The sequence below is a fragment of the Micropterus salmoides genome, unplaced genomic scaffold, assembly GCF_014851395.1.
Source record: "Micropterus salmoides isolate LMB-PRFRI ecotype aquatic unplaced genomic scaffold, ASM1485139v1 Ms_hic_scaffold_2, whole genome shotgun sequence".
Classification (NCBI taxonomy): Eukaryota; Metazoa; Chordata; class Actinopteri; order Centrarchiformes; family Centrarchidae; genus Micropterus; species Micropterus salmoides.
In genome coordinates this window covers 10253582-10315243 of record NW_024041150.1, presented here as the reverse complement: position 1 = coordinate 10315243, position 61662 = coordinate 10253582, and the positions used below count along the sequence as shown (strand labels likewise).

The following is a 61662-nucleotide window of genomic DNA, read 5'->3' as shown; positions in this document are numbered from 1 at the left end:
TGGTACCAGTAGGCTCAGAGGTTAATGTGTCTGTTGGACCTGTAGGTTGAGATGTTGATATGGTCTCCGAAGGCTGTGATGTTAATGTGTCTGTCTGAGCAGTTACGTCTGGTAATGTGGTTGTCTCAGCAGGCTCAGCGGTTGTTATGTCAGTGGGATTGGTTGGTTCAGGGACAGACGTTGTCACAACAAGTCCAGACGTAATTGAATCAGTATGACCTGTTAATTCAGGTACTGAGGTGGTACCAGTAGGCTCAGAGGTTAATGCGTCTGTTGGACCTGTAGGTTGAGATGTTGATATGGTCTCCGAAGGCTGTGATGTTAATGTGTCTGTCTGAGCAGTTACGTCTGGTAATGTGGTTGTCTCAGCAGGCTCAGCGGTTGTTATGTCAGTGGGATTGGTTGGTTCAGGGACAGACGTTGTCACAACAAGTCCAGACGTAATTGAATCAGTATGACCTGTTAATTCAGGTACTGAGGTGGTACCAGTAGGCTCAGAGGTTAATGTGTCTGTTGGACCTGTAGGTTGAGATGTTGATATGGTCTCCGAAGGCTGTGATGTTAATGTGTCTGTCTGAGCAGTTACGTCTGGTAATGTGGTTGTCTCAGCAGGCTCAGCGGTTGTTATGTCAGTGGGATTGGTTGGTTCAGGGACAGACGTTGTCACAACAAGTCCAGACGTAATTGAATCAGTATGACCTGTTAATTCAGGTACTGAGGTGGTACCAGTAGGCTCAGAGGTTAATGCGTCTGTTGGACCTGTAGGTTGAGATGTTGATAGGGTCTCCGAAGGCTGTGATGTTAATGTGTCTGTCTGAGCAGTTACGTCTGGTAATGTGGTTGTCTCGTCAGGCTCAGCGGTTGTTATGTCAGTGGGATTGGTTGGTTCAGGGACAGACGTTGTCACAACAAGTCCAGACGTAATTGAATCAGTATGACCTGTTAATTCAGGTACTGAGGTGGTACCAGTAGGCTCAGAGGTTAATGTGTCTGTTGGACCTGTAGGTTGAGATGTTGATATGGTCTCCGAAGGCTGTGATGTTAATGTGTCTGTCTGAGCAGTTACGTCTGGTAATGTGGTTGTCTCAGCAGGCTCAGCGGTTGTTATGTCAGTGGGATTGGTTGGTTCAGGGACAGACGTTGTCACAACAAGTCCAGACGTAATTGAATCAGTATGACCTGTTAATTCAGGTACTGAGGTGGTACCAGTAGGCTCAGAGGTTAATGCGTCTGTTGGACCTGTAGGTTGAGATGTTGATAGGGTCTCCGAAGGCTGTGATGTTAATGTGTCTGTCTGAGCAGTTACGTCTGGTAATGTGGTTGTCTCAGCAGGCTCAGCGGTTGTTATGTCAGTGGGATTGGTTGGTTCAGGGACAGACGTTGTCACAACAAGTCCAGACGTAATTGAATCAGTATGACCTGTTAATTCAGGTACTGAGGTGGTACCAGTAGGCTCAGAGGTTAATGTGTCTGTTGGACCTGTAGGTTGAGATGTTGATATGGTCTCCGAAGGCTGTGATGTTAATGTGTCTGTCTGAGCAGTTACGTCTGGTAATGTGGTTGTCTCAGCAGGCTCAGCGGTTGTTATGTCAGTGGGATTGGTTGGTTCAGGGACAGACGTTGTCACAACAAGTCCAGACGTAATTGAATCAGTATGACCTGTTAATTCAGGTACTGAGGTGGTACCAGTAGGCTCAGAGGTTAATGTCTGTTGGACCTGTAGGTTGAGATGTTGATAGGGTCTCCGAAGGCTGTGATGTTAATGTGTCTGTCTGAGCAGTTACGTCTGGTAATGTGGTTGTCTCGTCAGGCTCAGCGGTTGTTATGTCAGTGGGATTGGTTGGTTCAGGGACAGACGTTGTCACAACAAGTCCAGACGTAATTGAATCAGTATGACCTGTTAATTCAGGTACTGAGGTGGTACCAGTAGGTCAGAGGTTAATGTATCTGTTGACCTGTAGGTTGAGATGTTGATAGGGTCTCCGAAGGCTGTGATGTTAATGTGTCTGTCTGAGCAGTTACGTCTGGTAATGTGGTTGTCTCGTCAGGCTCAGCGGTTGTTATGTCAGTGGGATTGGTTGGTTCAGGGACAGACGTTGTCACAACAAGTCCAGACGTAATTGAATCAGTATGACCTGTTAATTCAGGTACTGAGGTGGTACCAGTAGGCTCAGAGGTTAATGTGTCTGTTGGACCTGTAGGTTGAGATGTTGATATGGTCTCCGAAGGCTGTGATGTTAATGTGTCTGTCTGAGCAGTTACGTCTGGTAATGTGGTTGTCTCAGCAGGCTCAGCGGTTGTTATGTCAGTGGGATTGGTTGGTTCAGGGACAGACGTTGTCACAACAAGTCCAGACGTAATTGAATCAGTATGACCTGTTAATTCAGGTACTGAGGTGGTACCAGTAGGCTCAGAGGTTAATGTGTCTGTTGGACCTGTAGGTTGAGATGTTGATATGGTCTCCGAAGGCTGTGATGTTAATGTGTCTGTCTGAGCAGTTACGTCTGGTAATGTGGTTGTCTCAGCAGGCTCAGCGGTTGTTATGTCAGTGGGATTGGTTGGTTCAGGGACAGACGTTGTCACAACAAGTCCAGACGTAATTGAATCAGTATGACCTGTTAATTCAGGTACTGAGGTGGTACCAGTAGGCTCAGAGGTTAATGTGTCTGTTGGACCTGTAGGTTGAGATGTTGATATGGTCTCCGAAGGCTGTGATGTTAATGTGTCTGTCTGAGCAGTTACGTCTGGTAATGTGGTTGTCTCAGCAGGCTCAGCGGTTGTTATGTCAGTGGGATTGGTTGGTTCAGGGACAGACGTTGTCACAACAAGTCCAGACGTAATTGAATCAGTATGACCTGTTAATTCAGGTACTGAGGTGGTACCAGTAGGCTCAGAGGTTAATGTCTGTTGGACCTGTAGGTTGAGATGTTGATAGGGTCTCCGAAGGCTGTGATGTTAATGTGTCTGTCTGAGCAGTTACGTCTGGTAATGTGGTTGTCTCGTCAGGCTCAGCGGTTGTTATGTCAGTGGGATTGGTTGGTTCAGGGACAGACGTTGTCACAACAAGTCCAGACGTAATTGAATCAGTATGACCTGTTAATTCAGGTACTGAGGTGGTACCAGTAGGCTCAGAGGTTAATGTGTCTGTTGGACCTGTAGGTTGAGATGTTGATATGGTCTCCGAAGGCTGTGATGTTAATGTGTCTGTCTGAGCAGTTACGTCTGGTAATGTGGTTGTCTCAGCAGGCTCAGCGGTTGTTATGTCAGTGGGATTGGTTGGTTCAGGGACAGACGTTGTCACAACAAGTCCAGACGTAATTGAATCAGTATGACCTGTTAATTCAGGTACTGAGGTGGTACCAGTAGGTCAGAGTTACTGTATCTGTAGACCTGTAGGTTGAGATGTTGATAGGGTCTCCGAAGGCTGTGATGTTAATGTGTCTGTCTGAGCAGTTACGTCTGGTAATGTGGTTGTCTCGTCAGGCTCAGCGGTTGTTATGTCAGTGGGATTGGTTGGTTCAGGGACAGACGTTGTCACAACAAGTCCAGACGTAATTGAATCAGTATGACCTGTTAATTCAGGTACTGAGGTGGTACCAGTAGGCTCAGAGGTTAATGTGTCTGTTGGACCTGTAGGTTGAGATGTTGATATGGTCTCCGAAGGCTGTGATGTTAATGTGTCTGTCTGAGCAGTTACGTCTGGTAATGTGGTTGTCTCAGCAGGCTCAGCGGTTGTTATGTCAGTGGGATTGGTTGGTTCAGGGACAGACGTTGTCACAACAAGTCCAGACGTAATTGAATCAGTATGACCTGTTAATTCAGGTACTGAGGTGGTACCAGTAGGCTCAGAGGTTAATGCGTCTGTTGGACCTGTAGGTTGAGATGTTGATAGGGTCTCCGAAGGCTGTGATGTTAATGTGTCTGTCTGAGCAGTTACGTCTGGTAATGTGGTTGTCTCGTCAGGCTCAGCGGTTGTTATGTCAGTGGGATTGGTTGGTTCAGGGACAGACGTTGTCACAACAAGTCCAGACGTAATTGAATCAGTATGACCTGTTAATTCAGGTACTGAGGTGGTACCAGTAGGCTCAGAGGTTAATGCGTCTGTTGGACCTGTAGGTTGAGATGTTGATAGGGTCTCCGAAGGCTGTGATGTTAATGTGTCTGTCTGAGCAGTTACGTCTGGTAATGTGGTTGTCTCAGCAGGCTCAGCGGTTGTTATGTCAGTGGGATTGGTTGGTTCAGGGACAGACGTTGTCACAACAAGTCCAGACGTAATTGAATCAGTATGACCTGTTAATTCAGGTACTGAGGTGGTACCAGTAGGCTCAGAGGTTAATGTGTCTGTTGGACCTGTAGGTTGAGATGTTGATAGGGTCTCCGAAGGCTGTGATGTTAATGTGTCTGTCTGAGCAGTTACGTCTGGTAATGTGGTTGTCTCAGCAGGCTCAGCGGTTGTTATGTCAGTGGGATTGGTTGGTTCAGGGACAGACGTTGTCACAACAAGTCCAGACGTAATTGAATCAGTATGACCTGTTAATTCAGGTACTGAGGTGGTACCAGTAGGTTCAGATGTTACTGTATCTGTAGATCTGTAGGTTGAGATGTTGATAGGGTCTCCGAAGGCTGTGATGTTAATGTGTCTGTCTGAGCAGTTACGTCTGGTAATGTGGTTGTCTCAGCAGGCTCAGCGGTTGTTATGTCAGTGGGATTGGTTGGTTCAGGGACAGACGTTGTCACAACAAGTCCAGACGTAATTGAATCAGTATGACCTGTTAATTCAGGTACTGAGGTGGTACCAGTAGGCTCAGAGGTTAATGCGTCTGTTGGACCTGTAGGTTGAGATGTTGATAGGGTCTCCGAAGGCTGTGATGTTAATGTGTCTGTCTGAGCAGTTACGTCTGGTAATGTGGTTGTCTCGTCAGGCTCAGCGGTTGTTATGTCAGTGGGATTGGTTGGTTCAGGGACAGACGTTGTCACAACAAGTCCAGACGTAATTGAATCAGTATGACCTGTTAATTCAGGTACTGAGGTGGTACCAGTAGGCTCAGAGGTTAATGTGTCTGTGGACCTGTAGGTTGAGATGTTGATATGGTCTCCGAAGGCTGTGATGTTAATGTGTCTGTCTGAGCAGTTACGTCTGGTAATGTGGTTGTCTCAGCAGGCTCAGCGGTTGTTATGTCAGTGGGATTGGTTGGTTCAGGGACAGACGTTGTCACAACAAGTCCAGACGTAATTGAATCAGTATGACCTGTTAATTCAGGTACTGAGGTGGTACCAGTAGGCTCAGAGGTTAATGTGTCTGTTGGACCTGTAGGTTGAGATGTTGATATGGTCTCCGAAGGCTGTGATGTTAATGTGTCTGTCTGAGCAGTTACGTCTGGTAATGTGGTTGTCTCAGCAGGCTCAGCGGTTGTTATGTCAGTGGGATTGGTTGGTTCAGGGACAGACGTTGTCACAACAAGTCCAGACGTAATTGAATCAGTATGACCTGTTAATTCAGGTACTGAGGTGGTACCAGTAGGTTCAGAGTTACTGTATCTGTGAATCTGTAGGTTGAGATGTTGATAGGGTCTCCGAAGGCTGTGATGTTAATGTGTCTGTCTGAGCAGTTACGTCTGGTAATGTGGTTGTCTCGTCAGGCTCAGCGGTTGTTATGTCAGTGGGATTGGTTGGTTCAGGGACAGACGTTGTCACAACAAGTCCAGACGTAATTGAATCAGTATGACCTGTTAATTCAGGTACTGAGGTGGTACCAGTAGGCTCAGAGGTTAATGCGTCTGTTGGACCTGTAGGTTGAGATGTTGATAGGGTCTCCGAAGGCTGTGATGTTAATGTGTCTGTCTGAGCAGTTACGTCTGGTAATGTGGTTGTCTCGTCAGGCTCAGCGGTTGTTATGTCAGTGGGATTGGTTGGTTCAGGGACAGACGTTGTCACAACAAGTCCAGACGTAATTGAATCAGTATGACCTGTTAATTCAGGTACTGAGGTGGTACCAGTAGGCTCAGAGGTTAATGTGTCTGTTGGACCTGTAGGTTGAGATGTTGATATGGTCTCCGAAGGCTGTGATGTTAATGTGTCTGTCTGAGCAGTTACGTCTGGTAATGTGGTTGTCTCAGCAGGCTCAGCGGTTGTTATGTCAGTGGGATTGGTTGGTTCAGGGACAGACGTTGTCACAACAAGTCCAGACGTAATTGAATCAGTATGACCTGTTAATTCAGGTACTGAGGTGGTACCAGTAGGTTCAGATGTTACTGTATCTGTATCTGTAGGTTGAGATGTTGATAGGGTCTCCGAAGGCTGTGATGTTAATGTGTCTGTCTGAGCAGTTACGTCTGGTAATGTGGTTGTCTCAGCAGGCTCAGCGGTTGTTATGTCAGTGGGATTGGTTGGTTCAGGGACAGACGTTGTCACAACAAGTCCAGACGTAATTGAATCAGTATGACCTGTTAATTCAGGTACTGAGGTGGTACCAGTAGGCTCAGAGGTTAATGCGTCTGTTGGACCTGTAGGTTGAGATGTTGATAGGGTCTCCGAAGGCTGTGATGTTAATGTGTCTGTCTGAGCAGTTACGTCTGGTAATGTGGTTGTCTCGTCAGGCTCAGCGGTTGTTATGTCAGTGGGATTGGTTGGTTCAGGGACAGACGTTGTCACAACAAGTCCAGACGTAATTGAATCAGTATGACCTGTTAATTCAGGTACTGAGGTGGTACCAGTAGGCTCAGAGGTTAATGCGTCTGTTGGACCTGTAGGTTGAGATGTTGATATGGTCTCCGAAGGCTGTGATGTTAATGTGTCTGTCTGAGCAGTTACGTCTGGTAATGTGGTTGTCTCAGCAGGCTCAGCGGTTGTTATGTCAGTGGGATTGGTTGGTTCAGGGACAGACGTTGTCACAACAAGTCCAGACGTAATTGAATCAGTATGACCTGTTAATTCAGGTACTGAGGTGGTACCAGTAGGCTCAGAGGTTAATGTGTCTGTTGGACCTGTAGGTTGAGATGTTGATATGGTCTCCGAAGGCTGTGATGTTAATGTGTCTGTCTGAGCAGTTACGTCTGGTAATGTGGTTGTCTCAGCAGGCTCAGCGGTTGTTATGTCAGTGGGATTGGTTGGTTCAGGGACAGACGTTGTCACAACAAGTCCAGACGTAATTGAATCAGTATGACCTGTTAATTCAGGTACTGAGGTGGTACCAGTAGGTTCAGATGTTACTGTATCTGTGATCTGTAGGTTGAGATGTTGATAGGGTCTCCGAAGGCTGTGATGTTAATGTGTCTGTCTGAGCAGTTACGTCTGGTAATGTGGTTGTCTCGTCAGGCTCAGCGGTTGTTATGTCAGTGGGATTGGTTGGTTCAGGGACAGACGTTGTCACAACAAGTCCAGACGTAATTGAATCAGTATGACCTGTTAATTCAGGTACTGAGGTGGTACCAGTAGGCTCAGAGGTTAATGTGTCTGCTGGACCTGTAGGTTGAGATGTTGATATGGTCTCCGAAGGCTGTGATGTTAATGTGTCTGTCTGAGCAGTTACGTCTGGTAATGTGGTTGTCTCAGCAGGCTCAGCGGTTGTTATGTCAGTGGGATTGGTTGGTTCAGGGACAGACGTTGTCACAACAAGTCCAGACGTAATTGAATCAGTATGACCTGTTAATTCAGGTACTGAGGTGGTACCAGTAGGCTCAGAGGTTAATGTGTCTGTTGGACCTGTAGGTTGAGATGTTGATATGGTCTCCGAAGGCTGTGATGTTAATGTGTCTGTCTGAGCAGTTACGTCTGGTAATGTGGTTGTCTCAGCAGGCTCAGCGGTTGTTATGTCAGTGGGATTGGTTGGTTCAGGGACAGACGTTGTCACAACAAGTCCAGACGTAATTGAATCAGTATGACCTGTTAATTCAGGTACTGAGGTGGTACCAGTAGGCTCAGAGGTTAATGTGTCTGTTGGACCTGTAGGTTGAGATGTTGATATGGTCTCCGAAGGCTGTGATGTTAATGTGTCTGTCTGAGCAGTTACGTCTGGTAATGTGGTTGTCTCGTCAGGCTCAGCGGTTGTTATGTCAGTGGGATTGGTTGGTTCAGGGACAGACGTTGTCACAACAAGTCCAGACGTAATTGAATCAGTATGACCTGTTAATTCAGGTACTGAGGTGGTACCAGTAGGCTCAGAGGTTAATGCGTCTGTTGGACCTGTAGGTTGAGATGTTGATAGGGTCTCCGAAGGCTGTGATGTTAATGTGTCTGTCTGAGCAGTTACGTCTGGTAATGTGGTTGTCTCGTCAGGCTCAGCGGTTGTTATATCAGTGGGATTGGTTGGTTCAGGGACAGACGTTGTCACAACAAGTCCAGACGTAATTGAATCAGTATGACCTGTTAATTCAGGTACTGAGGTGGTACCAGTAGGTTCAGATGTTACTGTATCTGTAGAATCTGTAGGTTGAGATGTTGATAGGGTCTCCGAAGGCTGTGATGTTAATGTGTCTGTCTGAGCAGTTACGTCTGGTAATGTGGTTGTCTCGTCAGGCTCAGCGGTTGTTATGTCAGTGGGATTGGTTGGTTCAGGGACAGACGTTGTCACAACAAGTCCAGACGTAATTGAATCAGTATGACCTGTTAATTCAGGTACTGAGGTGGTACCAGTAGGCTCAGAGGTTAATGTGTCTGTTGGACCTGTAGGTTGAGATGTTGATATGGTCTCCGAAGGCTGTGATGTTAATGTGTCTGTCTGAGCAGTTACGTCTGGTAATGTGGTTGTCTCAGCAGGCTCAGCGGTTGTTATGTCAGTGGGATTGGTTGGTTCAGGGACAGACGTTGTCACAACAAGTCCAGACGTAATTGAATCAGTATGACCTGTTAATTCAGGTACTGAGGTGGTACCAGTAGGTTCAGATGTTACTGTATCTGTAGAATCTGTAGGTTGAGATGTTGATAGGGTCTCCGAAGGCTGTGATGTTAATGTGTCTGTCTGAGCAGTTACGTCTGGTAATGTGGTTGTCTCGTCAGGCTCAGCGGTTGTTATGTCAGTGGGATTGGTTGGTTCAGGGACAGACGTTGTCACAACAAGTCCAGACGTAATTGAATCAGTATGACCTGTTAATTCAGGTACTGAGGTGGTACCAGTAGGCTCAGAGGTTAATGTGTCTGTTGGACCTGTAGGTTGAGATGTTGATATGGTCTCCGAAGGCTGTGATGTTAATGTGTCTGTCTGAGCAGTTACGTCTGGTAATGTGGTTGTCGACAGCTGGTGATCATACATTTTGGAATATTCTGGGAATAGAAAGTAAAAAAAGATCAAACGGTGTAGAGGTTGCTTTAAAGAGATCTTTGACCTAATTGTATTTCTAAATATATTACATTGAATTTGACTACACCAGTCTGAAATACACCTGAACTTTCCTCCAACAAATACCCAGAGAGGTGGGCCAAGAAATGACAAAAGTGAGTGATGTTGAAGGCATGGCCAGATGCATTGCATATTAATGCGGTTTTCATAATGGTACAAGAACAAATCTAGCAGCAAATCAATTGGTGATAGCTGTTAAATTCTTGTGACTTTGTGATTGGTTTGAAAGCATCTTTTGAAAATGTTCTGAAAAATAGCTTGCAACAAGAAATGTTAAATAACAAATGTAAGAAAGAATGTAGAAAATATCTGAAAATAACTAAGCTAAAAACACAATTTACTGATTACTGCATTAAATTCCATTATATTTTATTCTGAATTGTCACCAGCCACTTGAATTTTGTGTAAAGACATTTCCACCGTAAATTTGTGCAGAAGGTCTCAAGTGTTTTGTCACAGCTCTAACCTGAGCCCTGTCTCTTTCCCCACCACTTTTAAACACAAAGTGAAGCCCTTGCCCATCTTTAACTGTCATTTGCCTATTAAAGTTTTTGCAGTGTTGATAACACATGGGGGCGTGGGTTCATGGGGGCAGCTGTGGCCCAGGAGGTAGAGCAGGTTGCCTGTTAATCTGAAGGTTAGCAGTTCAAACCTCCCATGTCGAAGTGTCCTTGGGTAAGACATTGAACCCTGAATTGCCCAAGGTGGCTGTTCCATCAGTATGAATGTGTGTGAATGTTAGTTTCTGTTTGAGCACTTAGGCTCAGTGTATGAATGTGTGGAATTGGTGAATGCAATGTAGTGTTAAAGCGCTTTCAGTGGTTGCAAAGACTAGAAAGGCTCTATACCGAGCATTTACATAGCCTAAGCAGTTTCTATTCTAGTCTCTAGTACATGTAGTGAGTGTAGTGCTGCTTAAGGGACTTCACTCGGATTGCTTGGGGACCGGTGAGTATGAGGCTGGGAGGGCGTATAGGGAGTATACTCACTACAAAAAACTAGATTGTACCACAATTTAGAAAGACAACCTTTGGTCAGTCCATTTTCTCTGTTAAAGTGGGGAAGTGGAATTCTGTATTAGAAACTCAGGAAGTTTAAAGCCACTGACTGCATTGTGTTTTTTGTATTTTGTATGTATCAAATTATTTTTTTATCAATTTCACATTGATGGCCATAATGTATAGTGCCATTGTGTGTAGTGTATTTGTTGTCAGTGTTTGTTTTGTGTCTTTCTTTTTGTTTTGTTTCTGATACTTGGCAGAAGGGAGTCACAAACTCAATTTCATTTTGCAACCTATTTTAATTTGACAAATAAATCTACCTTATACCTTACCACAGTGAAGTAAAACTTGGCAATACATTATTACTGTTGATATTTTCCATGAAGGAAACAAATTAGGTAGTACAAAACAAAAAAGGACTTTATAAAAAAACAGATTGACAGAAATGTCTGTCATTTGAAGTGAGGTGAATGTGCTTAGTTTGAAATTTGTGTAAAGTTTCAGGTGACATTAGCGAGGAATAGCACTACTTAGTGTACCCAGCATTCCCTAGTCTAGATTCTCCCCTTTCTTCCACGGACAATATCAAAGTCAGACGCAGGTTGGATTACTCTAAAGTGCGATCTACACCAAGAATGACTGAACTAAAACAATAACTTTATCGTAATATTGAACTCTAGTGGATGGCGTAGTCCACACTGTATACTGAACAACAAACAAGGTGTTTCAGATTTTTTTCCATTTATTTTTCCATTTATTTATTTTTTTACCATTGCATAAAGTAAATAGTCAAAATGTGCTTTTGACTCAGTTTTTCCACAGAATATGGAGAGACTATGGTGGTGAGTCCAAGACCTGAGAGGGTACGGCAAAGTAAATTACATGTGTCCATTTACTTTTAATGGACACATGTAATATGTTTTATACTTTCTGTGAATATAATCCAATTAATCTTATTTCCATACTGCATAGAAACCTTATTTTGAAAACCGTACGTTGTCACATGTGTGACCTGGAACTAAGTTAATCAAGTCCGACCCAATTTGATAAATACTGTATGTGGTTCTTGTATCGCGTAACATGAAAACTTCATAGCCTCTTCAGGTATTACAGTAACGCGTTAACAATGCATTAACAACGCAGTAGTAACACATTGTAATATTAATTTTCCCAGTAACTAGTAGTGTACTGATTACTTTTCCAAAATAGTAATATTACACTTACTACGTTACTGATCACACCATCCTTGATGTGAATGCACAACTGCACGGCAGGTCAGCGGCACCGGACCTTATGTTGTTTAGGTCAGCTGTTAGCCAAAAAGTTAAAGGAAGAATGGAGAAGGAGGGAGAGAGGTGTTCTTTCCACAGATGTATCACCGTTATTGTGTGTTTTGTGTGTTTTTTTAAGGAGTAATGAGTAACTAGTAACTTATTACAATTTCTGAGTAACTTGCCCAACACTGGTTGCCACTAAGTGGCGCTATGACTTTGAGTGAATATTGATATATGGATGTGTTCAGGGCAGGACTGTTGTCCAAAATGTCAAATTTGGTGCAGATTTGAGCATGTACACTGAAGTGACACACCCTTTCACAAAAACTCACAGCACAATTTTCATTGTCAATGCCTTTACATTGCACAGCAAAAATTTGAAGTTGATCGGATCAATTCTGTAGGAGGAGTTCATTAAATTACGGAACCTGTTAATTGTCAAAAAGGACAGTAAATTCAAAATGGCCTAGTTTCTGTTTAGGGCATCACTCCCAGAGATGACATGATAGACATGATAGATGTGCCACAAAAATTTCATACATTTCGGGTAAATGTGGCCTAGGGGCTGCTTTTTAGGGGATGCAAGCAGGCCATTTTAATGTTTTTTGGTTCTGTTAAACGGTATTTTTCAGCCTCAATCTTAGTAGGGGTCAACCCCTATTGTTTTCACTCAGATTTTTAGGGGTTCAAGCCTGAAGTGGGCTGGAAACCCGCGAATGCAAGGCGTTGCGGTTCCCAGTACCGCAAAGCGGCTGGGAACCCTATTGTAATCGCTCACATTTTTATTATTATACTTCCGCCTCTAATTCCACTACTGCAGCCTAGACGGTAACTGCTAGGGATGCCAAACTCACAGGGTAAGTCCAGTTCACTGCACGTAACTCAGACGCAAAAATCCGCACACTTCTACCTCTAGGGGATAGGAGCTTCTAGGAGCAAGGTCAACGCGTTTGGGCTTGGAAATCCCGCCTACGAAGGCGGATATCAAAAACCTTATATCCACGTGTTCGGGGGATCGAGCTGAATCTCGTGGTATAGGCTACGCGAAAACTGAAAAACTTATTTTAATTAACTCCTCCGAAGCTGCAAGTCCGATCAACACCAAACGTAGCATGGATAATCTCTGGACCAAGCTGATGAAAGTTTGTAGAGGAAATTAAAATATCGCAATTATATGCTAATATATCTTTGCAAAAAACGCTACTAACAGGAAATGATGTCATATCTTCGCTTTGGAATGGCCGATCGACACCAAACTTTTAGAGAATTAATGTGGGACGCCCCCTGGGGGCATGTGCAAAATTTGGTGCAACTCGCCCCTAGGTGGCGCTATTGAATCCTAAACAATTGTTCCTCTATAACCACAAGTCACATTCATGAAACCAGAATTGTTCAGCATATTCCCCTTACTACAGGCACCAATGTTCACCCAAATATGCCCATAGGTGGCGCTGTAATTGCACATTAAAGACGTAAAAAGAAATCCCATTGACTTATATGCATTTTATCTCCATAACCACAAGTCCGATTGACACCAAATTTGGGTCAAGTGTTCCCCATGGGGCCCTTATGACACCTGCAATTTGGCCTAAAGGTGGCGCTATAATTGAAGCTCAAATACCGTCAGACAATCACATTCATTTCAGTGGGATTTTCAACCAAAGGACATTTTGCCTCATAACTACGGCCCACTACATCGCACATTCATAAACCTTATGTCTACGTGTTTGAAGAATGCTGCCGATTCCTATCATATAGGACATGCCTCTGTGCGATGACGTTTTCATTTTGCTAAATTGCAAAAACTGGATTTTAATTAGCTCCGACGAAGCCACAAGTCCGATCGCCACGAAACTTGGCACGGACGATCTCTGGACCGAGCCGAAGAACGTTTGTAGAGGGAATCTTGATGCACCAAAAAATGTCCCAATTACAAGCAAACAAATGTTTCCGCAAACGCTAAAAACAGGATGTCATGTCAGATCTTACGTTTGCAATATCCGATCTACACCAAACTCGGGGACCTTATCTGCCACGGCCTCCTGAGGGCCTGTGTGAATTTTGCCATCAATCGACCTCTAGGTAGCGCTATTAATTGGAAATCAAATAACACTCCCATAGACATACATTCATTTCAGATCTCCATAACCACAAGCCCCTTTCATTTATAACTCTGCTCACCAAAATCAACGGGAGCGGGATCAAGAAAACAGTCCCGCGCTGGTCTCTACTAGCCAGCTAATGCTGCTAAAAGGATGTGATGATATTATTGGTTGAAAATTGGTTGGTTCAGGCTTACATAAGCACATGTCATATTTTGTTTTACAAGAATAAAATGTGATTGGATTTTAATATAAAAATACAAAGAAATACAAAGATTGTTTGTATTTTTATGTTGTTAAATAGGCGCACAATATGACCAAGGATGTGACCTAAAAGGGTTAAGAGGGCCTTTTTCCATTTAATCTCCACTTTAAGCCTAACCACATGCAGGACGCAAGAGTCTCGTGTCAAAGCCCTGCATTCTGTATGCCCCAAATCCATTCCCACCATCTCCATTTAATTCCTATGTATTACAAAAACACCTTTTGGACTTCAAAATCCATTACTAGTGAGCATTATCCAAGCAGCAATTATTTTCCGTCCAAAACATGTTTGGAAAAAACATTTACATACAAACGTAATTAATAGACAATGACAATACAGAAGAGATCAAGAAACCAGAAGAATGGTAAGCAGGAGAGTAAATGGCACCAAGGGCCGTTTACAACCACATAAAACTACAGCTGTCATGTCTCCAGACAAAGTCACTTAACCGTAACCACATGTGAGTGTGCCAACTCAGGTGTTTGAAATGAATAAACGTATCTGCTCTGTGATTTTCAAGAAAGTTTGACCGGGGAGTGTCAGAACTCTAATTTGTAACTGGATTTGAGAAAAACTGACAAAAAAGTACTTTACTCATCAACACATGAATGACTGAAACAACCATTTCAAGAAAGATCCTATGTAGAGGATATAATAAACATACAGTGAAGACATGAGAAAAAATGTGTCTCATGAATCTTACCATTACTAGAACATAAGCAGATGAGTAGAGCAGAGAAAATCAGGAAATGTGAAGAAAACGCCATGATCAGATTACATTGGTGTCCGTCAGTGAAGTATGACACAAAATGCTTAAATCCAATTGTTGAAAATACAAAATGGCTACACGCGAAATGGTGCCCCACGTACACTTTATAAAGTGGATTAGCTCTTTCTAAACATACCCACCCAGTGTCAGGGTGTAGAGAAACGTAAGCGATAGCAGGATTGAAGTAGATAAGACGAACGAGCATGATATAAAACCACCTGATCATGACACAAGTTTATTGCACGTAACACACCTTTCCTAATGGTTCTCTCCTACATTCTTTTACACTTTATGTGCACTGTTAGTTACTGTGGAGGATGGTAGTAGTCACTGCCTATACAAAAAGCAAAGGCAATCTCTTTGTAACACTTTATCATCATAACTTTTTTGTGTATTTAGTGAGGGCAAGTTACAATGGAATTGTAATAAGTTACTTTGTACTTATTACTCCTTAAAAAAGTAATAATATTACTTTACTTATTACTGGGTATTAAAAGTAGCTAGTTACATTACTCATTACGTTACTATATTACTTTATATTACTAAATAGTGACAGACAACCTGTTCATCAACTCATTTCAGAAATTAATCCACTTTACTGGAACAATAATTAACCTTAGGAGCCATCAACAGCCAGATGATGCTGTACAGTATAGTGTATGTATTTAAAAAATTTTAAAAACTAACTAACTAATGAACTGTTTTTCTGCACATGCATTTATAAGAGCAGAATTCAGTGTTTTTACAAAACATAAAACGTTGCTTAAAAAAAGTGGCTGGAGTTTTTTTCGGCAAGTTTCATATTGCGATGCTGCTTTAGTGGATACTTCAATAAATTTGATGAATTGTTTGCGGTTGAAAGCCTTTTGCTGGTTGCACAAAGTTTACAACGGACGGCAATGTTGCTTACATCTTACACTGTGACTCAAAAATGGCAATACTTAAGCTGTTGAAAAAACGCCTCTCCCTCTTGTTCTCCATATTCCTTTAGCTTTTTGGCTAGCAGCCAAGGTTTGGCTTCTGGAGATGAAAAAGTTCTGGCAATGCAGTAACACAGTGAGCAGTAATTGGATTAGTAGCTCTAATATTATTACTGTTTTGGAAATAGTAATCCCTTATACTACTAGTTACTGGAGAAATTATTACAGTAATGTGTTGATGCCCAACACGTTAATAAGTGTTTAAACCTGCATTAACTGCATTTTTTTGCCACTTGGGAGAAGCAGAAACAAAGTTATGAACAAACAAACTTCATGCGGCACTTGCAGTGCTGACTTAATGTGATGAAATTGTGTCACCTGCGCTGCAAAATGTCACCATGTCACATGCCATTAAAACCTCATGGAAACAAAACAGCTGCAGTTGATTTTCTCCGGCGGCACCAAGATGCTAGTTCACCGCCAGACACATTACATGTATTCATTTAGCCGACACTTTTATCCAAAGCGACTTACAATTGCTATACATGTCAGAGGTCGCACACCTCTGGAGCAACTAGGAGTTAAGTGTCTTGCTCAGGGACACAATGGTGGATGGGTCACAGTGGAGGATTGAAACCAGGATTGAACCCACACCAAAGGCATGTGCTTATCCATTGCACCATCACCACCCTATACACACACACAACTTGGGACGCTACGCTGTGGTGATCTATCACTGACATCTCTCCACATTTGTTTATGTGTGTGTTGACAGAGTGAAAAAAATATGATAAATTTATTATTTATTAAGAAAATAGGAAGAAATTCAGAATAATGGAAGAACAACATAGGAAGGAGTTAGATATGAAGAGGTCTGAATTTGAGCGTCTACAAGCAGAAATGGACATGGAGGCTGCTCGTGCCAGACTGGAAATCTATGACTTGGATATCAGACAGGAAACTGATACAGTCCATAGAGCAGAACATCAGACAGACCACTTCTAGCTTCCCTCATGTTGTTACACCATTGTCAGTCAGTATAACTATAAACAGACTCCCAACACCAATGCCCACAGTTTTAGTGGAGACTCAAGCCTCTACATTGAATGGAGGGCTTCATTCATGTCACAGTAGCGCTGATAAGATGGAGTCAACAAACAAAGTTGAAAATAAGATAAAAGTGAGTGTATGCGGCTGCCTCTGACAATGTACTGCACGGACCAGACTCAAACAGGCGGCCTCCGGTATGGGAGGCGGACATGCTGAAGAGGAGGCTAAAGCCTGTGGCCACTGGCGTTGGTTGCCAGCGTGTGTCTTAAGGTGTCGGGAGTGAGGTTTACTCACTGCACAGCCTCGCTGGCTTCTGTCACACGGGTTTATACAATACAAGACCAAAGCAAGGCAAGTCTGAAATTTGGAAAACTTCTCAGTTCTTACTGACAAAAATGAATGCAATGATTTATGTTGGTTTTTCTGAACATTTAGCATAGCCTATTTGTGTCCCTTTTTTACTCTGCATGTCACAATGTATGCGGGTGCGGGTGGGAGTGGATAGACATGTTGCGGGAATGGGCGGTAGAGTAACACACATGTTGCGGGAGCGGGAGGTAATGGTCACCAAAATCAACAGGAGCGGGATCAAGACAACAGTCCCGCGCCGGTCTCTACTAGCTAGCTAGTGCTGCTAAAAGTTTAAAATTGATTCATGGGTGGGTGTGATGATATTATTGGTTGAAAATTGGTTGGTTCAGGCTTACATAAACACATGTCATATTTTGTTTTACAAGAATAAAATGTGATTGGATTTTAATATAAAAATACAAAGAAATACAAAGATTGTTTGTATTTTTATGTTGTTAAATAGGCGCACAATATGACCAAGGATGTAACCTAAAAGGGTTAAGAGGGCCTTTTTCCATTTTATCTCCACTTTAAGCCTAACCACATGCAGGACGCAAGAGTCTCGTGTCAAAGCCCTGCATTCTGTATGCCCCAAATCCATTCCCACCATCTCCATTTAATTCCTATGTATTACAAAAACACCTTTTGGACTTCAAAATCCATTACTAGTGAGCATTATCCAAGCAGCAATTATTTTCCGTCCAAAACATGTTTGGAAAAAACATTTATATACAAACGTAATTAATAGACAATGACAATACAGAAGAGATCAAGAAACCGGAAGAATGGTAAGCAGGAGAGTAAATGGCACCAAGGGCCGTTTACAACCACATAAAACTACAGCTGTCATGTCTCCAGACAAAGTCACTTAACCGTAACCACATGTGAGTGTGCCAACTCAGGTGTTTGACATGAATAAACGTATCTGCTCTGTGATTTTCAAGAAAGTTTGACCGGGGAGTGTCAGAACTCTAATTTGTAACTGGATTTGAGAAAAACTGACAAAAAAAGTACTTTACTCATCAACACATGAATGACTGAAACAACCATTTCAAGAAAGATCCTATGTAGAGGATATAATAAACATACAGTGAAGACATGAGAAAAAATGTGTCTCATGAATCTTACCATTACTAGAACATAAGCAGATGAGTAGAGCAGAGATAATCAGGAAATGTGAAGAAAACGCCATGATCAGATTACATTGGTGTCCGTCAGTGAAGTATGACACAAAATGCTTAAATCCAATTGTTGAAAATGCGAAATGGATACACGCGAAATGGTGCCCTACGTACACTTTATAAAGTGGATTAGCTCTTTCTAAACATATCCACCCAGTGTCAGGGTGTAGAGAAACGTAAGCGATAGCAGGATTGAAGTAGATAAGACGAACGAGCATGATATAAAACCACCTGATCATGACACAAGTTTATTGCACGTAACACACCTTTCCTAATGGTTCTCTCCTACATTCTTTTACACTTTATGTGCACTGTTAGTTACTGTGGAGGATGGTAGTAGTCACTGCCTATACAAAAAGCAAAGGCAATCTCTTTGTAACACTTTATCATCATAACTTTTTTGTGTATTTAGTGAGGGCAAGTTACACAGGAATTGTAATAAGTTACTTTGTACTTATTACTCCTTAAAAAAGTAATAATATTACTTTACTTATTACTGGGTATTAAAAGTAGCTAGTTACATTACTCATTACGTTACTATATTACTTTATATTACTAAATAGTGACAGACAACCTGTTCATCAACTCATTTCAGAAATTAATCCACTTTACTGGAACAATAATTAACCTTAGGAGTCAACAGCCAGATGATGCTGTACAGTATAGTGTATGTATTTAAAAATTTTTAAAAACTAACTAACTAATGAACTGGTTTTCTGCACATGCATTTATAAGAGCAGAATTCAGTGTTTTTACAAAACATAAAACGTTGCTTAAAAAAAGTGGCTGGAGTTTTTTTCGGCAAGTTTCATATTGCGATGCTGCTTTAGTGGATACTTCAATAAATTTGATGAATTGTTTGCGGTTGAAAGCCTTTTGCTGGTTGCACAAAGTTTACAATGGACGGCAATGTTGCTTACATCTTACACTGTGACTCAAAAATGGCAATACTTAAGCTGTTGAAAAAACGCCTCTCCCTCTTGTTCTCCATATTCCTTTAGCTTTTTGGCTAGCAGCCAAGGTTTGGCTTCTGGAGATGAAAAAGTTCTGGCAATGCAGTAACACAGTGAGCAGTAATTGGATTAGTAGCTCTAATATTATTACTGTTTTGGAAATAGTAATCCCTTATACTACTAGTTACTGGAGAAATTATTACAGTAATGCGTTGATGCCCAACACGTTAATCAGTGTTTAAACCTGCACTAACTGCATTTTTTTGCCACTTGGGAGAAGCAGAAACAAAGTTATGAACAAACAAACTTCATGCGGCACTTGCAGTGCTGACTTAATGTGATGAAATTGTGTCACCTGCGCTGCAAAATGTCACCATGTCACATGCCATTAAAACCTCATGGAAACAAAACAGCTGCAGTTGCTTTTCTCCGGCGGCACCAAGATGCTAGTTCACCGCCAGACACATTACATGTATTCATTTAGCCGACGCTTTTATCCAAAGCTACTTACAATTGCTATACATGTCAGAGGTCGCACACCTCTGGAGCAACTAGGAGTTAAGTGTCTTGCTCAGGGACACAATGGTGGATGGGTCACAGTGGAGGGACTTGGATTAGTAGCTGTAATATTATTATTGTAGAGCTTTCCAGCAGGTATGACTAGTGGTTTACATATATATCATAAGTGATGGGTGTTATTATTATGTTCTGGAGTATCCGAGAAATAAGTGTGTACATTTACCGACTTATTCCAAACGAAGCCATATATGTTATCTTCTTGCTAGGTTAAAGATTTGTTTATTATTCCTAGTCTCCAGACTATATTTTCTGTGTATGCTTAATTAGGTACGGTGCGCAAGCGTTTAACCTTTAGGTTTTATTTTCATTTAGTTGATGTTCAGGACTGGTACGCCTTGACTATAAACTAGCATGGCTAGTAATTCAGATGAAAAATTCATATCACATGACTGGGTAAAATTATTAGGTAATTCTGGTGTTTGTGTTTTCATTGCAGGTTTACAACCTAACAAAACTAACTAGACTAACTAACAGGCTATCGTAGCGATAGCATTCAGGCTACCTAGTTTGTGTATGTGTGCACAATTAAGCCCATAATGAGACTTGAGTTGTATCCGCCGTACTTGTCCTGAAACCCTTCCAGTGGGGAGTTTATTGAGCTATAGAAGGTAGCTCAGTAGAGAACTGGACAATTAGTGTTTTGGAAATAGTAATCCCTTACACTACTAGTTACTGGAGAAAGTATTAAAGTAATGCGTTAATGCTCAACAAAGTGTTTAAACCTGCATCAACTGCATTTTTTTGCCACTTGGGAGAAGCAGAAACAAAGTTATGAACAAACAAACTTCATGCGGCACTTTGAAGTGCTGACTTATGGCCCATTTAAACTCCTGTATAGGGTCTACATGCGTACCTACGCCGTAGGCTACGCATGTAGCCATCCATTAATACTTGTGCGTAGGTGTGTCCGTCATTCTGCAATTACACCCCAAACGCTAGTCGGCAGTAGCGCTACAGTGTTACTGCAGGCTAACTTCCGATTTAGCGCTCCGCTAACGTAAATTTGGGTAAAATTGTATATGTGCACGTTTTCAAATGTTACCGACCAAATGGATCACATTCTGAGGGCGAAACGAGTCATTTGCTCGGTTTGCGACGGTCAAATATTATATTCACTGTGTTACAGCCGCCGTTTTGGCCGCTAGTAAATGTTACTTCAAAGCGCGGGGTACTTCCGGTCAGCTCGGAGGCATTGCGAGGCTACCCAGCCGACCAATCACAGAGCTTATGGTCCGCGTCGACTCGACGTGTAGTTACATTTTTGAGGAGGTGCACGTCAGGCGACAGCGTAGCCTCTGCGTAACCTCTGCGTAGCCCCATAGCCTACGCCGTCGATTTGACGCAGAAGTATATATTACACTTTAACGTGACCATGGGGGTGCAACTGATTATACCGTTGCAACCCTCATTTCAACTTGAAAAACTGTTCCACGATCAGTGTCCACACCTGGGGAAACACATGAAGCACATTAAAACCTTGTGTGTACAATAACTGAGAGCACTGCTGTTTGCGGGCAGAGTTTTGGGCGATACATTTATTGAGTTTTCAGGTGGGTGAACCAGGGTAAAGCGTCTCCCCATTTTTAGAGAGTCGCTGTGCCAGGCACACATAGACATAAAAAGGGACTTCAGCACCTGCCCTTTTTCTTCCTCAAGAGAAATTGCTTTTTTCTGGGGTGCTTTAAATAGATGAATATACAGTTTATTTATTCATGTTTTCGCACAGCTTCCCTGTCAAACAAACCTATTTATTGACCAAAAAAACTAAATATCAGGTCGGAAGATGAGATTTTGTCAAGTTCCAATTCCCTTTCTCTCTCTGTCTCTCTCTCTCTCTCTCTCCTCTCCCTCCCTCGGCGTCTCCCTGCAGCAGCACAACACAACTAAACTATAACTCATTTGAGGGTCTTGTTCTTGGTCTTTCGCACCCAGGTTGGAAATCACTGCAACCAATTCTTTTTGTTATAGTGTACCGAGCACCTGGCCCGTACTCTGAATTCTTATCTGAATTTGCAGAGTTTTTGTCAACTTTAGTCCTTAAAACGGACAAAGTTATTATTGTAGGAGATTTTAATATTCATGTGGATGTTGAGAATGACAGCTTCAGTACTGCGTTTATCTCTTTGTTAGATTCCATCGGCTTCTCTCAGAGTGTTCATGAACCGACTCACTGTTTTAACCACACCCTCGACCTTGTTTTGGTGTATGGTATTGAAATTGAACATTTAGTGGTGTTCCCACAGAATCCCTCTTTGTCCGACCACTGTTTGATAACTTTTGAGTTTGTATTGCTGAACTACTCGCCATTGGGCAAAAATTTCTATACAAGATGTCTGTCTGATAGTGCTATAGCTAAATTTAAGGATGCGATTCCATCAGCTCTAAATTCATTATCTAGTCACAAAGTAACGGAGGACTCCTATGCTAATTTCAGTGCCTCCCAAATCGATCATCTTGTTGATAGTGCTGCAGGCTCGCTGCGAATGACACTCGACTCTGTAGCCCCTCTAAAAAAGAAAATACTAAAACAAAGACGGTTAGCTCCATGGTATAATACTGAAACTCGCAAATTAAAGCAAATATCACGGAAACTTGAGAGGAATTGGCGTTCCACCAAAGTGGAAAATTCTCGTTTAATTTGGCAAGATAGTCTTAAAACTTATAGGAAGGTCCTCCGTAATGCCAGAGCAGTGTACTACTCGTCATTAATAGAGGAAAATAGGAACAACCCCAGGTTTCTTTTCAGCACTGTAGCCAGGCTGACAGAGAGTTACAGCTCTATTGAGCCAAGTATTCCCATAGCTCTCAGTAGTTACGATTTCATGAGCTTCTTTAATGATAAAATTCTAGCTATTAGAGACAAAATTCACCAAGACCTGCCCTCAATTGGCACCGACTTATCTCTTAACTCAGGAACCTTAGAAACAGCTGTAGAACCAGATACATGTTTAGACTGTTTTGCTTCCCTCAATCTTTACCAACTAACTTCAATAATTTCTTCATCTAAACTATCAACCTGCCTCTTAGACCCCATCCCGACTAGGCTGCTTAAAGATGTTTTACCCTTAGTCAGCACCTCTATACTAGATATGATCAATCTATCTCTATCAACAGGCTATGTACCACAGTACTTTAAAGTAGCTGTAATTAAACCTCTTCTGAAAAAGCCCAAACTTGATCCGGATGTTTTAGCCAACTATAGACCTATATCTAACCTTCCATTTCTCTCTAAGGTTCTGGAGAAAGCAGTTGCTAAACAGCTGTGTGACTTTCTACAGAGCAATAGTTTATTTGAGGATTCTCAGTCAGGATTTAGAGCTCATCATAGCACAGAGACAGCACTGGTGAAAATTACTAATGACCTCCTTATTGCATCAGACAAAGGACTTGTCTCTGTACTGGTTTTATTAGATCTTAGTGCTGCATTTGATACCATTGACCATCAGATCCTATTGCAGAGAATGGAATATTTCATTGGCATTAAAGGAACCGCTCTAAGCTGGTTTAAGTCCTATTTATCAGATCGATTTCAGTTTGTACATGTTAACGATGAGTCCTCCATGCACGCCAAAGTTACTCATGGAGTTCCTCAAGGATCTGTCCTTGGACCAATCCTCTTCACTTTATATATGCTTCCTTTAGGCAATATTATCAGGAAACATTCCATAAGCTTTCATTGTTATGCAGATGATACTCAGTTATATCTATCGATCAAGCCAGATGAAACTCATCAGTTAGCTAAACTTCAAATGTGCCTTCAGGATGTTAAAACCTGGATGACCTGTAATTTTCTCATGTTAAACTCAGATAAAACTGAAGTTATTGCTCTGGGGCCTAAGCACCTCCGTGACGCATTATCTAAAGATATAGTTTCCCTGGATGGCATCGCCCTGGCCTCCAGCACCACTGTGAGGAATCTTGGAGTTATCTTTGATCAGGACATGTCGTTTAAGTCTCACATTAAGCAAATTTTAAGGACCGCCTTTTTTCACCTACGTAATATTGCGAAAATCAGGAACATCCTGTCTAAAAATGATGCAGAAAAACTAGTCCATGCATTTGTTACTTCTAGGCTGGATTACTGCAATTCCTTATTATCAGGCTGCTCGAAAAAGTCCATTAAGACTCTTCAGCTGATCCAGAATGCTGCAGCACGTGTTCTGACAGGAACCAGGAAAAGAGATCACATTTCTCCTGTTTTAGCTTCTTTGCATTGGCTTCCAGTAAAATCCAGAATAGAATTTAAAATCATTCTTCTTACCTACAAAGCTCTTAATGGTCAGGCACCATCTTATCTTAAAGAGCTCATAGTACCTTACTACCCCACCAGAGCACTGCGCTCCCAGAATGCAGGGTTACTTGTGGTTCCTAGAGTCTCCAAAAGTAGACTAGGAGCCAGAGCGTTCAGCTATCAAGCTCCTCTCCTGTGGAACCAGGTTCCAGTTTGGGTTCAGGAGGCAGACACCATCTCCACATTTAAGAGTAGGCTTAAGACTTTCCTCTTTGATAAAGCTTATAGTTAGGGCTGGCTCAGGTAGTCCTGAACCATCCCTTAGTTATGCTGCTATAGGCCTAGACTGCCGGGGGATTTCCCATGATGCACTGAGCTCCTCTCTCCTCTACTTTCTCTCCCTCTGTATGCAACCTTATCCCATTATTGCATGTTACTAACACAACGTCTCCCCTTTCTGGTAGTCTTGTGCTTTCTCGTCTCTCTCCTCTCTCCTATCACTTCCTGCAGGTTTTCTGGCTCTGGAGCTGTGGAGTCTGGATCTGTGGCTGCGGGTCACCTGCTGCCCCCGTGTTCCTGCTTGACACCCTCTGCTACAATTATTGTTACGATTGTTATCATTAAAACTACTATACATATCTATACCATTTTTGATTCAGTCTATATCAACATCACCTTTACTGTCTGTACCTCTGTGTGGATATTGTGTGGGCTGCCTCCCTCCCCTCTCTCTCTCCTTCCACCCCCCCCCCCTCTCTCTCTCTCTCTCTCTCAACCCCAACCGGTCGAGGCAGATGGCCGTTTTACATTTACAGCTATTATCACTGTTGGCGCAGGTGGGATTTGAACCCACAACAGTACTACTCCAGAGACTGACACTCAACCAACTGAGGTATTTAGCTAGACTGCTTGTAATCTGAAAATTTGATCTTTTGTTGTGCATTTTCTTAAAAGAAAAAAAAAGCTTTTCAGCTATAATTTTGGTGTTCTTAGTTAGAGCTTGAGTAGCTGTGCATAAACATATCCATCATAGTGTCCACACTCCAAGCAACTGATTTGCAAGTTAAAGAACTGGTGACAGGGAACTCATTGACTCTCTGTTCAGCCTGTAGTTAGAACACAGAGTCAATGAGACCACAACTGTGAGTTACCTATCAATAAATGTTCAGCTCCAAACAACTAAACCTGCACTGAGAAATATTATGCCATTTTGAGACAGAAAAGGCATGTGGCTACATTTTGATGCCTTTTTTGTGCTTATGGAGATAAATTTATTGTAATATGTAATTATCTTACTATCATTCTTAGCATCTAACTGTTATGTTATTAATTAATTTATATGAAGAATTGCTACTTCCTTCCCCCTTGGCTCAGAGCAGACTAATTTTGGTTCCTACCTGCCTTTGTTTCTGGGGGACCGGGAAGTGTGTTACATGCTGGCAGACAAGAGTGGGCCTTTCTCATTTCCCAAATTTGTGCCTCCTCGATCCTCGCCTCCTTGCAGCACGTTTTAGTCCCTCCCACCCGAGATGTGAGCTCGAGGAATAGAGGAGAAGACGCAGGGAGAGAGGAGTCAAGGAAACAGGCATTTAACGAAATGAGATGTCCTTTCCTCGTACCTGACATTTTCAATTAGATATGACATGTTCCACAGCTGCATCATCTGTTCACTGTTTGAGCCTGCCACTGTCAGATGAGCAGACCAACTTTTGGCACTAAAGGCTACAGATCATATCTTCACAATCCAGAAACATGTCTATCAACATTTTAACACCTAGAAACATCTCGAGGTTCCAATAAACATTATAGTATCTGTTCACTACACACAAATACAGTAACTTCTTTTTGGCGGTGCGCCTTTTGTCTGTGAACAGGAGATGATTTCAGCCCTCTGCCTGTTGAGGTGAGAGTTTCATCATCAGTCCCTTTACGAAATGCTACAGTAACATTTATCTCATATAGCCCCAACTGTCATCTCAGGACTCTACTGTTGGAATGGCATATGCAGACTACATCGGCACTATTATTATAACATGAAACACAGCAGATCAGGTCTGAATGCTCTGGCTGATATTACAGCCTAATAATCTGACTTCAGCAGACGTTAATGGAATACTCATTTAGGCTATGCATAAATCATCCACCAACCCCCCACCAACTAATTATTTTATCAGATTTAGAGACCAGCACCTGCTTGGACATTTTACCCCATAGCTTTCCAGGTGATTTCTTTAGCCTACTGTGTTAAATTGATGAGTGATTTACTTTGATGATTACAGAGGCTGCTGCCAGTCATTTAAATGTTTCCATCCCTGCAGTAATAAACTTGACAGGACAGCCAGAGGAAACTCTGTAGAAGAAACAGAATTAAACTTTTAGCTTCTATAATCCATGTTTAGACGCTCAGATGGAGCTCAGCATTGATCAGGAGGACGGCTGCTTTACTCCAAACAGTTTCTCTGGATGAACCTGGGCTGTGTGTGAGACCTTGTGGATGTGTAGAAGAACACAGAACATGAATTAACATAAGATCCTGACCTATCCTGTTGCTGCGTCACGGGATTTAAATTTTAATGTATGTTGCTGTGGCTGGTGCATAAATGCGCACAGTGTCATTAATAAGACGCTTTGCCCAGTCAGCCCCTATTCAGTGTTAATTTTTTACGATCATGCTGCCCATCCACACATCACATTCAACAACATCAGTGATATTAGTGAAATGAATTAAGAAATGTGGTTAGAACAACTTTAGGAGGGGCTACACAAACGTCAAAGGGCAGAATGTTAGATTGCACATTTTATCATTTTTAATAGCCTTATCTAAAATAATTTGTAACCACAAAAGGAACACTTTAGAGTCGAGCTCTGGTCATGGGTTGGTCCAGCTGCATGTCACACCTCTTTTAAATATCACAGCAGCTGAAAAGACTTCCGCAAAGGATACATATCCGCGCTTATAGCTCCTCTAGCAAGCCTCCTAGTGTCTCGCTCCTCAGTGTGCATTTTAGGAATTGAGATGAAAATGTGTGTCAACCAAAACACACATGGGACCGAATCGGTTTGCAACACTGAAAGCTATTCACGAGCTGAAAGAAGGTTTCACCGTCTTTGAACAATAAATAAACAAAAGTGGACATTAACAAAGTTAAAGAGGAGATGAAAGGGCTCCGGTTTCAAGTCAAAGAAAGGTCTCATCAACCTCCCGGAAGATAATGAGCAAGATTGCACCAGATGATCAAAGTAAGCTTGGATTCATGATTGACACTGTGCACGAGTCCTGCACCCCATGCAATTATTATACAGTTCAGTTCTGCGCACCTTCAGACACAAGATTTGGAAGAACTCACACAACGCGGACACATGAAGAAAAATTAATCTCTGCATACCTGAACCCTCTCCGAGAGAGACTGCAGAAACAAACTGTGGCCCTTAGTCGAGCAGGCACGTAAGGGAGGAAAGAAAAATAGATGTCAAAGTCCGGTCGCCTTCATCGATGGAGTAAAACATGTTGAATAAGAAGTTACTACCAATTATAATGAAGATTGGTTAAGATATTGAGGCATGTAAAACTTTGACAAGTAGGTCTAACATGGCTCAATAGTTCTATTTTTGGTACTCTCCGTGCTCAGTGTATTCCTAATTTTTACAAAGGTTAAGAGTCTTTGTTAGCTCTTATCTTCTGTTACATTTGTTCTTGTTTTGAAGGCATCAACCTACTTATTTAATTTATTTAGTTCTTCTTTTATTATGGCAAATGCTAACTTCATTAAGCCTAAAATTGTTTCACTAAATATTAAAGGCATACAAAATATCACTAAAAGGAAGGCTATTTATTCGTTTTGTAGACACTCTAATGCAGACTTGGTTTTTCTATAGGAGACCCACTCATGTGAGGATTATGGCAAATTTTATTTAAGTCATGGCTCCAGTCACTCAGCAGGAGCTGCTATTTTGTTCAGTAAATTTAAAGGAGAGGTGGTAGAATCCCAGGGTAGATGAAATATCTTCTCAAAATCAATAACAAGCACCTGGTGGTGAATAATATCTATGGACATAATAATAACGCTTTAGCAAAAAACATGTTTACACATCCAGCTATAGAATTAAAAAAGATATATCACACCTATGTGAAAAACTCAGTGTCATTCATGTCTGGCGTTACATGATTTGTTTAACCCTTTCTCTTTTTATTCAACAATCACTCTGTAAGAAGATAAATAGTACTTTAATTAATTTTGTTTGGAACCACTTGGAAACAGACACCTATTTCCAGGAAAATAACCTAAATGATTCAGGAATAACTCCTCAACTATAAGGCCTAAATGCATAATTCTGGTCTCCTTTGATAGGTCAGAAGCTAAGGAATATGAATCAACTAAACCTATTTATTTTGCTATTAAAGAGTAAATGGAGATGCAAAATGTAAAATATCTATATTTTAATAGCAATATCACCATCAAAACCATCATCCAACTCATTATAATGCAACTGAATATCTTCTCATTCACATGGAATACAACTGTAACTGTAAATTTGATGAAAAGAAACTAATATGTTATTACACAATTTTTCAAAAATATTTTGATGTTTTGGCCATATTTACTGTTTATATGTTCACTTTTATTGGGAGTTTTCAATATTTAACAATATTATACAATAAATATATACAATTATAATATACAACTACTTTCCAAATAACATAAAGCTTCCAAAACATTGAAATATTGATAAAAACAGTGAATATTGATCAACATTCCTATGACCAAAAGCACTCCCATGCTTTACAGGCCTACAACTTGATAACAGAACACCTACAGGGCTTTGTCTTGAGCAGACGAATCGTTTGATATATGTTTGGTCTGTGTAGCTTCTCCGAGTTGGCCTGTAGATGCTGACCCAGATCAACCATATGGGCAGCCTGGGCACGTGCCTAGGGGCCCTTGAGCAGAGAGGGGCCCTCTGTGATGGAGGTTGTTTACTAAAAATTAAGTCTCATTATGATTGTCTGATTTATATGTCAGTTTGATGACTGGCCAGAGGTAATGATTAGAAGTAGGCCACGATGTACTGTGGAGAGTGGATGGGCATAGAGCAGGTGGTTTACACCATACAGATTTCATGATCAGTTTTTGTAAGAACAAATTGAGATTAAAACAGTGGAATTAATTTGTATTTCCATGGTCAGATAGCTTGTATCTGAAAAAAATAGATAAGGAAGAGAAAGAAGCAGCTGCAATTAAAAATCACCTGCTAAAAAGTAGCTTTTTCAAAAAAGCAAAAAATGAAGAGGAAGATGTCGAGCTAGCCAGTGTTAGCTTGGAAGCATTGTCTACTCTACCAGCTAACGTTATGCTCAGCCTTAGTAAGTTTACTGTAACGTTAGCTTACTTTAGGAAGGAAAGGGAAAATGAGGTACGCCGGTCACCAAACAGAACTCCAGAGCACTATGGGGATTGATTACAGGGATTTCAGCCTTCAGTCAGAATCTGGCAGCTAACTATCCAGCATCACAGAGGGGAATGATATTACATAGTCACTGTCCACCAGAAAAATATATAGCTTTGCTTGTTGCTAGCTGGACTTTGAGGACTTGATCGGCTACTTTGCAAAGAAAAAGAAAAGAAAAGCAGAACTTCTAAAGGTGAGAGCTAGTAATTTAAGCTATCTGTGAAGTAACTTAGGCTAATAAGGTGCATGGGACACACAGGAATACATTTACATTTCCATTTACTCATTTGGCAGACGCTTTTATCCAAAGCGACTTACATTTGAGGAACAACATACAAGCATCAACAGAGTCTACAACTGACAATACATACTAGTAAGAGCAGCAATAAATACTAATAAGAGCTCACAGTACATATCACATCAATGGGGTAAATACCTAGGGAAGGAAGTAAGAGTTAACAAAAAGTGCAATCAAAAAAAAAAGTGCAATCAATACAAAGAAGAGCACAGGAAGTGCATGTTAGAGGTGAGGAGTTAGAGGTGTTATAAGAGGAAGTGTTCTCGGAAGAGATGAGTTTTCAAGAGCTTCTTGAAGTTAGGATGATGGCGTGTGGTAGCTCATTCCACCATCGTGGTGTCACAGATGAGAACAGGGACTGGGATTGCTTTGTGTGAAGGGATGGCAGAGCCAGGCGGCTCGTTGGAGGAGCGTAGCGGCCGAGAAGGAACGTAAGTTTATATATGGTATATTGTAAATAATAATAATCTCATACAGATTCAAGCAAAGGAAGCAACTGTAGTTACCATGTACTAATATAATCAAAAAGACACTTTTTAATGTGAGATCTCTCACTAATTAGACTTTCATTTTAAAGTACTTGTACTTTAAAATAAAAGTACTACTGTCCCCCCCAAATAATGACTGTTTTAATCTGCCCAGAGTCAGCGTTCGTGGTGGAGGCTTTGTTGGTGTTTTGGAAAAACTGTGTTACAAAGTACCTTGTGAGAAATTCTTATCTTTTGAAGCTCAGAAGCCTAAACCCAATTATATTTGCTATTGTTTACCGTCCTCCAAAACCACCAGGCAGCTTTTTAGTAGAACTCCCGGAATTTCTATCTACTCGTTTTAAACTATGACAAAGTTGTTATTTGTGGTGATTTTAATATCCATGTGGACAACCCCATCAATAGTTGTGCTTCTGAGTTTTTAAATATCACAAATCCTTTTAATTTTAAACAAAATGTATGTGGTAAAACACATTATTGTGGTCATACGTTAGACCTTGTTTTCACTTTAGGTGTGAGAATTTCTACTGTCACCCGCTAATCCTACAGTCTTATCCCACGCCATATGTTCTCACATCCTAAATGACCATAGTGTGGTGCAATTCTGCACACTTTTACAATCAAAGCCCTACCTTGTCTGAGTATTCTAATACCAATAATCGGATCCGCTTTGCCTTATAGCACCCCTTAAAGTTAAGTCGAAGGCCAGAGAAAAAAAGCAGCCTTAGCTCAATGACAGGACCCGCATCTTAAAAAGGGAACATAGGAAAGCAGAACGTAGGTGGAAGAAATTTGGACTCCAAGTACACTATGCTAGCATGAAGGAGCTACTGTGACAGTATAATAGAATGGTTAAGGAGGCTAGAACAAAATATCTTTCAGAACTTATCTCTTTGCACCACCATAACCCAAGATTTTTATTTAGGACTGTTGATCTTCTGGTAAATCCGGCCCCTACTGAAAGTGATGCTGACTCTGAGGTGTTTTTATTGTATTTTATTGAAAAGGTGGAGTTAATTCAGGCTTCTATCACACCCAGTACTGCTTACTCAGATTTTCCTTATCCACAGCTTGACACTTTTAACAAGTTTGATCCAATTACATTTACGGAACTTGACAAAACGGTATCACATATGAGAGTATCTTACAGTCCTCTTGATGTGATACTGACAAAGTTTTTACTAAAAGTTATGGATTCTGTAGGGCCGTGCTTGCTCTCAATTTTTAATAGTGCTTTATCCAGTGGCCGTGTCCCAGATTATTTTAAAACTGTGTATGTGATTCCACTATTGAAAAAACCTGGACTGGACATCTCCCTCCCCGAAAATTATAGACCAATCTACAAGTTGCCCTTTATTGCTAAAATTTTAGAAACAATTGTATACAAGCAGCTTCTACATACATTAGAAACAAATAACATCTTTGAAAAGTTTCAGTCGGGCTTCAGGAAATACCATAGCACTGAAATGACATTGCTAAAAGTTACCAATGGTCTTTTGATGGCTGCAGATAGTGGAATGTGCTCGTGCTTGTAGATCTTAGTGCTGTGCTTGACACGGTTAACCATAGTATCCTCTTGGAGAGAATGAGGCGCTGGGTGGGGATTTCTGGCACTGTTTTAGACTGGTTTATATCTTACTTGTCAGATAGGAGTTTCTGTGTGTCTTTGAATAATTATATGTCCTCACACTCTACTGTTAAGTATGGTGTGCCGCAGTCTTGGGACCAATTTTATTTTCATTATATATGCTTTTTGTCCGTGTTTCAACCGTTTAATCATGTCTGATGTGTGATTGATTGATTAAGTAGTCACTCAAACCGCCTGCCTATGAGCCACCTCTTAAATCGCTGAAAAAAGTGAGGGGGACAAAACATAGATTTTGAAATGTGGGGGGGACATGTCCCCTCATGTATAATGGCTCCTTACACATATGGTCCAACCACTTGCATTTCAACATGGGGGGAATTTTCGTGAATTTTTTTTCAGATTTTTTTTTCTTTCAGATTTTTGTAGAGCAAGCTAGCACTTAAATAAATAAATAAACGTTTTTACAGGCTTACGTTATGTGTTATCGAACTTCGAATTATTCATTGTACTCAGTTGAGAATGTCTACACAAGACGAGCATTTAGTTTCACTTGTAAAGCAAACATTTATTTTGTCATAGTCTGGTGATGTTACAACTGTCCATGTGGTGGTCTAGATTCAGACAGACTGTCACCTTTTTCAAGTAAGCTGCTCTTACATACGCCACCGATACTGTATCAACATCACTGTAATCAGTTCAACGCTTTGCTCGCCTCGACGTTACATCTCCTTGACTCGAAATGTACATTAAACTGAATACAGCATTGTAGACAATATTTTGTCCTTGTAATCCATGTTTCCATTGCATGGCCTCTGGATATTGCTGGAAATTGAAATGAAAATCCCCCTCCTTAAAGGGTAAATTATTATCATTATATGACTAATAACAAGGTTGAATATGGAGAAGTTTCTCTGTTGTGGTGGCAGCCCAGCTGACCGTGAGTGTCCTGGTTATAGACTTTTTTTGTCTTTTGTCTGTTTCCGTTTTTTTCTCTGTTCCCTGCCTGCCTCCCTGTGTCTCCTCCCCCGTGTGTGCTCTCTCTTTCTCTCTCTCTCTCCCTCTGCTCCTGAGCCCAGCCAACGACCCGCACCTGCACCTCGTCAGCCTGCCACACCTGCCAGCAACCCCCTGATCAGTTCTCCCGTGCCTTCTCTCTTCCTCGGCCCCCAGTGTCCCTCGGCTCTCTGGTCTCAGTCTCCTCAGTTCTCCGTGCCTGCGTTTCCCCGGCATCCACCTCTCCCTCAACCCCTTCTTTCCCCTAACAAAACCTGTTAATCTTGAGTGTTGCATTTGGGTCCACTCTGTCCACTTCACAACATTCTCTTTTCCTAGCAAAAGTTATAGTGGGATACAAATAATTTCAGACTGTATTTTCAACTTGCCAGAAAATACAAGACCCTGCAGCTGGTAAAATCAGAACTGCTCTCCCTCCCATCCATGACATTTAGGATGAGCTCTGTGAAGGACCCAACACACCTTTCCTTCCTACTTCACCCTTCTACCCTCTGATAGGGGGGAAGGTGAAGGAGGTCATAGGGAGGCTAGAATGGTCCTCCTCACTGGGACCAGATTCCTGACAGGCCCCATCATTTATTCAGTCCTGTCCCCCAACCCCCTAAGCAGGAGGACGCCAGGTCCCTCGCAAGAGCCCTCTAGCACCGGCAGCACCCCAGAGTCAGCGACAACCCCGCCCAGCCCCAGGACGGGTCCAGGAGGGCCCAGCCCCCCCAACTCGCAGACCTGCCCCAGGCCCAGAGGCTCCAAAGCCCCGAGCCCCACACCCCCACACACCCCTGAGGCAGGTCAGTGGAAAATGTTTTCTTGAGTCTGTAGAATATGATATGTGGTCAGGACATCTCTGCAGCACAACAATAATGTAAAATGGTATTTTATTTCTATAACAAGCTCACCTCTGCTGCAATCCGCCTCTTTGTTGGCCGAGAACCACTACTTTGCTCACCAATGGAATGGAGAGAGTTTCTGCAGAGGACAAAGATAATTTATTATAATATTGGCAAAAGAGAAAGAGAGTTAATAATGAAAGAGAAAGCAAATAATGATCATATTATAGGAATACAGTTACCTGATCTTTTGTATTTCCTGTTGGAACTGTTGGATGCTCACTTTGATATGGACTGAATCAATTTTCTTCTTCTGGCATAGAGGAAGTCTACATGTGGCAAGATGTGGTAATAAAGTTCCAGAAAGAACTTAAAATCCTGATCCTCCAGTAGCATGGCCAGGGCTCCTGCTTCTTTGACAGTATTGGGGTCAAAGTCACCTGAGTCTTGTATGCTCTCAAAACAGTGAATGAGATCCTCTCTGTGCTCAAAAACAGTATTGATTGCACGGCTATAAAAGTTCCATCTGACGTTGCAGGATCTATGGGCAACCACTTTATCCAGAAAACATATCCGCTTGGGTGACTTGGAAAAAAAGCTAGCAAATCCACCAATGTTATAAAAAAAAAATTCTTGCCTTGGATATGTGAGAGGTGGCCTGTTGCATTATCAGGTTGAGCTGATGTGCGTAGCAGTGGATGTAGTGGGCATTTGGGTACACATCTTGAATTTTCCTCTGAACACCTGCAGTGGCACCCCTCATCACGCTGGCCCCATCATATGCCTGGCAGATGAGCTTACTTTTATGGGATAGAAGCAAGACGGTCTTTTAGTGCAGTAGCAATGGACTCTGACTGCAGAGGGATGAACTCAAAAAATCTTTCCTGCACGTTATTTTTGTCATCGATGTAGCGTAGCACAAGCACAAGTTGGGACTGTGTGGCAATATTTGTTGTTTCATCTGCCTAGATTGATAAAAAAATCACTTGTCTGGACTTCTTTGATTATTTTTTCTCATGTAACAGACAACATACAGTCCAGTAGCTCGTTCTGTATAGTTTTTGACGTTCCCTTAAATACAGTAGCACTGTCAAGGTGCTCTTTCAATGCTCCATCAAGAGAGGCAACAAAATCCACCAACCCGCGAAATATACCAGGGTTATCTGAACTCTCGCTCTCATCATGGCCACGTAAAGCCAACTCAAACTCTATAATCCTGGACAGTATGTGACGATTTTATGTCACCTCTTCGTTGTGCCTTCTAATGCCAATCCTACAGCCTTCATCTAGTTGTTCAGCAATGCTAACTCTGCCCAAAAACTTTAGTTTCATGCTATTATCAAGATGGCTGCGGCTACTGTCATGACGTTTGCATTTTTCAGATAAATGTTTGAGGTCTCTTACCCCCGTTGTTGTCCACAAAACTTCAGTGCCGACACTTTGAAATAAAAGACAAGGAAAGCAAAAAAGGGCATTGCTAACATCACATAAAAATGTTACCCAAGTATTTACAGGACATACGTTTATTAATAAGTTCTCATTTTTACGTAACATTTCCTCATCAGGTTTCCCAATGCTTAGCTTGCCAGGCCAGTACTGCATCGATTAAAAAACCAACAGAATACACTCCCATAAAGGTAAGTTTATCTAAACATTGATAAAAAAAAAAATTGTTTGTAAAAGCTATGACTTGAAAAGAAAATGTGTTCTTAATGTAAAAGTTGTAGAAAAGATGCATTTTATATGACAAAATATTTTGATTGGAAACAAATTTATGTTATTTGCATACAAGGCAGTATAAATTAAGCTGCGTCTAGAAGCAATTTTTTTTATGTGGAAATCTTTTGCTATATAGGTTTCTCAGCCATTTGAGTTGGTGGGGATGGATCTAATTGGGAAATTGACAGAAACCAAGCATGGACATACAGTACATATGCGTGATGATCGATTGTTTCACAAAATGACCCCAGGCTTACCCTTTGACATCAAAGGCTGTGACTGAATGCATCATCAAATTCGTCCACCATTTCAAAGCCCCTAAAAGAATACTGACTGACCAAGGCAAAGAATTTGTCAATGCCGTAAGTACTTCATTCTGTCCTAGGCAGAAACTGTCTACATTTTGTTGATACATTTAATACTTCCCTTATGATTGCAGATAAACAAAAGTGTGTGCGAAATTCTCAACATCAAAAGAAGCCTATGCTCGTCATATCATCCAGACGAATGGCTTGGTGGAGAGAATGAATGGCACAATTCAGAGGTGGGTCCTTTTTATATTCTTTGATAGACTTTATTTACATTTATTACTTATGTGTCATGTTGTTACGACCCCCTGTTGGTCTAGTGGAGTGGGGGCCATAAACATATAGGCACAACTGGTATAGATCTTAACAAGGTAACTTTTATTGGTAACAGAGAGATGTAGACAGGTAACAAAAAAACAAAAGGAGGGTGGACGAGGGTGCTGCGAAAATAACAAACCAAGTTAAAATAAAAAGGTCCTCAAAAGGAGGCCTGTACCTATCTATCGTTTTAAGCAGAGTTGATTCTTGCTACAAAAGAACACAAAGAGCACAGGACCCACTCCACCTGGTGAAAACTAACACAATAGAAAACAAAACAATAAGTGAATTTCTCCACTGCACCCAATGTGGAGCTAACATACAAAGGTATGCAAATGTTTCCCTAAACACAATGTACAGCTAATAAGCAAGGAAGGTGGATAGTTCCACTAAACACAAAGTACAACTAACAGGCAGGCTATGGAGTCAATACCAAGTCAGGACAAGTCAACAGGCGGTGACAAGCTGCCTGGAGCAACAGGTGGACTCTCCTTATGAGCCGGAGGTAATTAACGTGGTGACGAGCCATTGGTTGAATGGAAACAGAGGGAACCAATGGCCGGGACTGATGTCAGCACCCCAGAAACCAGGAAGTAGGTGGGTCTTCATTCCCCAGGGACACAGCCTACTTGGTAGAGGTGAGACAGGGAAAAGGGGAAACACAAAGGTGACAGCGACAGCCGTGACACTCCTCCCCATAAACACAAACTCCCCAGTTTGGGAATTAACCAGTTTAGACCTAACTACTTTCTTTTCTCTATTATGATTGCAGCCTAGACAAGGCATCTGCAATAATGTTCTCTGAACCTTTCTTATGCCGTATCTCCAGATTGTATTCTTGTACAATCAACGCCCACCTCATGAGCCTCTGGTTATGGTTGTACATACGGGCTAAGAACACAAGCGGGTTGTGGTCTGTGTAAACTACCACAGGCAGAGAGGTGGAACCAACATAGACCTCAAAATGCTGTAAGGCCAACAACAAAGCAAGGGTCTCTTTTTCAATGGTTGAATAGTTAAGCTGATGGCGGTTATACTTCTTTGAGAAGTAACATACAGGATGGTCTATACCCTCTACATCTTCCTGCAAAAGCACGGCACCAGCTCCCACGGCACTGGCATCCACCTCCAGCTTGAACGGCTTGGACAAGTCGGATAGGTCAAAGTGGCCTTCCCAAACTCACACTTAGCAAGATTTATGGTAAGGTCGGCTTGAGCAAGGCGAGAAAACACTTCGGAGAGGGTGGACATGTGACTCTCCCACGGATCTGAGTAGACAATGAGATCGTCTAGGTAAGCAGTGTTAACTAACCTCTGGAAAGTAGCTGGAGCGTTACACATTCCAAAGGGCATTACCGTGTACTGCAAAAAGTCATCGGGAGTCACAAAGGCTGCGACCTCAGAAGCACGCTCAGTAAGAGGGACCTGCCAGTATCCTTTTAAGAGATCTAGTTTGCTCACAAACACGGCAGTACCGAGGGTATCAACGCAATCCTTCATCCGAGGTAAGGGATACGAATCACGCACTGTGACCGCATTAACTTTTCTAAAGTCGGTGATAAATCTCGGTGAACCATCAGCCTTGCTTTCTACAAGACATGGTGAACTCCACGGACTGGAGCTAGGCTTGGTGAGGCCATGCTGAAGGAGGCACTCTACTTCTCCTTTCATTACATCACGCTTCATTACATTTGCGCAGTACGGGTGCTGCTTAATGGGTCGCGGGTTGGTAAGTTCGACATCATGCTTTAACACTTTGGTCCTACCTGGAACATCACTGAACAAACTTGGAAACTGAGTAACTAAACCTATCACATCCTGCCTTTGAGCAGGGGATAGATGTGGTAAGCAAGTAGGCAACTCCTCAATCGCCTCTGAATTGGGGAGACGAGAAGCTGGGTAGACGGGACAACGCGGCCGCAAATCGTCGACGTCTGGTACAGGCGTAGGGTCAGTCGCAACTACAGCTACCACTCCAGACCGAGGTTTTGCACCAGTTGTGTCTGGTTTGAACCCCACAGCAGTACCCTGAGAGTCTGAGTCCTCTTCCCTAACATGATAGAGTTTTAGCATATTAATGTGACAAACACGGGTTTTCCTACGCCGATCAGGAGTGCTTATCACATAATCTGTGTCATTGAGTCTTTTGTGAACCTCATAGGGCCCTGAATATTTGGCGGACAACGCAGTACCTGGTACCGGAAGTAATGCCAAGACTTTGTCTCCTAGACTAAAGTCACATTCTACAGTGGAACGATCATAGTTTCATTTCATCACGATTTGTGCGGTAGTCAACATGTGTTTAGCGAGTGCATTAGCTCTGTGCAGTCGCTCGCGGAACTGACTTACATAATTGAGCACGTTGTGTGCAGGAACGGACTGCAACTACGGCACTTGCTGTGTTGCTGTCACTCACCACATTCCTGAAGCAGGCCTGTAAGGTTGGATCCTCTCTCTGAGCCACAGCCAAGCGCTCTCTTGTAGCTTGCAGTGGTGGGGAGGAAGAGGATGGTTCCACCGCACTCTCCATAGATGCTGGCTCCTTCACGGGTGTTGAAACAGCTATCTGCAAAGGCTTACAAAACACTGTATCAGCTAGTGAAATATCTGACCCATCATCACATGTCATCTGGCGTGCCCGCGCACGAGTAACGATGCAGGCTGGAAATACCGTGGGCGACTCTGCGCTGCAGGCAGGGTCTCCTGGTACATCCAAGACTTCTAACGTTGGAGTCACTTTACCCCCGGCTATGTCATTTCCCATGAGCAACACAACACCCTGTATGGGAAGCTCATCACACACTGCTACTGGGAAAAAAAACACTGACTAGATCGGACTGAATGTGCACCTTATGCACAGGGCGAGGCGCAAATCCCATTTCAATGCCCCTTAAGACGGACCCAAATCCACAGGCGGATTCAACTGAAAAGGGTAGCACGGAAGCTAACACAACCGATTGGGAACAAGCGGTGTCCCGTAACACTTTAACAGACTGCTGATCTGCTGGCAATCCTGTAAGCGAAATAAGTGCTTTGAGTACAAATGGACGAAAACAGGGATCAACCTCATTTTGGTTGTCACAGTTTAATTGAAGGCTTGGTAGATTGTTAATTAACCCAACACCCTTGGGCTGAGACCCATGCGAAGACGACCGGTCTTTGCGTTTCAAAATCACACAATCCGCAATAACATGTCCCCTCTTATGGCAGTAATAACATTGACGCTCTTCTTCCTTCGGACTGGGATCCCTAGGGGGATTAGTCCGAGGTAGGTTTACACGACGGGAACTGTCTACAACCTGAGGAAACGCGGGTTTGTGAATTAGCATATACTCATCTGCTAATGTAGCTGCAGCAGATAATGTTAACACCTTTTGTTCATTTAAGTACATCACTATGCGTTCGGGTAGGCAGCGTTTAAGCTCCTACTCGCTCCAAACCTCAAGCGGCCATTTTAATGCTAAAGCTATTCGCTCAAAAACTTGGAAGTACGAGTCCACTTCAGCCTCTCGGAACAACGACACCAAAGCAATATTTTTGCCGACATCAAATCCGGGACTTACCGAGTCCAATTTGGATGAGTAGGGGAGAGAAGTTGTACCACCAGAACCCGCGGCCCCACCAGCCATAGCTGCGTTGGCGCTTTCTAGCTCCAACTTCCGCAGTCTCACCACCTGGTCAGGCTCAATCTCCATTCTCCTCACTTCGAGTTGGAGTTGCCTCTGACGTTCTCTGTCCTGTGCTTCATACTGGAGACGGGCAAGGCATACCTTTAGCCGCGCTTCTCCTAGCGATCGAGCACTGCTGGCAGAGGACGGATCAAACCTGGGCAGCGTGAACGGCGTGGACAAGTCGGGGGCAGCCAGGATGGGAGAGTGGCAGAGGAGAGACTTAGCACTATCGAACGCGACCTGACATTCTGGGGACCACACAAAGTCTACTTTAGGGCTAAGTAACCTAGTTAACGGTTCGACCACGGATGAGAAGTTCCTACAAAAAGCTCGGTAGTAACCAGCCAGGCCGAGGAACGAGCGCAACGCCTTACGAGTGGTTGGAACTGGACTCGAGGCAATAGCTTCAACTTTTGCCTCTACTGGCCGAACTTGACCTTGACCGTGGGGGCTCGTCCGGTATGTGTTTATACTCCTTGTATGGTGTGCCTGTCCACTGAAATTGTGTTAATACAATTAAAAAAATATGATTCTGATCAAAAATATCAATATTGCCTTTATTCTCAGAGCCCTGAGTAAACTAGTTGACAACCATCCCGAAACATGGGATGATTATCTTGATGCCGTGATCAGGAACCCCACAAGCAGCAGCCCCACCAGCTACAGGCCCTGCATCCTCAGAAACCCCACAAGCAGCAGCCCCACCAGCTACAGGCCCTGCATCCTCAGGAACAAAACAACCAGCAGCCCCACCTACTACAGCCCCTGATCTGCCCCAACACAACAGCCCCGCCACCAGCAGCACTATCAGCAAGCAACGGTTATACCAAGGCTGTTGCAAAGAAATGTAAGATTTATCATAAATTTTAATTGAAGAGATTTTAACATCCAAGCACACTGATGTAATAATTATCTCTATCACGATTTGTTGATGCATTTTAATTGCCACTTACATTTTCCACATTGATTTGCTAGATTTTTTTAATAATTATTCTTTTATTTCATTATTCACTATTTTTGGCAGATGTAAAGGATGCATGGGCAGGAAACGATGCCCATGTCCTCCTTTCTAAAATAGGGGCTTACAAATTATATTACTGGGATATTCAACAAGTTGGTCCGAACATGGAGCTGGAAAGTGAAGTATGTATAGCGTTAAATGTTTTGTAAATCAGCTGTGGACTTATCAATATATTTTTAAATCATTCTATCTTATATCTTTCTTAACAGTCAATTAATGCATATCTAGCGGTCATGGTGCGTGATTACAATCACCAAAATACTACAAAAGCAGCATTCGATGATTCATTTGCAATGACAGCAATGTGGAAAAGAAGGACTCCAAGACTGTATTGGTATAATGAATCTCATTGATGTACTAATCAAATTAATTTCACATAAGTTTTAATTTTAATAAAACAATGTGATATCCATTCAATATTTTTCTAGGCAGTGCCTTGAACAACCTTTTATTAGGAATTTATTCACTTTTCATAATTTTTGTTTAATTTTAGATAAAACCCCTGGAGTACAAAATCATTGTGGGAATTATAAATGAGCATCACCACTGGACACTAGTGATAAAAATGACTTTACATATAAAACATAACATGCTACTGTATTATGTGACAGAAGAAACATGAGGTGCATAATATTATGTTTCATAATACATTTCAGTGAGTAAAGAAATAGCATTTCATTTTTTGTCATAAAAATATTTAGGTCATCTAACAACAACAAAAGAAGTCCCAGTTCCTGGATCCACTGGGGGAGACATCAAAAAATGTCTGGAAACAACAAGGTAAGGATAGCTGTTAAAATATAATTATAACACAAAATAATGTTAACAGAGAAAGAAGACGTTGGCAGCATATGATTTTTGACAGAATTAGAGCTTTTCATTCATTATGAAATGTGAAAAGCTTGTGAATCTAACAAAAAAGCAGAAAAGAAAAATGTGAGCATTTGGTAGGGGTAATTAGTATTTTGTGTTTCTTATATACCGTGTGTTGTGTGCATTATAAAGGGGGGATACATTTTATGGAAATTATTGTATACCACTATAACGTTTGCTAGGAAAAGAGAAACTTCTCCATATTCAACCTTGTTATTAGTCATGATGTGAAGAATACACAAAATTAAATACTTGATGGTAGGCCATCATCTGTGCATTATGGAGGGGGAAATGTATTTTGGCAGTCTGCATGTCCAGCCTGGTAGGACCAGTAGGCTACTGTTATTGCTTTTTGTGTATGAAAAGTTCTGTTTAAATGCAATGCATTATTAAATTGTTATGATAATAATTTACCCTTTAAGAAGGGGGACAATTTTAGATATTCTCAATTGAGTGCAATGAATAATACGAAGTTCTATAACACATAACGTAAGCCTGTAAAAACGTTTATTTATTTATTTATGTGCTAGCTTGCTCTACGCGAACCTTGTTAATAAAACAATACTAAAACGATAGATTAAACAATACACATGGTATATTTTTCATTCACTTTGTTGAAGTCGAAGGTCCGCCTTGAATGCACGAAACACTTTCTGTCGGGGATAACTACCTTGGCACGACACCGCCACTTGTCCGTGTCTCTGGGTTTCTGAATTTCAGACACTTTCCTCCACTTAGTAGCCCGTCAGAGACGTTTTCTTTTCTCTCCTAACTGATTCACCCAGAGTTGGATGCCAGAGCGCGTACACCAAACTCTCCACAGTCCAGAGCGTAAGCTTAACATTGATATAAACAGTAACGTTACCTGTTCTGCCGTATAACACACCAAACGGAGTAAATTATAAAGTCACAAACGTAAAAAGTGTTTATTTATGAAGTTACGTAATTTATTTAATCCTACGAAAGGACAAGAACAAATTTAAGACCTTGGTAAATGAAATTTAATACTTTGGTAATGAAATTAATACTTTTAAGGCCTTATTTTTGGAATATGAAATTTAAGACTCAATTTGGCTGGGAGTTTTAGGACTAAAGGATTAAAGTTAAAGGCTAAAGCTAAAGCTAAAGGACATCACTTGATCACAGAGTGCAGAGTTTGGTTTTGATTACTGCCTGTTGAGTGTGTCCGCCGCCCGGTAATCCGACGGCCCCACGCTGGTTCGTTGCGTTCACGGCCGTGGTCACTCGGCTCTGCCAGAGGATTGCCCGGTTCGGCTGGTAGTTGAAGAAAACTCTTGCAGTGATAGGGAGGTGGGGAGATGATGGGGCAGTGGATAAGACACATGCCTTTGGTGTGAGAGACCTTGGTTCAATTCCCCACTGTGATGTGTCCACCAATGTGTCCCAGAGCAAGACACTTAACCCCTAGTTGCTCCAGAGGCGTGTGACTTCTGGCATATATAGCAATTGTAAGCTGCTTTAGATAAAAGCGTCAGCTAAATGAGGTAATGATAGACAGTTCATCCTGGCTCGGTTCCTTGTTTGATGTCCTCTGTGTTACTGCTGGCGTAACTAACCTACGTGGCTGGTCTCCGACTTGTAGTCATTGGGAGGAGTGAAGTTAATGTTAATTCGAACCGAAATAAAGCTTTAAAAGAAACTTGGTTGTTTCTGGATTCAAAGTTGCATGACTTAAACGGTGTAATGACTTTAACAAACAAAACAAAAGAAATGGTAAATTCACAAAGGTTCGCGGGACCTCGTGAATATTGCTAAGTAAGTTACTGTGAGACAAAAGAGGGTCTCGCACGATGATCAGAGAGCGGAGCGTAAGAGAGGGGAGAGAGCTCAAGGCGCCGTGTTTTTGTCAACTGGGGCGTGTCTCTAAGGGGAAGGCTTTTTGGTCACCTCTGATTTCTGTGTCTTAACTTTTAATGTGGTCTTAAAGCCTATTTGCTTGTGTTTTAATCAAATACTTTTCCACAACTTTATTTTAACTTGGTTTATTATTTTCACAGCACCCTCATCCACCCTCCTTTTGTTTGTTGTTACCTGCCTGCATCTCCGGTTACCAAATAAAAGTTACCTTTTTAAGAACTATCCCAGTTTTTGCCTATATGTTTATGGCCCCCACTCCCCTAGACCAACAGGGGGTCGTAACAACATGCAACTAATTCAAATCTCCTCAAATGGCTTCCAAGATGTTCAAAATACCGCCTCTCTGAATCAAAAAAAGCGGAACTGCACAGGACACAACTAAAAAATATAATCTCTTTTGATGTCACTGTCTTGGGTTGCTGCCTGGATAAATGAATATTGGGCATTGAATCTACATGTTTTACAAGGCCATTTCATCTTTTTTTAAATCTGGAAAATACAGATAGAAATAAATCAAACCTCATCTGAACTACATTTTCATATCAGTATAAAAGTCAACTTAAATCTAAGAATGAGAGGTACCTAGGGTTTTAGATTTACCTTACATTAGCTGTCGTAAATCAAAACGGTAGCAGGAGAACTTTTCTGGTGGAGGTTGTAAAATACAAAGAAATCTATTAATGCATCATATTCAAAGTTACTTTAATGCCAGGGATAATGGAGAAGCAGCATCTCTTGGGCTATATTCATATCACTATAGATATAACATCAGATTGTCCTTTCAATTTTTGTATACATTACATTTTATGCGGTGCAACACATAACTTCACAATTCAAAATATATTCTGCTTCATTTTAATTTGGAATAGTATGTATATTCTGTGATGATGGTAAACCTCTTACAACTTATGAATATGAATATGCACTACACAATTTTTTTTTCCTGAATGGCTTTGCTTGTGACACAGCTTGCTGTAGTTGCTGCTTGAGAGGTCAATGTAGAAAGTTGCAGCTTTGGGCTTCAGGACAAAAGCACAAAGACAAAATAATACATTAAAACTACAGAATACTACAAGAAATACTACATTAAAACTACAGAATCATGTAACCAAAACTAACTGTACCACTGTCAAACCAATGTATTTTTGATACTATGCTGTCAAAATATTTGAAAATATCGCTCTGATCTAAAAAAAATTACACATCTTTCATAGAGAATCGGAACCATGTCCACATATGTTAAATCTTCAATTAAGAAAATCTTGCATTTTTGCTGCTGTGATTCTCTTCCTGTCCTCAAAAAAGCAGTAGAGCATTGCTGGTCTAGATTGACATTGTTGAGAGAGAGCTGTGTCACATGTATCAAGAAGAATGCAGAATCAAAATTTAAACAGTGTAAATGGAATCAGAATAGAGAACAATGAGGCTCCATATCAAATTACGAGCAAAATATAAATGAGGAAATTAGAAATAAAAGGGATCCAAAGAATGTGATGGTTCTTAGGAAGCATGTGGAAGCAAATTATCATAGCAAATGTTTTGGAATAGATCATTTTAATTTTTTCAATTCCCACAAATTTATTTGAATTTCAGATACTAATCAGTAGCTCTATAACAACTGAAAAAGACGGTAAATGCATCATTTCAACAAGTGGTGGTTCTTTTAGTTAAAATACACACATAAAGTATTTTCATTCATGGAATTAAAAAGCCACAGAAAGAAACAAATCTGAAATGCCTACAAATTATATCATATTTAACATGATAAACTGAGTGAATTTTTGTGGGAATGAACATCTCTCCTGTCCTCTGTTCGCTCTGCTGATGCATAGACTGTCTGTCTCAGTAAGATTTTAGATTTGTGTAATAGAGTAACAGTTACACTGCAAAATAACTATATATATACAAATATATATATATATAGCTTCCTCTTTAGCTTATTAATAATAATTAGCATGAGGGTTTTGGTTAGGTCTGGCAGTGGCTGCTGTGAAGATCGTGGCCTCTCCAAGCCGACCTAACTTAGAGACACTGCGGATATTAGAAACGTCTTTTTTCTCCTCCCCGCTGCTAACGTTAAGTGTAAGTTAGCGGTTGTGAAACGGTACTCTGTCGTTGCCTTGTGTTAATTACGCGAAGGAAAGTCATAATTTATAATTTATTTATCTAGTGAAGGATTAATCATACAGTCACTCCCGGTTTACACACACACACACACACACACACACACACACACACACACACACACACACACACACACACGTCTCACTGCAAGTGCAAAATGAAAAGAGGTTAGCTGATTAGCTAGCTACACATGTGGCACTGGCCACATTGTATAAATAAATTTAAAAAAACACCGTCAACATTACATTAAAAGAACGTCCGGGAGCTATACGTTTTATAAACAAAATAAACCACTCGTTTTGTATAAAATTAAGATAATTAATAAAAACGATGGTGGCGCTCATAACTTCTGCACTTACCAAGCAAGGTCTGACTGCTGTAACATGTTACCCCGGGGGTGCAATTCACTTCAATTAAATTTTATATACAGGTGAAACTCAAAAAATTAGCATATCGTTCAAAAGTTCATTTATTTCAGTAATTCAAGTTAAAAGGTGAAACTAATATATTCTATAGCCTCATTACATGCAAAGTGAGATATTTCAAGCCTTTATTTGATATAATTTTGATGATTATTGCGTGCAGCTTATGAAAACCCCAAATTCAAAATCTCAGAAAATTAGAATATTGTGAAAAGGTCCAGTATTGTAGGCTCAAAGTGTCCCACTCTAATCAGCTAATTAATCCAAAACACCTGCAAAGGCTTCCTGAGCCTTTAATTGGTCTCTCAGTCTGGTTCAGTGGAATTCACAATCATGGGGAAGACTGCTGAGCTGACAGCTGTGCAGGAAACCATCATTGACACCCTCCACAAGGACGGAAAGCCTCAAAAGGTAATTGCAAAAGAAGTTGGATGTTCTCAAAGTGCTGTATCAAGGCACATTAATAGAAAGTTAAGTGGAAGGGAAAAGTGTGGAAGAAAAAGGTGCACAAGCAGCAGGGATGACCGTAGCCTGGAGAGGATTGTCAGGAAAAGGCCATTCAAATGTGTGGGGGAGCTTCACAAGGAGTGGACTGAGGCTGGAGTTACTGCATCAAGAGCCACCACACACAAGATGGTGATGGAGATGGTGTCTGCCTCCTGAACCCAAACTGGAACCTGGTTCCACAGGAGAGGAGCTTGATAGCTGAACGCTCTGGCTCCTAGTCTACTTTTGGAGACTCTAGGAACCACAAGTAACCCTGCATTCTGGGAGCGCAGTGCTCTGGTGGGGTAGTAAGGTACTATGAGCTCTTTAAGATAAGATGGTGCCTGACCATTAAGAGCTTTGTAGGTAAGAAGAATGATTTTAAATTCTATTCTGGATTTTACTGGAAGCCAATGCAAAGAAGCTAAAACAGGAGAAATGTGATCTCTTTTCCTGGTTCCTGTCAGAACACGTGCTGCAGCATTCAGGATCAGCTGAAGAGTCTTAATGGACTTTTTCGAGCAGCCTGATAATAAGGAATTGCAGTAATCCAGCCTAGAAGTAACAAATGCATGGACTAGTTTTTCTGCATCATTTTTAGACAGGATGTTCCTGATTTTCGCAATATTACGTAGGTGAAAAAATTTGCTTAATGTGAGACTTAAACGACATGTCCTGATCAAAGATAACTCCAAGATTCCTCACAGTGGTGCTGGAGGCCAGGGCGATGCCATCAAGGGAAACTATATCTTTAGATAATGCATCACGGAGTTGCTTGGGCCCCAGAGCAATAACTTCTGTTTTATCTGAGTTTAACATTAGAAAATTACAGGTCATCCAGGTTTTAACATCCTGAAGGCACATTTGAAGTTTAGCTAACTGATGAGTTTCATCTGGTTTGATCAATACCCAAGTCCACAGTTACGTTGCATTTGGTGACCATAGTAAAATTAAGCTACAGTGATACGTGATGTTTCATAATGGCAAATGGGATCATATTATATTTTAACTCCGTTACATATGCAGGAAGACAACATTCTTTGTCCACGCAAAGGAATTTGAGGTAGTGTCCTCCCTCTGGTGTCTGGTTTTCCTTATCAGTTTCACATTGGCGTGAAAAGGAGGGGGCATGTGAGAGTCCTTGTTAATGGCTCTTTGGTGGGTCGAGAATCAGGACTGAAGAAAGGGGTCCTTTCATCTCTGAGGTAATTTGAAAAGGAGAACATCGTTACTATGGTTACCCTGCCCTTGTGGTCTTGGGGAGTGTCTGTGGTGTGGGGTGGATCAGTTTAGAGTTTCATGACCCCTGTCCAAAAAGGTGCTGGCAGCCTGGTTCAGGATTAGGTTAGTCTCTTTTATGTTTTATGAAGGAAGGTGTTCTTATACTATCTTACTCTTCCTGCTGTCCAAACTCTGTTACTATATTGGGAATTAAATAAAGGTTTTGAGAGAGAGGGAAAAAAAAAAAGTTCCGCTTGTTCTTAGTGATCAAAGCGGTGTTTATCTGGATTTTACAATGCTTTCAGATGTGACACACCTTATCAGAGCTCAGAGACAGAACCACGGTATGCATGCAGAGCAGATGCTTAATAAATCATATGGAATCCACAAGACACAACCCACTTCCTCACTGCTGGAGGGGTCAAGTTTTATAGCAGAGAGGGTTAGTGTATTGAAGTAAAAAAAAAAAAACTCCTACTGTTACTTTTCTCTTATCAGATACTAAAGCATGACACAACCTCCGTCAGAGATAGCTTATATTTTCCACTCTCCAGTCATAAACAGAGCAAATAATTAGCACAGCTGTCTATCTCCACAGCAATAAAGCTATTTTTAAACGGACAACCCTGAAATAACATGAACACTCCTTAATGGTGAGCAAAATGCATGGTGGGAGTTCTCACACACACACACACACACACACACACACAGCTCAAAATTCATGGAACACTTAAATTACACGTCAGATCTCGATGAACACCATAGTTTAAAGTAGGGTTGGGCTATCAAATTGTCTCCATTGAAACATCGTGATGGACCCGCCCTAGTTCAAAGTTCAAAATCTTTATTGTTTGTTTATTTATTTACAAAAGGACAGTGCACATTAATCAACATGAGGACTTAAGTCAAATGTGTAAATGAACCAGATTTAGCCATACAGGCTAATTTGCAACTGCAGGCCCTGGCAGGTTGATAGCATAACAGAAAACATAAATTAAAACATACACAGGCACTTAAGAAAAACAAAGAACACAGGAACAATGATAAAACACAGACCATATAAGCACAGGCAAAATTACACAAGCACAAATATGATTACACATAAATACATTAGCATATAAGCACAGGCAAAATTACACAAGCACAAATATGATTACACATAAATACATTAGCATATAAGCACAGGCAAAATTACATTAGCATATAAGCACAAACAATTGGTAAAAACAATGACAGAAGAAGCACAACTGCAAATTATGACATTGTATTTGAATATCCTGTAACCACTGTTTTATAGCTTTTGGAAAAGGAGTTGAGAGATGTAATGTTCCTTAGTTCTGTTGGTATAGTGTTCCAGGTGTATGCAAATAGAACTTTCTCTAGCATTTTCATTTGTTAGTTAACATTTCTTGTTGGAAGCTACTTTTCAGAACATTTTTAACAAATGCTCTCAAAAAGTGATGGAGACAAAATTCAGCCATTTCAAAATGTGGTGAGGACATGTCCCCAGTGTATGACACCAAGCAAGAGTTGCTGGCAGAAGAGATTGTGGATGTCGCTGTTGCCCTGGAGGGGCACATCATTATGTACAACCTCAAAAATGTTGCTAATACCTTTGCAATAGCATAGACTATCCCTAATAAGTATACATTTGCTTATACAAACACTTTTCATGAACATCAGTAGCAGCAATTCTTCAGCCAAAGTTCATGGACTCTGAAACTAGATGCTTCAAGGAAAGTGTAGAGACAACTTGGCCACGTTAATGGCAGCTATCACTGTTTCCGTTGGTCTGCTTTCAACTTGTTTATACAATAAAACTACATCACACTCGATCTCACAAACCAAACACACCGCCATGCCCACATCAAAGGGTTAAACACTCAGCACAAGGCCTATTCTGACAAGACAAGGGCCTGTAAAACTCTCGTCAAAAATTAATACGATGTCAAAATGTTATGAACAAGGCTGTATTATGTTTTGTACAGTTAATAGTCTAAATAATCTGTGAATTAAAAGTTTGTGCAGTTACACAGCACTTGGCGCCTTAAAAGCGTGTGACACACACGTTGTCACTAGTAGTGATGGCAAGTTTGAGTCTTTTGACAGACTCGTTCATTAAAATGAACTAATCTTTTTTTTGAGTCATTTTGTTAATTTGAACTAGGCTGGTTATTGTGGCGCTGCAGCCCTCTAGTGGGCGATTAAAAAACAGCGCCGTTCTCAAACACAGAAGGCTGCCTGGCTTGCTTTATTTGACAAAGTATAATGCACAAATTCACCTCTTGATTACTGTATATCATCATTATATCAACCACCCTGGGCCCACAACCAAATTCAAACCATGTAAAAACCACAGAAATATGTTGTCAATATGTAATCATCACTACTCCGGCTAAATCCTTCCATTTTCAATCTTTCCCGAGTTTACAACCAGACCAGCCACATAAAGGCTGATGTATATAATTACTATCATTATCTCTAAAGTGCTCATTCATACAGGAGCCTAACGTCCCTATCCATGAGTAAAATATTAATATCAGATTTGCAGTAAATATATTGAAGTAATAAGCTTGATACCCTATATGAATAAACACACCCTTATTAAAATTCAACCAATTTAATAATAATCTGGATCAAGCCACCAAGTTCTTAAAGAACTCCAGCACAAAGAGAGGAACAAAGAAATAAACACATAAACGCAGCAGTGTGGTAGTTCTGAACGCAGAGTGGGCCACATCAGGTCTGGATTCTGCAGACAGAGAAACACACTTGAGCACATCGCTCTCAAACACTGCAGGTTGTTCACCAGTCACGAGCTGTGAAACAACAGCACGGCTCTGTTGGGAAATAGAAAGGAAAAGTTACGTTGCGTTCTCTGGCGGACCTGGATCAGCTGTTAGCTGTTTACATGGCTAACGCTAACATTGCTACGTGGCTGTGTGTTAATGTTTTAATGACCGGGTCTATTTGTTTTGGAGAGGAGACGACCTCTGAGGTAATTCGGCTCCAGGTAGAACCCTGTCAGGGCTCTGAAGTGAAGCGGACCCAGAACAACTCTCATCAGCTGTCGGGATGCTACGCTAAGAGAAACCAGCATAATATTATAATATTATAAAATGATATGAACGTAATTTCCCACTCTGTATAGCTTATTGTTAATGCTCATAATATAAAGCTCCCATGATTCTAAACCAAGAAGACCATTTAATGTTCAGCTGTAAACAAACAACAGGCAGTGTTGGGGAGTAACTAGTTACATGCAATTTACTCAAGTAATTTAATTACAAAATAAATGTGTTATCTGTTACAGTTAGGCCTACTGGCAATAATAAGTAATTAAATCACAATTTCTTATTAAAATATTTTTGATTACATTGGGGGGGTTACATCTGAATATTTTCTGTAAAAAGCTCAGCTATATGTTGAATATTCATTTTGTTACTTTGCGTGTTTTTTATATGGAGATGTCTTCCATTGCCATTTCCAGCTACAGTTGTTTAGTAAAGTTTGATGCTGTTCTGATGCTTTTGATTTGTTCTCATGTTTTAATTTGCAGCACCACCCCTCTACCAGTTAAAGTGCCTCCCACTGTCTTTTTAAAATGGTTAACATTTTACAAAACATTTATGGCAGCATCAAATATGGGGGAAATATATATTATCCCAGTTAACAATTGAAGGATGGGAGGCTTGAACTTCAAGTTCAAGTTGTCTATGATATCTATAATGCAAAAATGTAGCATCATTTCATGGCCTATTGGCTAGTCAATTAAATTCCAAATATTACCAGTTATATTTTTGAAGTTTTAGCCATAGTAATCTATTAACAAATAAATGTAAAAACACACTCAGTGTAATATTTAAATAGGTAAACCCCACAATTAATTGAGTTTTTGCAGCCTAATAAAAGACAAGGTCCAACGCTAACAAAGTTTCTGGAAGGAAAGGCTACTGCAGATTCCATCCACTAGATGGTGCCATAGACTTTGTAATGTGCTACAAATACACTAGAATATAAGCAGAAATTTTGAACTAACTTGACGTTCTGTAGTTAAATTGCACAAACTTTTAATTAGCAGATTATATAGACTATTAACTGAACAAAATGTAATACAGCCTTGTTCATAACATTTTGACATCATATTAATTTTTGACGAGAGTTTTACAGGCCCTTGTCTTGTCAGAATAGGGCTTGGGCTGAGTGTTTAACCATTTACATTTATTAATTTAGCTGACACTTTTATCCAAAGCGACTTACAATTGTCGCGTGCCTCTGGAGCAACTGGGGTTAAGTGTCCTGCTCAGGGACACAATGGTGGAGGGGTCACAGTGGGGGAATGAACCCGGGTCTCTCACACCAAAGGCATAGTCTTATCCATTGCACCATTGCCACCTCATTTGATGTGTATGTGGGCATGGCGGTATGTTTTTGTGAGATTGAGTGTGATGTAGTTTTAGTGCATAAACAAGTTCAGAGCAGACCAGCGGAAACAGTGATAGCTGCCATTAACTTGGCCAAGTTGTCACTGTACTTTCCTTGAACTATTGCTGCAACTGATGTTCATGAAAAGTTTTTGTATAAGCAAATGTATACTTATTTGGGATAGTCTATGCTATTGCAAAGGTATTAGCAACATCTTTGAGGTTGTACATAATGATCTGCTCCTCCAGGGCAACAGCAATATCCACATTTTCTTTTGCCAGCAACTCTTGCTTGCTTCGAACTTCCTCTGTAACAATGAGAAGGCCAATGTTCACTCCTTTTGTAGCCTGATGAGCCTTTTGTAGAAATTTGATGATTATCTTACTTTATAGGAGAGAGGTTAAAATGAGATAAAACTGTTTTGCCTCAAGGAGTTCATTGAACACTGGTCAAACTCGTTCAAAGATCCTTTTTACTTCACAACCGTAAGCGTTTTGTGATTTGGAGTTGGAATATATTGAACATATTTTTCACGCTTCCTTTTGGTTTGAATTACAAAGGACATCATACTAACAAAGCTAAAGTACTGTTGTTGTTTTTTTAAGTACAAATGTCTCAGCTGACATTAATTACATTAAGCTGATTAATATCTGGATAAATATTATATTCATATATTGCTTAAAAGATTTTAGATTTTTGTGTAAAATTTATTTTTGCACTTTCAAGTATTAGAGCAACACTTTTAATGACAAAAAAGGCTGGAACATGTACTTCTTGTATTGAAAATAATCTCTGGTTCCACACTCCAGTCCAGTTGGTGGCAGTAATCACAGGGGTGAAGTTAGTTTAATATTCAACATTCGTCGGTTTTCGCACCTGTTAGATTCAATAGCTCCGTGTCAAAATCTCCATTTCTCCCAGTTTTGGGATATAATGGAGAGCTAATTCGGGCAGAAGTTTCACAGCTGTGATCACCTCAAAATCGCTTAAGATAACGACGCAGTCCAGTGTTTGTCAGATGCGCCTGTAGCTGTAGGGGGAGTTAGGGACCGTCTGCAAATTGCAACACAGCCATTTCAACCCTTTAATAACTTTTTTGTTTTTCAACATAAAAATCTCAAACCATTGCTAATATAACTAGTGACCCCCCTCAAACATTTCACACCTGTACGTTTTTAAACAAACATGAAAATAAATTAGTACATTAATTAAATTCTTAATTATGCAAATTACAATTGAACAATTTCAATAGCTTGCTCATTGTTGAATATATTGGCACCAAATCACCTCTCATCTCTCCTGCGCATCCTCTCACAACTTTCACACCTGTTAGTTTCTGAAAAAACACTTAGGGAATCCCTTAACTCCAATGTCAGGGACACAATGCCTGAAATATGTACTTTTTGACATTGTAATTTCAGTAGCTTGCTCATTGTTGAATATATTGCCAGAACAGAGAAATACATTTTTATCAGTAAATAATTTGAAATCAATAATAACGAATTCTGATTTAAACAATCCAGTTTAATTGCACATCAAGCCAACACTACAACACTACAACACACACACACACTGCCTGCAGTTGCTGGATCTATTGGATGTGACAGTTAATGTTATGCTCACACACGCAAAGTATCAGAAAAAAACTAATATTTAACTTTGTTAAAAACGTGTGTTATAAATGTTACTAGTCATTATAAACAATAACATCAATCGCCAAGGTTGAACGAGGCCTTGAACTAACCATGTTGGGAGGCGAGATTAGGGACTCACATATGCACAATTACAATGTTAGAAAATTTTACATTAATTAACTCCAAGGAATGATTCCAATTCAAAATCCATGGGTGCAATGCGACATTAACAAAATGAACACTGGTCAAAACTGGTAGATACAGTAGTATGTACACAATGCATTGACATTAAACAGTGCATTCTGCAATCAGGAAGATTTCATTAGCACAAAGTAGTAACTCATTAGTCTTGATGACTATACCATTGACACTTACTATAAGATGTTGTACTGACCACATAATGTGCTTCCCCCTTACTAATCAAAATACATAGCCTAAATAAAATACATGCTGAAGTGCATCAATTAATGTCTGGTTGTATGTACTGGAATAGTGTCCCAGTGTCAGCTGGTTCCTCAAGTCTGCTTTATCTTCAGTTGTGAGCTCTAACAGACCTGTGGGCAAACAACGAGTTACAAATAACTATAGGAAGCAATCCAGAAAACAGTGAACATGTACTGACATCAAATATTACAACAATAATGATAGTTAACATTCAGTACCATAGATTGATAAAGACAGATGGAAAATTAAAGTAGAACACTCAAATAAGAAAAATCTACAACTAACTATTGGGTGATACATAATGTTTTAGATTTTGGAGTAACAAATTATGAACATACAACAGATTATGGACAGGTGATGTACTGTTACAGTCGTTCTCCATCGGCACTCAATCATAAGATGCTTCAAGATGTGAATCAGAATCAGAAATACTTTGACATATGGCTCTGGCCCTTAAGTGTTCTTGGCGCTATTGTCAATGTGTACTCCCAGGTACTTGTAGTCCTCTACAATGTAAATGTAAATGCTCTATTTGTATAAACCACTCAAAGCGCTTTTACACTATATCGCATTCACCATTCACTCACATTCATACACTGAGGCCCCATCCACACTAGTGTGTTTTTTAAATTAAAACAGAGACCTTTTCCTTTTGCTACGTTTGCACCTCCCGTCCAGACTAAAACGGTGAAAACGAAGACCTAAAACAGAGAAGTCTCTGGAGAGCGTTTTAGTGAAGACGGGCCAAAACGGAGGACTTTAGAAACGATGACTCTTATAAGTCATGCAAAGCAGAAACACGATGCTACTGACACAGTTTTTGAGTTGACTAAAATATTCTGTACCATGCAACTAACACTTACCTACACTTGTAATGTGCATGTCGCCGTTTACTTTGCGACGACTCTGTCGCCGCCACAGTCCCAGCTCATTATTGGTGCATGGAAAAAATAAATCTGGTCTAATTCTTCGTCTCCATTTCTTTATTCTTTCGCCAAATCTTCTGTAACTACGGAAGAGACCATCTGCTTCATGTTTACACCGGCACGCGCATTCCCAGTGTACTTGAACGGCCAGCAGATGTGCATTTTCAGTCATTTTAATGTACGGAGATCAACTCTGAAACGCAGCTAATAGGCTACGCTGGTGTGGATAGAGACTGTATTCATGTTAATTTTCCTTTGTTAACTAAAGCGCAGTAGTGTGGATGGGCCCTGAGCCTAAGTGCTCAAACAGAAACTAACATTCACACACTGGTGGGCAATCATTCTTGCCCAAGGACACTTCAACAGGTAGCTTGGAGGAGCCGGGGATTGAACCACCAATCTTCTGATTAACAGGCAACCGCTCTACTTCCAAAGCCACATACACTCAGCATCCAACATAAGTTGTAATGATTGAGGTGTTTGTGCCTAGGGGCCCTCAGATTTGAAAAATATGCCTGATTATTCCTTGCGAGTTATTTTTCTAAGGCTATTGTTACTGAACATGCAAAACATTTAGGTTTTGTAATCCATTTAAAAGAATGATTTACCTCTATCATTTTGCAGAAATCACATTTCCAGTGATTTGCTAGGCTTTTCCACAAATAACAGCTGGGCGATCAGGCAATGGGTCTCTGATAATGGTGTTAAGGGATTCCCTAAGGGCTTTTTTCAGAAACTAACAGGTGTGAAAGTTGTGAGAGGACGCGCAGGAGAGATGAGAGGTGATTTGGTGCCAATATATTCAACAATGAGCAAGCTATTGAAATTGTTCAATTGTAATTTGCATAATTAAGAATTTAATTAATGTACTAATTTATTTTCATGTTTGTTTACAAACGTACAGGTGTGAAATGTTTGAGGGGGGTCACTAGTTATATTAGCAATGGTTTGAGATTTTTATGTTGAAAAACAAAAAAGTTATTAAAGAGTTGAAATAGCTGTGTTGCAATTTGCAGACGGTCCCTAACTCCCCCTACAGCGACAGGCGCATCTGACAAACATTCAGTGCATTGCGCTATGGACTGCGTCGTTATCTTAAGCGATTTTGAGGTGATCACAGCTGTGAAGCTTCTGCCCGAATTAGCTCTCCATTATATCCCAAAACTGGGAGAAATGGAGATTTTGACACGGAGCTATTGAATCTAACAGGCGCGAAAACCGACAAATGTTGACTATTAAACTAACTTCACCCCGGTGCGGTAATGCACCTCTTGGCTAGTTTGCCAACTGCCAATAAAAAAAAAGAATTAGTTTGAGTGAAAAAATTCAAGCCTGGCGGCGACGAGCTTGTCCACGACGTTTTGCACTGGCGACGGAGTAGCCTAGCCACATGTAGCTGTCACACGATGGTCTACTTTGGTAGGTTATCCGTGGCACTATCCACTCGCCATAACGCAGAAGCTACGCCATCACCTGACGTGCACCTCCTCAAAAATGTAACTACCCCGCAGGTACCCCGCGCTTTTAAGTAACATTTACTACACAGTATGCATGTAGACCCTACGCAGGAGTATAAATCAAGCTTACAGGCCCATTTATACTCCTGCGTAGGGTAAATGTTACTTCAAAGCACGGGGTACCTCCCGTCGACTCGGAAGCATTGCGAGGTCAACATGCGTAGCTACGCCGGTAGCCATGCATATATACTGATAAAATGCATTATATTTTTGTATTTTGAATCATTACCTGACAGCTGAATTTTGTTTCCTTTTATATAAATAAAGACATTTCCACCATAAATTGGTGCAGAATATTTCTATAGAAGTCAGTAAATTAAGTGTTTAATCCCCACTCAGATATTTCAGCATTAAATATTACTTTATTAAAATAATGTTAAAATATTTTTCTCGTCTTGTTCTCATGAACACAGAATTGTGCATCATCACACCCCTAATCTGAGCCCTTATGTCTCGACCACTTTTAAACAAAGAATGTAACATAATTATGACCGTTTCAGTTAAGGGCAGTGATGTTAGCTACTTACTCATTCAGTTGGTCCTCTATATTGTTTACCACACTTTTCTTGCTGTTTTAATACTGCGGTCGTGTTTTTTTTCGTTTCTTTTTTTTTTTTTTTTTTTTTTTTTTAATATGTGCATTTTTTCATCGTAACCCTTCTTCATTCGCTGTTACTCACTGTGTGCAAAGTATGCTGCACACGTCTTTTCCATTTCAGCATCAATAAATCTGTGATCGACCGTGTGGTCTCGCGCCCATTTATCGGAATAACTTACACATGGCTTGACATAGTCGCTCCTCCTCAGCCTAGTTTGGCCTTGTGAAATGGATAAGGCCAGGATGACCACACTAGGTTAAGCCTAGCTTTTTCTGTTATCCTGGATTTCTATAATAAATATTTAAAACTCATGCGCTAGGCTCCTGACTGTCTTCTTCCTGCCACAACCTCTGGGTCTAAATCTCTATTTGCAGATTTTGAAAAGAACATACATTCGGTTGTATTGAGGTGTAAACACGAGTTTCTTAACTACACCGAACAAAATTACAAACACTTTTGTTTTTGCCCCCATTCATCATGACCTGAACTCAAAGATCAAAGACTTTCTCTATGTACATAAAAAAGGCCTATTTCGCTCAAATATTGCTCACAAATCTGTCAAAATCAGTGAGCACTTCTCCTTTGCTGAGAAAATTCATCCACCTCACAGGAGTGGCATATCAAGATGCTGATCAGACAGCATCTGTACCTTAGGCTGACCACAATAAAAGGCCAAATGTGCAGTTAGTGTATTGGGGGGGGTCCAGGAGGGGTCTGGAAACCAGTCAGTATCTTGTGTGACCATCATTTGCCTCACACAGTGAGTTGATCAGGTTGTTGATTGTGGCCTGTGGAATGTTGGTCTACTCCTCTTCAATGGCTGTGCCAAGTTGCTGGATATTGGCAGGACCTGGAACACGCTGTCGTATACGCTGATCCAGAGCATCCCAAACATGCTCAATGGGTGACATGTCCGATGAGTATGCTGGCAAAAACTGGGATGTTTTCCACTTCCAGGAATTGTGTACAGATCCTTGCAACATGGGGCCGTGCTGTATCATGCTGGAACATGAATTGATGGATGAATGGCACAACAATGGGCCTCAGGATCTTGTCACGGTATCTCTGTACAATCAAAATGCCATCAATAAAATGCACCTGTGTTCGTTCTCCATAACACACTCCTGCTCATCCCACAACCCCACCGCCACCATGGGCTCCTCGATCCACAGCGTTGACATCAGCAAACCAATCACCCACATGACGCCATCTGCCCTGTACAGTGAAAACCGGGATTCATCCGTGTAGAGAACACCTCTCCCAAGTGCCAGACACCATCGAATGTGAGCATTTGCCCACTCAAGTCAGTAACGACGATGAACTGCAGTCAGGTCGAGAACCGACGGGGACGACGAGCATGCAGATGAGCTTCCCTGACACGGTTCCTGACAGTTTGTGCAGGAATTCTTTGGTTATGTAAACCGATTGTTGCAGCAGCTGTCCGGATGGCTGGTCTCAGACGATCTTGGAGGTGAAGATGCTGGATGTGGAGGTCCTGGGCTGGTGTGGTTTCACATGGTCTGCGGTTGTGAGGCCGGTTGAATATACTTCCAAATTCTCTGAAACGCCTTGGGAGATTGCTTATGGTAGAGAAATTAACATTAAATTCACAAAACACAGATTTTTACAGTTTTGTGAACAATATGAGAGAAACAGGCCTTTTGTGTAGATAGAGAAAGTTTTAGATCTTTGAGTTCAGCTCATGATGAATGGGGGCAATAAATGTGTTGCGTTTATAATTTTGTTCAGTGTAATTAGAGATATTGAACAAACTGATACAAACTAAACCCGAGGAGGAGGACCCAAAGTTGAACATTGAAGAACACCAACATAATCATCAATCATTTGTGGGGTTTTATGATCTATGCGAACACATTGTTTTCTGTCTGTAAGGTATGATTGTATCCATTTGATTACATTGGGTAAAAAATTTTACTTTGTTAGCTTTGTAATAAAAACCTCATGATTAACTGCATCACAGGCTTTCTTCAAATCAAGGAAGACAGCCCCAACTACACCTCCCTGGTCCAATTTAGCCTTAATGTTTTACTGTACATTGTATAATTCGTTCAGAGGTGCTAGCAGTCGTCTTATAAAGTCTATATTTTTATGTAGCACGTCATCCTGTGGCAGCTGAAACGCAAATATGCCTGTGATGCATCCCATAGGATGATGAGCAAAGCAACACTGCATAACACAAGGCACTGAGGAGATCACATAAAGCCTCCAGAGCGCCACAACAACAGAACTTGTAGCAGAGATGGCGGCAGCAGCAGCAACAAAAACAAGTCCCAGGTCCCACCCAAGTGAGAGAAAAGGAAGAGGCCTTTCATGATCACCTAATCAGAAAATATCTGGCCAGGTAATTAGCTCCTCACGTCTGGGGACGCTCCTGATGAGATGGCGGATGGTGTCCTGGGAGAGCTCCTCTTAGACCTGGATCAGGGCATAAGTGATCTCCTGGACTGTCTGTGGTGCTGCTTGGCGGCCTCGTATGCACCTTTATCCCAGAGGTTCTCAAATAGATTCAGGTCTGGGGAACGTGAGGGTCAGTCAGTGGCATCAATACCTTCGTCATCCAAGAACTGCCTACACACGCGGACCATGTGAGGCTGGGTATTGTCCTGCACCAAGAGGAACCACTGCACTAACGTTGGTCGCAGAGGATTTCAAGAGAATTTATATACACACAAACATTTTATGAGGTCAGTTTAATGTTGTCTTAACAAAAGCAGATGAACAAGAAATAAAATAACTGTAAAATTGAATAAATTCTGATTTAAACAAGAAACTATCCAATCAAAAATCAAGTCAACAATACAATGAATCTGACCAGACATCTCATTCCAACTTTCAATGGTTGAGATTCTGGTAGATACTAAGGTTCTGTCCCAAGCCCAGTAACCTCTAACCAAATAATTTGGTTCTCAACTCTAGAATGGGTATAAAAATAATGTATTATTATAGAACGTAGGTTTAGTGCATGCTCAATAAATAATTACATTCTAAATTTTGAACCCTGATCTATCTGCGCATCAACAGTTTCAGTGGCACCATAAAAGGGTTGAGGGGGGGGCAGAGTCCCATCACATCTGCATCTCCTGATGGGTTGGATGTGTTATTGTTCCCTGACGATTGGCACTCAGCTTCCTCTGACTGCAGTTTCTGCACTCCACTGTCCGTGGTATCACTGCTGTCAGCAGTCCCAGCTGCATTCTGCTGACTGTTTGTTCTGGTGCCGTCTTGACAGCTTGGTGCCTCGGTCTGAGCACAGAATCTTCCCTTCAGGTCTTTTAACATTTCTCTTGCAATCTTGGAGTCAGCAGGGGATGAGAGACATTGGTACACCTGAAGACAGAAAAAGGGCTGTTGAGGTTAATTCATACCTAATTCTGCAAGAAAATTTCCAAAAAATGTTTGTACCAATACTTTTACAAGTTCAGTGTTTACCAGGTCTGTAGTGATACATACAGCTTCCAGAAAATGCTGGACTCAACTCAAGTGCTGGTGATAAAAGCTTCACTCAGTAAGTAGGTATTACTGTAACTACTTACTGACTGAAATGCACTTGGTGTGAATGCACAGATTAGGGGTGGTTACATATTTTTACAAAATTAACTGGACACATTTTTTGTTTGCTATATGCATCCATCAGAGAAGCTCACAAGTCTTTGAGCTAGAGTCCAAGTCAAGTCTCAAGCCACTCGTGGCTATAATGAATGTTGTATCACCTGATGCGTTCAATCCAGACTGCATCGCAAGGAATTCTCTAACTGTAACCCGTTTTTCACTTAACCATGTAATGTGCAATGCAGTTAACTAAATAAAACTGTAACATTACGTGATCAACAATAAACCTGTAACATGTTTTTCACAGAGCACAACCATGTATCCTAATGAACAATGCGTCTACAACTAATGACAGCTTACAAACTACTGTAAGTCAACACACCCCAGACTGTCAAACCAGTGTAACGTTATAACTATATAAAACTATAACGTTACATGATCAACAATAAACCAGTAACCTGCAGCAGACGTTCATTTTTTTATTATATTAATATATACTACATGTTATGTAGGTGGGTTATAGGTAACGAAGGGAGGGGAATAACAGCAAGCTCATCAGACATTTCCTAAAAATAAACACTGTTCACGAGTCCGGCACCTCGAGTCCGAGTCGAGTCTGAAGTCTTCGAGGACGAGTCTCAAGTTAAGTCTGAAGTCACTGTGTGTGCGACTTAAGTCGGACTCGAGTCCTCATCTCTGGCATCCACTAGAGATCCAGATTCAGTGTATGAAATTTGATACAAAATCACCAGACGGTAGTGAAAATATATTCCTTTTTGAACAAAAACCTACTTATGGACTCATGCTGCCCTCTGCTGGAGAGATTATGTCTG

General features: G+C 41.1%; 2 protein-coding genes across 3 annotated transcripts in view; both read right to left on the bottom strand.

Moving 5' to 3' along the window:
- Positions 1-1938: 1938 nt before the first annotated feature.
- LOC119911879 (mucin-5AC-like) lies at positions 1939-39713 on the bottom strand. Its single transcript, XM_038730860.1, has 7 exons — positions 39582-39713; positions 38690-38797; positions 38435-38584; positions 37090-37159; positions 8149-9258; positions 3378-4623; positions 1939-2947 (listed from the first exon to the last, which is right to left on the bottom strand). The coding sequence occupies exons 1-7, from the start codon at positions 39711-39713 to the stop codon at positions 1939-1941; spliced, it is 3825 nt and encodes a 1274-aa protein (XP_038586788.1).
- A 20238-nt stretch (positions 39714-59951) lies between these two features.
- Positions 59952-61662, bottom strand: part of snapc2 (small nuclear RNA activating complex, polypeptide 2) — a 17901-nt gene continuing 16190 nt past the window's right edge. The window contains exon 6 of one of the 2 annotated variants that reach the window (XM_038731833.1): positions 59952-60607. In XM_038731833.1, coding sequence (XP_038587761.1) covers positions 60284-60607 — 324 coding nt within the window. In that variant the 3' untranslated portion in view covers positions 59952-60283. The remainder of the gene's footprint in view (positions 60608-61662) is intronic. The other variant, XM_038731834.1, reaches the window with a different exon arrangement.

Coding starts and splice junctions, on each gene's coding strand:
- LOC119911879 (XM_038730860.1), bottom strand. CDS start 39,713: ATGGAGATTGAGCCTGACCAGGTGGTGAGACTGCGGAAGTTGGAGCTA. Junction 38,585..38,689: donor GCAGCGCAGAGTCGCCCACG/GTATTTCCAGCC, acceptor AAGCCTTTGCAG/ATAGCTGTTTCAACACCCGT. Junction 2,948..3,377: donor CCTACAGGTCTACAGATACA/GTAACTCTGACC, acceptor TTAACATCACAG/CCTTCGGAGACCCTATCAAC.